This window comes from Lactuca virosa, chromosome 2 (genome assembly GCF_052849685.1).
Source record: "Lactuca virosa cultivar CGN04683 chromosome 2, Lactuca_virosa_CGN04683_v6, whole genome shotgun sequence".
Classification (NCBI taxonomy): domain Eukaryota; kingdom Viridiplantae; phylum Streptophyta; class Magnoliopsida; order Asterales; family Asteraceae; genus Lactuca; species Lactuca virosa.
The window spans coordinates 74,918,492-74,990,580 of NC_136427.1; the positions used below are offsets into that span (position 1 = coordinate 74,918,492).

At 37.0% G+C, this 72,089-nt stretch overlaps 1 protein-coding gene and 2 non-coding genes across 3 annotated transcripts; 1 reads left to right on the forward strand and 2 right to left on the reverse strand.

Annotated features, from left to right (window-relative positions):
• Window positions 1-39,312: 39,312 nt before the first annotated feature.
• Window positions 39,313-39,415, forward strand: LOC145161888 (U6 spliceosomal RNA). The gene has a single exon (XR_013738748.1). It is a non-coding gene; the product is annotated as a U6 spliceosomal RNA (small nuclear RNA).
• Window positions 39,416-40,617: 1,202 nt separating this feature from the next.
• Window positions 40,618-41,712, reverse strand: LOC145157514 (F-box protein AUF2-like). The gene has a single exon (XM_079076545.1). It carries the CDS (start codon window positions 41,710-41,712, stop codon window positions 40,618-40,620), a length of 1,095 nt encoding a protein of 364 aa, XP_078932671.1.
• Window positions 41,713-51,389: 9,677 nt separating this feature from the next.
• On the reverse strand, window positions 51,390-51,496 carry LOC145162017 (small nucleolar RNA R71). The gene has a single exon (XR_013738872.1). It is a non-coding gene; the product is annotated as a small nucleolar RNA R71 (small nucleolar RNA).
• Window positions 51,497-72,089: the final 20,593 nt, after the last annotated feature.

A 72,089-nucleotide genomic window follows, 5' to 3' on the forward strand; every position in this document is an offset into this window, starting at 1 on the left:
AATCGTTATAGTTTGAGCCATCCATAACGACTTTGGAGCATATATTGAGCAAGGAGAAGTTCTGGTTGGAGGAGGATGAAGTAGAAGTGTTTCCAGGAGTAGACATCTGAAAAGAAAGAAAGTTTTAGTTAGATTTCAAGATACCTTAATAGAATAACCCAAAGATATAATATCAAGGTTAGGATCCAACTATGAAGATTCACAACTCAGAAATGGGATGCCGAGATCCAAGTGCAAATTTCATAAAGGTAGGCGAATGACGATTCACCAATTCCACCATTAGACGAAACAAACGAAGTGAAATTCCTAATTCTTTTGAGATACATTGAAACTATTCAATGGCATGTTTTAATCTCAGATTATGCTTTTCTATTTGTGACTGGGATGCCGAGGATCACAAACAAGATGTGAATAACCATGCAAATGTGCTTGGTAACCTCATTGTCTTTATCATTAACTATTGATGTGCTGGTAAACCACACACGCTCCATCAAAATGAAAATTATGAGATACCCATTACTACTCTTTATTGGTGCCTTTTAGTGTGCTGGTTAACCACACACGCTCCACTAACGACCAATAAAGCATAATGTGCAATTTCATGGATTAGCATACTTTTCACATTTTTCCTAAAGTAACTAGAGTTGGGATTTTGAAAATAATGTTCTAGTACTTTCTTTAATATCATTATACTTTTAATGAGAAGTAGTTGTCCTATCAAATCCATTCTGCTAACGACCCTCCACTAATCAAGGAAGCGGTGGGTGAGAGTGGACACCCATTCAACTACCATTTTATAGGCAGTTTCCTTATACCCCCTTATAGATTAGCTTCGTGAATGAGGCATACTAGCGATTTGACTGACCATATTCTTATACATATAATATTAAACCTTTAATTATAATATATATATATATAAGGTGTGTTTTAAAACTTTTTAAAACTTCAAGGGTTTATATAAATTTCGAAATTTAAGCTGTTAAATTCAAATTTAAATAAACCAATTCACTAGATTTAATATTTATCTATTAATTAACTATTAATCAAATTATTAAATCTTGTAAGGATTATCTAATTAAATTAATCAATTAATTTAATCCTAATCCTTATCCCTCTAATTTCGAAAAATAGGGTAAGGATAATTATCCAATTAATCTAATTAAGTAACAATTATCCAAAAAACAAGAAACCCTAGTTGTCCTCTTAGCATATTTCGAAATTCATAAGGGAGGAGGCTAGGGTTTTCAAAACCCTAACCCTAATTTCGATTAGGGTTCTTTGGAGGCTAGGGTTTTCGAAAAAACCCTTTGATCCAAAACCCTAGAAATCGAAAATTTGGCCTTTAGGGTTTAATAGCTATAAACCCTAATTTGCAATTCAACAATTGTAGCAATTCAATTTAAAACAACAATGGCTCTGATACCACTGATGGGTTTTAGGTAAAACAAATAACCTAGAAAAACAATTCCTAAGTTCACATGCAACCTACTTTGGATCTATGTTTTAACTATTGAACATACAACTTTGAATTGCGAAACAAGAACCCTAGAGGAGAGAGGCTAATTTCGAAATTAACAAACTAGGGTTTAGGGTTTACATACCTTTCAATTGTTATAGCAAACAATTGATATTCCCTTGATCTTGATCTTGATCTTCTTGGAAGCTTTAGCACCACAAGTGTAATGCCTCTAATGGAATCACACCCAAACTAGCAAGAAGGAAAGTAGAAGAAGAGAGGGGAGAGAGAGTATGCAAAATCTCGGCCTTAGGGTTTCTTCAAAAGAAAGAGTGACCAAAAACATGAACCAGGAGGCTCCTTATATAGCTGAGGGATCTAGGGTTTAAGGGAAACCCTAGTTATCCTTTGCTTAGGGCCTAAGCAAACCCAAGGGCCTTATCCAAGCCCCTATGGACGAAATTATTAGGGTTTCCCCTAAAGATTTCGTCCACCCTCTTCCAAGGGGGTTCTAGAGCCTTCCACTCAACTATTAGATAATTGCAAACTAGTCCCTGCACCTTATAATTAATTCTTTTAACCCCAAAATCAATTCTGATTAATTTCTGGCTAACAATTAATTAAACATAATGATTTCTAATTAATATATTAATCCATTAACATATTAATAAATCATTTATATATATATTAATTAATCTTATAAATTAATATCTCTCCTTTCATAATTTCCTTGTCCAGTTGCTAGGTTGAGGGCAACCCAAAAGGACTGTGCTGCTATCAATTCAAGTATATACCAATTATAGTTAAGGGCTTAGACACCTAATCCAACAGATTTCATAATTAAGGGCTTATAAATTAATATCTCTCCTTTCATAATTAAGCTGTCTTGATGCATACGCGATAACCTTCCCTCTCTGCATGAGCACACATCCGAGGCCTTGATTCGAAGCATCACAGTACACTACGAAGTCTTCGGTTCCCTCTGGGAGAGACAAGATCGGTGCGCTGCATAGGGCTTGTTTTAATGTTTGGAAAGCAGTTTCTTGTTTATTTTCCCACTTGAATATCACACCTTTCTGCGTCAAGGTGGTGAGTGGTTTCGCAATCTTGGAGAAGTTTTGTATAAATCTTCGGTAGTAGCCAGCAAGCCCAAGGAATTGTCGAATTTCGGTTGGCGTCTTGGGTGCTGACCAATTCTCGATTGCCTTGATCTTGGAGGGATCCACATGTATGCCTTTCTCACTTACTACATGGCCAAGAAAATCCACTTCTCTAATCCAGAATTCACACTTAGAGAACTTAACATAAAGCTTCTCCGCTCTTAGTGTCTCTAGCACTTGGCGTAGATGTAGGCGATGCTCTTCTTCGCTTCGCGAGTAGATCAAGATATCGTCGATGAATACGATTACAAACTTGTCTAGGTAGGGTCGACACACTCTATTCATTAGGTCCATGAATACCGCAGGTGCGTTTGTTAAACCGAAGGACATCACCACAAACTCGTAGTGCCCATAGCGAGTTCTGAATGCAGTTTTGGGAATATCTTCTTCTTGAACTCGTAGCTGATGGTAACCTGACCTTAGGTCGATCTTTGAGAAGAAATTTGCTCCTTGGAGTTGGTCGAAAAGGTCGTCGATTCGGGGTAGAGGATATCGGTTCTTGATGGTGAGTTTGTTTAGTTCCCGATAGTCGATGCACATGCGAAAGGATCCGTCCTTCTTCTTTACAAAAAGGACTGGTGCACCCCAGGGTGAGAAGCTTGGTCTGATGAACCCTTTGCTCAAAAGCTCGTTCAACTGACTGGACAACTCTTGCATTTCTGTTGGTGCGAGGCGGTATGGAGCTCTGGCTACGGGGGTAGCTCCGGGTATTAAGTCAATTCTGAAATCGACTTGTCGTGCGAGTGGTACACCAGGAAGATCTTCTGGGAACACATCCGGGAAGTTACACACTTCGGGGATGTCTTTGATGTCTTTCACGTCTTGTTTCTTGTCTACTACGTGCGCCAAGAAGGTGTGGTACTCCTTCCGGAGATACTTTTGGGCTTTGATGCATGAGATGATTTGTAAATTCGCACTAGGTTTGTCACCATAGATGAGAAGGGTTTCGTCATTTGGTAGATTGAGGCGAACGGCCCTTTCGTAACATAGAATGTCGGCACGGTGAGTAACTAACCAATCCATCCCGATGATTACGTCGAAGCTTTTTATGGTGACCGGCATCAGGTCAATTTTAAATGTATGGTTGTCTAGAGTGAGAGTACACTCTGAGTATATATCGCTAGTGCGTTCTACTTTCCCATTTGCCATTTCTACTACATAAGTATCCTTTAGTGCTTGGGGATTTTGTTCAAGTAATTGTTTATATTGGTGGCTCACGAAACTCCTCTCCGCTCCACTATCGAATAGTACGCATGCATAAGAGTTATTGAGGAGAAACGTACCGGTAACCACCGCAGGATCCTCAACTGCTTCCCCATGTCCTATTGCCAGAATTCTTCCTACTCCACCAGCATTAGGGGTTTGTGCTTTGGGGCAGTTTCTTTTGAAGTGACCGGCGTCTCCACAGTTGTAGCAGGTTCGGGTTGCCCCCGTACTGGCGACTTGGTTGATTGGTCGAGCCGGCGCTTTACAGAAACGAGCAGTGTGCCCCTTCCTGTCGCAGTTGTTACAGTGCATCTCCCTACAAGCACCATTGTGGTGAAAGTTGCACTTGTTGCACTTGGGTAGGGTTCCAGCATATGGCTTCGGTGGTGCTGGAGTGGTAGCAGTAGTGGCAGCATAGACAGCAACAGTTTGTTGCTTCTTAGCGGGGTCTTGTGCTGGTTGGCTCTTCTTTTGGTTCCAAAACTTCCTTTTGTTGTTTCCCCCTTTTGATTGATCAGTGGTGGTCGCTATAGTGCCTTGGCTGTCTCTATGGTCGATAAGTTGTTGTGCCAATTCTTTGGCACTTGCAAAAGTAGTGGGTTTCGAGGCTAGTACGCTATCGTGAATCCGGGATGTTAGTCCCCAGAGGTATCGTTCCACCTTCTTATCTTCTGGAGTGACCATTGCTGGGAAGAGGAGGGCCAATTCATTGAATCGGGTGGTGTAGGTTTCAAGGTCGGAGCCCGTCATCCTGAGGTTCCAAAGTTCTTGTTCCAGCTTTTGAATTTCGCCTCTCGGGCAGTACTCCTTCATCATCAAGGTTTTTAGTTCTGCCCAGGTTATGGAGCTAGCCACTTCGAGAGTAAGTGAACTAATCCGGCAGTTCCACCAAGTAAGGGCCCAACCGATGAATGTGAAGGCTGCGAACTTAACTTTGTTCGCTTCGGGGCAAGAGCACACTTGAAAGACTACTTCGGTCCTTTCAAACCATTGCATTAAAGCGATGACTCCCCCGCTCCCATTGAAACTGTCGGGTTTGCCATTGGTGAAGTCTTTGTAAGAACACTCTCTTGTGCGCACCCATCTGTCGCCCTGGTTAGAGGGTGTAACACCTGGCCCAGATCCACCATTCCCATTAGAGACAATTTGGGACACGGATGCCGCTACTGCTGCTGCTATTGCAGCTTGGAGTATTGTTGGATCAAATTGTGGAAGCGGCGGCAGAGGTGTTGGTGATGGTGGTGGAGGTGTCAGTGGTGGTGATGGTGGTGGAGGTGTCGGTGATGGTGATGGTGGTGTTGGTAGTGGTGGTGGAAGTGTCGATGATGGTGATGGTGGTGTTGGTAGTGGTAGTGGGGGTGGTGCTGTGCTGCTAGATAGTCTAGTCTCCTTCCTTGGCAGCATGGTTCTGTCATAAGTTGTAAACCAATGTTCTTTTAGTGAAAGTATATTTATAGGAAAATATTTTATACATAAAGTATATTATTACGTTGTTTTCCGGTATGTTTACGATACATACGATTTTATACTTTTAATTGACCCAATACATTGGGTTATGAGGTAAAATGAAAGTATAAATATTTTATTTGAGTTTCCTTGTTTCCAAGTATATGACCGTTTGTAAAAGTTTCACACATACTAATTTAGTCGGGACATAATTAATATATTTATGTTTTAAAAAGATCTTTATCGGTTACTTCATTAGTTGCAAAGTGCTTACCAGTCATATGTGATTAAGATATAATAGTCCTTCGAATAGATGACCCTAACTCCAAGACCACAACCAAACAAGGACAGGAAGTGAAACAAAGATACATAAATTCTAAGTCTATAGCATCTTAGTTACATATGACCTTAGCGCATCCACTTAGCAGCTATTGATCTATAAATAAAGACCTATTTAATTCTCAGATAATTTATTATAGTAACACAAAATACTCATATAGTATTTGTAAATGTTTAGTTTTGAGTTCTTAAAGTATCTTTAGTAGTGTGTTATTAGGTTTGTTAGATTTGTTGCCCATCATGACCATCCCCCGGTATATGCAAGTCAATTCCCGGACAGATATAGTTGATCAGGCTATATCCTTCCCAGACTTAATCCACATATACTAAGGCATACTCAAAATGTTCAACTCTTCTTCTTTTGCTTTATGTTTTCGCTAGTTATGATACCATGCGAGCATGTAATGTATGTATGTATACTTTAATCAAGAAAATCATTTATTTTCTAAAAGTATATTTATTTGAAAAATGCACAAATCAGAGACTATTAGTCCCAATTGTGTTTAGAGTTTGTATATCTTATGTGGTTTGATATACTTAATTCACTATAAACTGTGCTCTGATACCAATCTGTCACACCCCCAAACCAAGGATGGCGGAAACGTCCGGGGGTGGAGGACTTCATGTATAGTATCATAACAACAATTGTAATAGTAATTCAAGCAAACACAACCAACATATATATAATTGAAAAAGTTACATCATTGTATGAATTACATGTTTACGAATCAATTACAATATGTTGACAAAATATGAAATAGTAGACGCCTTAGCGTCCCATCCTCAAAAGCACTTGGTTACCTGTTTAATGAATTCCTGAGAATACAAGTTGTTTGAAAAAGTGTCAACACAAAGGTTGGTGAGTTCATAAGCTTTTGTTTGGTATTATTAAAAGCCTTTCGTTTGTAAAAGTAGTATTTGTTTTAGAAAAAATCCAATATTTTCCTTAAAATGTATATGTAGTCTTAAATCCAAAGACCGAAATGTATAAGTAACTTTTCTTACTTATAATAAATAATGTAAGTTTAAATCGACATAAACTCGTTTAATTTTAATGAAATCCCCGTAAATTCTATGTTTGTTAATACCACATGTGAGTTATTATAACCATGCTATGACCTAGTTGGCCTGAAACGACGTTCTTCAGGCGTCGGAAATGTTATGACATTTTTCACCCCAGACCTATCGGTCTAACTGTTGCATGCAGTTTAGGTGTGGGTTTGTCAAACCCAATATAGATCTATACACAAGTATCACGCTCTCCCTCGAGGAGACTCTGGTTATAATACAGGACTTATTTGTAAATTGAATCGAATGTCTCACAGAAGTCATTAACGAATTTACGTGTAGTGTAATGAAAACTTGGTACCGTATGGCCGTACCTTGCTTAATGAAAATATCCTTTGTATAAATGTACCCTTTTTAAATGTATGTGTTATGTAATGTTTCATAAAGTCATTAACGAAATTACGTGTTATGAAAACTTGGTACCGTATGGCCGTACCTTGCTTAATGAAAATATCCTTTGTATAAATGTACCCTTTTTAAATGTATGTATTATGTAATGTATCATAAACTATACCTATTATAGTTTATCAACCAAGGGTAGTACGTAGTAATGTATGCAAACTATATTCAAAATAGTTTATTAAATGTTTGAATGTATCGGTTGTACTTTGATTATAATCACTTGTTATTCTTTATATTTTATATGTCCAAATCCATTTGTAAACTGATGTGTGTCTAAATATTAAGATAAAATGTCATATATTGCAATAACATATAATCACATAAAGATATACACCTTGCTCAACATGTTACAAGGTGAAATGAAATTGACAGCAACTTTTTGTTGTATACAGTTTCTGTTACTGTTTTTAGAAAATTTATAGAAAAATCATCAAAGCTCTAAATCCAAATCCGCAAATTCTGAGAGTTTGGAATATGAGTCTAGTTTGTTCGTAAATTTTATCATGATTTTTAGTGATCTCTAACAGAGGTGAAAATGTTCATAATCACAGACTGGTCCGGGTTTGCCTTTGAAATGATAGGCAGTTTTGTAAAAATCACCATAAATTGTAGAAAAATCATATGGAGATGTGCAAGTAGCCATTTTAAAGCTAAGAGTTTGAACTACTTGCACCTGGAACAGTTTTGAAAACTAAAATATTTAAGTTGACCAAAACAGTCCGTGATCGAAGTTCATCTTTTCTGATGTAATCTGATAGAAAAAGTTTAATTGTGTTCTTGATGATTTTACTTGTATTCCCCCCTTAAAACTTAAGAAAAACATGTAAATATAGGGGTATGAACTCACCTTATGTGATTTCAGTAGATGAAAGTGAGATAGAGGAAGTGTTCAACCCAAGAACACAAAGAAGATGTCTTGATGATTCGAGAATCTAACACCGAATAAGATGGAATTTGTGTAAGATATCAATGATTTGAGTAGAATGGAGTTTAATAATTATGTGAATGATGAAGATACTTACTAATTGAAGGAAGAAATCCCTGGAGAAAGCCTTGAAGTTCTTGAAGTTGAGAGAAAAGATGAGAGAATTTTGGAGAGTGTCCTTTGGTTGCTAAGTGTAGAATGAAAGAACTTTATGGAGAATGAGGAGAGAGGATCAATCCTCCAGCTCTTAGAACGTGGGAAGAGCTGGAGATTGGGTGTAAAGGTCCACTAAGGTGACAAGGAGTAGTGGGAAAGAGTGGCTGATCATAGAGTGAGGTGGTGGTGGCTTGCTTTTGTCATAAAATAAGGAAAATCAAATATTCCCTCAATAATTAGTCCAACCACCAATTCTTTTAATACATTTTTATAAAAACCCTGGAGATTTATATATTTTGGGGCCTTAGTTTATAAAATAAAGTTTTGGGTGAAAATCCCACGTTAAAATAATGAAAAACGGAGTTAAAACGAAGTCGTAGTCGAAAAACCGGTAAAAAGGGGCCGTCTGCGAGGCCTCTCGGATGGGGGCCGAGACTTCGGACCCTCGCATGCGAGGCTGCTGTCTGAGGGCTTCGGATTCGGTCTCCTGAGAGGCTTCAGCTTCGGTCCTGATGAGAGGCTTCGGATTCGAGGCCTCGGATGAGAGGCTTCGGTCCTGAAGCTTCTGTTCCAGGTCCTTAAGGCTATTTTACCCGTTTTTACCCCGTTTCAAGCGATTTTTGACCCGGTTAAGGGTCGATATGACCCAAATGATTACAAAAAGTTAAAGTAACTTTTTGAGAGAGATTTGGGAGAGATTTCAAATAGAAATAGATAGAGTGAAAACGATTTAGAGAGGTTTCGTTTGTGATTAATTTGAGTGTCCGGCTTCACAACGCAAGGTTCGTAAACCCCGTTAAACCGTGTTTTAGTGTCGTACACAATCCCGATGATTGTGCAATAGTGTTTTATCGCTTTGGTTCGTTGTTTAGCACTGTTAAGGCTAAGGAAAATCAAACACATGAACTTTCCAAATGATGATTTCTCATTAAAATAGCGAATTGTATAGTGATTACATAACGTAAACCCTAACATACAAGGGTTATTGGAGTTGACCGGTTTGACTTGTTGACTTTGTTTGACTTTGACTTGACCGAAATTTGACGGTTGTCACAGCTTTCATCAGAATGAGCTTTCGTTAGAAAACATACAGCAGGCTTCCCTCGTATCGGGTTCTGATTTAATGGATACATTTCGCCTTTGCGCTTAGACTTCAGCAGAACCGTCTTACTTTTCTTTTCAATGATCTCGGATCCTTCATCATCAAATGAGACCTTCAAGCCAGTCCCTACCACCAATTGCGAGACACTGATGAGATTGTGTTGCAATCCTTCCACGTATGCCACCTTTCGAATCGAAAAATCCCTGTTCGTGATCATTCCATAGCCTTTTATTGTGCCATATGAGTTGTTACCATATTTGACACATCCACTATCTTTTAGAGCCCGAAACTCCCTCGTCTCTTCCCTTCTCCCTGTCATATGACGCGATCAGCCACTATCGATGTACCATTTGTCGTCGAACTGCTCGTCACTGATAACCTGCAAAAATCAAGCAGATTTAGGAACCTAAAGTTGCTTGGGTCCACGTGACCCATTTACAGAACATGGAATAGCAATAGAAAGATCAACGATATATGTTCTTTTTATTAAAGTGGTTTCGTCTTTCTTCTTGATGGTGAAAACCTTAATTTTGTTATCTTTTGGTTTGTTTGAATCAGGTTGTGGAATGTTATTTTGATTCTTATTTTCTTGTTTCCTAGCATTAGTAGACGTCTTCTTCATTTGCTTTTCGTCTTCTGAGACGAGCTTTTCTTTTCCCTTGACATCCTTGTTAGGATTCTGCTTTGGTCGAGAATGAGGAGGATGGGGTTTAGGACCGAAGTTGGGCTTTTGGTTCTTGTCACCACTTGATTTGGGACCGAAACTGCTTTTTCGGTTCGACTGACTGAAAGATTGGCAGTGAGTGCATGGACCATAGTTAGCCTTTGATCTTGATTTCGTCTTGAGATTGGACGCCTTTTCTATGCGAACATAATTGGAGTTTTGGGATTGCCAAAACTGCTTCCTTTCATTGAGATTCTTTTGATATCTCCTGTTTCGCTGGCATTTCTGGTCTGACAGTTGCTTTTGAGATTTGTGAATATTTGCTTTCGGCTTTGGTCTTTCAGCGTGAGTTTCGCATTTCATTGAAGAGGTTTCGCTTGCTACCTTTGCAGGTTCGCCTGGAATCTCTTTGGTACCACTTGTGCTTGGAACATCAAAGCTTGTAGGCTTATTGAGTGGTTATGCCGCGTATCTGCTTTTAACCCTCCATGAGGTTCTCTCTGATAAACCGACAGTCTCATCTGCATTGTCGATTGGAGCGGACCAGAAATGATCATCACAGCCACTAGCGTTGTCTTCGTTCACCAAGGCTGTAAGTTCGGCTGTTTGTTCCTGAGTAACTCTCGATGTGGTGTATACCTGATTTGGTACTGTTTGTATCTTTTTATATATCATGGCCTTCTGTTTCAGAACTTTGGATTTATCTTGGGACACACGATCGAATTCAACTGAATTTTCGGATATAAGACCTTTGGTAGATTTGGTTTCGCTTTTGACAAATTCTGCACAGTCAACCACATCCTCTACATATATTTCACTCATATCATTGTCCTCGTCAAATTCAGAAGTGTTTTCCACATTTATCTTGTTTTCTGAACTCAACTTGGCATTCAATGAGTCAAATTTCTGCATGGTTTCGGTCTTGATTTTTAATTTATCATTTTCGTCCAAATTTTTTTAAGCATATCCTTATGGTCTTTGGACTTAATAAAGGACTCGATTTTATCCAGACCAATCTTGTAGGTGTCAGAAATTTCATCTGAAGAAACAATAGATTCACAGTTATAACCATCAATATCGACTTCGTCCTCCTTTAATTCCAGGAAGGGCAAAATCATTTTATGAATCTTTTTACCAATCTCACAATCTAAATGCAATTGAGTGATATTAGTATATAAACGTTTAGCAATCAAGCAAAAAATGTTTCTTTGTTTCAAAAGCTTCAAATTATCACGTTGCAAATAAATTACTTCATCTTTCGTCCTAACTAACTCCACTTCCTTCAGCTCTATCCAAATTCTTCTTTCCTCACTCTTTGAAGACACCCTGCTGATTTGATCAGTTAGGTTAGAATTTTCTAGGCGATTTTGTTTTAGACTACCACTTAAACTAGAAAACTTGAATTTTAAATCGTTTAATTCCTTTTCATAGTTATTAATTGGTATTTTCAGAGATTCGAGGATAGATTGTACCTTCTTGATCAACTTATCACATTCGTTGATCTGTTCTCCCATTGGTTTGGCTGCGAAGCACTTGTCTTCTCTTTCCTTCGCTTCCTCACTTTCGCCTTCGGTTGTGTAGCCTCTCATCTGTGACACTCCAGCAGTCACCATCAAACATCTTCCACCAAACTCAGAGTTTCCTTCCTTCGCCACAAAAGCCCTGCCATGCGTGGGCTTGCGAACTTCTTCATCTTCGGAGTCTGTAGACCAGACTTCTATGCCTCCGAACTCATCATCAACAATGTTTCCCTGCACAATTAAAGCATTCATAGTACTGTTAGATGTTTTCTTCTTCTTTATTTCCTCCAGCTTACGTGAATGGTATGCTTCATCATCTTCTCCATCCTTCTTCTCAGCCAACTTTCTCAACATGCAATCTTTGACAAAATGATTTTTTGCCGTGGCAGAAATTGCAGTCATATCCGGAGTCACCAACAAGCTTGTTCTCCTTCTTCGCTTCTTCATGCTGAGGAGCGTTTTTAATCTCCTATTTCGCCTTTTCGGAGCTATATCTCCCTTGCCAGTTTCGGTTCTTAGAAGTAGGGAACTTTTTACGAACAAACTTTTTGGGATTAGAGACCATTAAAGCATATTCATCATTTGTCAGATCACATTCAGAGAGATCCAACTCTTCTTCTTCTTCATCCACGTTCTTCCCTTTAAAGAGAAGAGCCAACGATCCCATACTAGAAACCACATTCGTTTCCTTAGTCACAACGCTTTCGTGTGATTTGAGTATTCCCACAAGCTTCGCCAACGAATAGGTTTTGAACTGTTCATGAGCTTTTAAAGTCGAAACCACCGCCATCCATTCGGGTCTTAGGCCATTCATAAAAGTGACCTTCTGCTCAATTACTTCTCTGCCAATTCCATGCTTGATCATTTTGCTGAGGAGATGATTGAAGCGATCAAAGGCCTGAATGAGTTTTTCTTCTGGCTTCTGCTTGAAATCACCGAACTCTGAGAGCAAAAGAGTTTGTATCGAATGCTCTAAATCTTCATCTGCAAAATATAGCTCTTTAAGCCTATCCCATATTTGTTTCGCTGTTGTGCATGTACTAAACAGACGAAAGGTATCCGATTGCAATGCAAATCTGATCATCCTCATAGCTTTAATGCTGCAAAGCAGCTTGTCCTTCTCGTCTTTGGCAACATCTTTCACGTCAATCATCAGCTGATTGTACTCCTTTTGAGTCTTGATGAATCTTTCGGTTCCAGTATGAGAAAAAGGACCCAAGGTGATCGCTTCCCAGATTAGATAGCCATTGTCCTCTGAACCGAGAACATAGTCTTCAAAGTGATGCGTCCAGACTTTGTAATCTTGGGTATACAAGATCGGGATTCTCGTAGTAGATCCGATGCTGTTGGATATGTTGATGGGGTTGGTTTGTGAATCATCGAGAGACATGACGACCTGTTTAGAATGTTTGTCAAGAATCAGACTTGTAAAGATTGAATAGGGTAATATCGAGATCTATGAGCAACGTCAATGAATGAATGACGGCTCAACAGATTCAATAAAAGCGGAAACCCTAAGAAAATTCTTCAAACAGAAGAGATGCGTATGATTTACACAGCCTCCTGCTCTGATACCAATTGATGATTTGAAAACTCTTTTAAGATCGATTAGATTCTTAACAAATAAACCAGAAAGTAAACCAAAGCGTAAACACACAATGAATCAAACAGATGTCGAATGATTAAAACAGCAACACCTCAGAAGAGCTCGACGAAGAACTTCTACTGTAGAGGTGTGCTAGGGTTACAGTACTATCAAAGAAATAATCAAGAAGCATCTGTAATATGATGCATGCATGCACCATAAATACTAAACCCTAATATCAACAACACGGATGGACAGGCCCAAACTGTGAAAACATTGGACTAAACTAAAAGGTGTTGGGTTATGAGCATTCTAACACTCCTAAGTGTACATGCAACCCTAAATACCTTGTATCTATGTTTTCTCTATTATACATACAATTATGAACATCCAAGGTATTATCCTAATCTAGCATACAAAATAATAAATATAACAAGATAGAATACACACCTCTTTGATGTAGAATGTCTTCATGAAGCTTGAGTGCCTAGTGCCCCAAGTGTGACACCTCAAATGGTTCACACAACACCAAATACACTTGGAATAACTTGAGAGAAACTTGAACACTCCTTAAAATCGTCTAGCCCTCACACTCACACATTAGTGCACGATTTCTTGAGCCATGAGATTCTTTTATATGGTGGCTATTAGGATTACACCATGTAACTCATAACTTTACCCATTCCTTATGCTCCATGGATTTTAACCTCCATGGAGTATCCATGGGTCACCCCATGGACTTAGTCCAACATAAGGAATCTTGGATCACAAGCCCACATATATAAGAATGAATGATTTACACAATCAACCCATATATTTAATTAGTCTCCTTTTGATCACTTAATTAATTCCAAATTAATTCTTGATCAATACTAATTAAATAACCTTATTAATATATTAGAACTTATAATATATTAACCAACCTTAAGTGTTATTTCTCTCATTATAGTCTATCCAAATGGATGATGCCATGCAACCCAAATGGACCATGCCGGGTTGGGTCAAGTCTTACCAATTATAGTTATGGACTTAGACATTAATCCAACAGTCTCCCACTTGGATAAGTCTAAAACTATTATTGCGTATGACTTCAGGAACCGATCAGCAATCGTAGCTCTCAAAAGCTTCTGTCGAACTCTGACCTTGTCGATGAACTCTAACCTTTGTCAATGACTTGTCCATTAGATAAGGGATCATATATTCCTCCATTCTAGATATCATATGGACTGAGACATGGATTATCAATCATTCTCTCTGTCCATTTGTTGTTTCCCGATTTCCGATTCATGATGACTGACTGATTAAACAAATCAAATCAGTCCTGGGTTGGCCAAGCACTCACATGTATCATCTTTAAATCATCGAGGGGCCCACAGATATCGCTTTTATCCCGAAGGTAAAAGGAGTGGATAAACTTCGACTCATATGGCTTGTTCTACTACTTGTTGAATCATACACAAAGGCACATTTTATAACATCGAGTTACCAATGCGTTTTCGTGCAATCAATGTATAACCAACTCATAGTAACAACTCATATCTCTAGGTTTGAAGAATATAAGATATTATCGTCTCATGATCACTCGTGATAAAATCCATGAAGTGATTCAAATGAGCGCGGGTTGAATCCAATACTCAGAACTTATGAGCACTCATGAGTGTTGTAGCACCACTTTGTCCACCAACTTGGACCTCTACAAACCAACCCATGACAATCTTGATTCATATCTACTTCCAACATATGACCGACTGTGGATGGTTTGAATAACTTAATCATTCAGGAAGAGCGACTTAGTTATTCTGGAAGTCAAAACATGCAAAGTGAAACACAAGAATAAATGAATCAAATATGGTATCAAACCCTATGAAAATAAATAAACACTTTTATTTATCACCATACTGATTACTCATTATTCATTGTTTCGGTTTTATCAACTTTATACTTGAATTTAAAACAATAGTTGTCCCATGCTCCTGTTGGAATAGTGTCCAAGGTCATTAACTATTGCTAATATTTCTAATAAAAGCAGGGTCCTTTTGGGTTGCCCTCAAGACCCAAATTGAGTAGAATAAATAAAGGAGAAATTGGTTTATTAATTATTATGGTTAATAATTAATTAGAAACTAATTGGAAATATATTTTGGAAATATATTTTGAGAATTAGTTAACAGTTTAATTAATTAAAGGGTTGAATGTTCATTAATCGATAGTTGGTTAATCAGGAATGTTCCAAAACCTTATAGGATTAGGGTTGGATGAAAATCACTCCATCCCACATGGGAAAGGAGTGAAATTTCGTGGTTATGCTCCCATCCCACATGGGAAGGAGTACTAAACCTAAGGAGGCATCCAAGGCTATAAATAGGGCCTTAGGGATTTCATTCCTCCTTGCACCTTGGCTTGAAGTTTCACCAACCCTTCTTCCTCCCCCTCTTAGGGACGATTTCTAACCCCTTTGGGTTTGTGAAATTGACCCTTCTCCTAGTTATTTTTATTCCACTCTTTGGTGTCATTGGGTGTGATACCATTAGAGGGATTCTAGTTTGGATCCTTTCATCCAAGCAACTTCATGGAGATTCAAGATCTCAAGCATGGAGATCAAGGGCTACATAAGAGGTATGTTTTCTTACTTATGTTTTAGTTTTCTAGGGTTGATGTAATTAGCATGAAGCCATAGATCCATAGGTTGCATGTACACTTAGGTATATCGTTGTTTCGATTTTTCCGCTACCTAGTTTTAGAGTGTATTTGATGCGTAGAAAACCCAACAGTGGTATCAGAGCCATTGGTTCATGGTTACATTCACCCTAGATCCATGTTTTCTGTAAAACTTGTTTGAAATTGAATGATAGAAGATTAATTGAAAATTTCGTAATGGTTAAAACCCTAGTCGCAGCTCACGACGTGAGCTCGGCAGAATTAGGGTTTTCGGATTTTTTCCATTTTTCAAATATGAAGCTTTATCAAATATGGATAATTACCAAATTTTAAAATGTTTTAAATATGGAAATTGATAAATATTATTTAAATGTTTTATTTGAATTTGAATATTTATTAATGGATAAATATTGTTTAAATATGTTTATTTGAATTTGAATATTTATGTGTTTATTTGAATTTGAATATTTATCTATTATTTAAATAGTGAATTTAAATATTTGATATTATTTATAAAAGAGATTTATAAATTTGAATATTACCCCCTCCTGATTTATTAATTGTTACATTGCGTCCTCGCAATTAATTAGAATTAATAATAGACAACTAAATTTAAAGAGTTTTAAATTTACCCCTTATATTTATATATATTAGAATTGTGTCTATTATATGTATAAGAAAGTTACAACATGCGCCCTCGCGTGTTTAATATTGACATTGTCAGTCTTACATCGACTAGGCTCACCCGTTCTAATGTAGGGGTTTAAGGTCTCTTTGATTCCTAATGAGGTCGGTTTTTAATATGCTTCGCGCTTACCACCCTCACCGCCCAATTGCATTTTGTGATTGGAGTTACCGAAAGGGTTTGATAGTGATAATGGTCAATCTAAAAGTATTTTAAATACAAGTATAAAACAAAATCCCGTTTTATTAATAGAATGTGAGTTTATATTATCCATGAAAATTGCACATTTTCTTTATATTCTGTTGATGGAGCTCGTGTGGTTAACCGGCACATCAATATAGGGTATAGTTGAGAATGATATGGAACTCGCAAGAGTCGGGGACCATGCGATTTTGCAAGGTTAATTCTCAATCTATTTAATGTGAATTTTATGTTATCCATAAAAGTTGCACATTCTCTTTATAACTTGTTGATGGAGCTCGCGTGGTTAACCGGCACGTCAATTTGAGAGTATAGGTAGAGAATGATGTGGAACTCGCGAATCTCAAGCGTAACTTGAGCCGGGGACCATGCGATTTTGTATGGTCGATTCACCATCTGTTCAATGATCCGCGGCGACCCCGTCAGTGAATTTGAGATGAACATAATCTGAGATTAACATGCCATTGATAGTCAATGAATCTCAAAGATCTAGGAATTTCGTGGTGATCGAAATTGGCAAAGGGATTTGCCTACCTAAATAACTTTATGGTGTGTTTACGGCATCCCTTTACACATCATAGAGCCAAATATGGATCCTAGCCTTCTAAAATAATTTTATTTAGGGTGATTATTTTCTAAGGATAAGTAAAACAAACTATAATGGAATTTTATTGAATGATGTCGAAAACCTTATCCACTAAAATCTACTGCTATAAAACCTTTGAAAGGATTAGCTATGACGATGATCAATCTTGTCAAAATTCGTAGTTTGGGAATAGTTCTCATAAACGAAAGGAAAGATCACGCCTTTGTTAAAGCTCTTCCTAGGTTACTTCAAACATTGCATTCTAAATTGTTAGAAAGAGCAATTATCAAATGTACGTTGTAAATTGATGTATTGAAGTAAAATGGAATTTCCTTGAATCATGAGTTGACTATGGTTAGTCGACTAGCTAACATGTACATATGATCAGTTCATTCTGATTTTGATATGAACAACTTGGAATGACCATTAAGGAGTTGTGTAACATGTTGAGGTTTCCTTTTGGAACTAACATGACCAATCATAGAAACTAATACTTCAAAAACACTCCCATATTTTACTATCATGAATAGAAGTGTCAAGAAGAAAGCCAATTGCCCATGGTTTAAAAGGCGATTAGTATACCTAATCTAGGCCCTAATACCTAGGACAAAGGAAGGCTTATTCTAAGACATGTTCTGATAGCTGCTTGTTTCCATAACAAGAAAAGGACTAAGAAAGAAAACTTGCCCAAATGTATATTTGAGGTGAAAGGACTGGAACATGAAGAAGTTAAATTTGATTGTGGATCACGAGCCCGTGCTACTTTCCAAAGGATCAAAAGATAACTAATTTCTCCCATGTCTGGTGTTCAATCAAATATATAGATTTGTAATGCCATCGAAACATTACTTCTAAACCTTGAGTGTTTTGCTAAGGATTAGTGCTGACATTTGCAAGAATGTGCAGTCACTAAAATAAAGTAAGAAGACTAAAACATGGAGAAGATAATTTGATCATGAATGCCAAGCCCTTGCTACATTCATAGGATCAAAAGACAACTTCTTTCAAAATGTTTAGTCTATGGTATTATAATTGAAATTGTTTATACTACGATTCATGAGATAGTTCTGACTTATTTAAATGTGGAGCATTCTAACATGTTAAAAGAAAGTCATGAAATCTATGAAGCTAGTATAGTAGCAATCATTCAAAATTGATTCGAACATTTAAATAAGGTGTATTATTGTGAATATCTGTTGATGTTAGTTCAACTAATGGATCGTTCAGAATGACCACAATATGTACTGATTCAAATACATCCAAAGTTTTGGGTGAAATGTATTTGTGGAATCATAGTCTTGGATACATAAACGAGAAATGCATTACCAAGTATCCAGTTGGATCGGATTTTGGATATCATTTGACCTCGAGTCTCATGATAAATGCAAATCTTGTTTATCAAGATAGATGATGAATGTTTCACTGGTTGATGTGAGTATCTGTTGGAATTAGTTTACACTAATGGACCGTTCAGATTAATCGCAATACATGGTGATACCAACTTCGTATGAATGTGAGTCTGAAAGCTTTCAGGTGTTCAGAGCTCTCATAAAATGAAGTTGAGAATCAATTGGGCAATAGGATGAGACACTCATAGTGAGAATCTCAGTCCAAACTTTGTCGATCATCTAAGTAATTGTGAAAGAGTTTCATGATCTGTCTCCTCCCAAAACACTGCCACTAGGAAGTGTTAGTTGGATAGAGAAACAAATCGTTCATTGATTTTGTACTAGATGAGTCGCACTGTATTTGCTAACAATTCGTGGATTGTACCATGAATAGTGTTACAAGAAGTCCTTTGGTCTTGTGCCAACTAAGTAGGTTCCTGAAACACTCTATGATATGTGAAGTGGGATTCTATCCTCACTTCCATATATGTAAGTCTACGATTATGAGGCTTACGCTCGTCGTTGAAGCGCTCGACAATCTGGGACATTGAATAGAGATGTGTTATCTCGTTGGAGAACCTATCAATCATTTTGGATAATTGTTTAACAATCTTTATGAGAACAAAATGTATGTTGCTCGAAGGGCAGTCTTCCGAGAGAGGGAGCTGATTTCCAAAAGGCCTAGTGGGAGCCACATTGATCTTAATAAGATTCGAGATCCAACCAACGAAGAGCCTAAAGTTGGACATAACATTCAATTTGGAATTGAAAGAGCTATTAAGGAAACTGACATATTTCCATTTTTCCTTATAGATCTGATAGAAGACGTCATGGACCTAGTTATATAAGAGTTTATATTGCTAAGGTATTTGAGTCACTGGTAGATAACAATCAGAGTGTACCAGCTATCGGAAGCTATGGTAGGCCCTAAAGGCAACAATATAGAAAGAGGAATTGGAAAGCGAGATTCAATCCATGTATGTTGTTATTTGGTAGACCTAGCACTTGACCTTAACCCTTAGGTGCAAGCGGATCTTCAAGTAGAGACAATCATGGATAGGAACAAACACATAATTAAACCAAGATAGGTTTTGAAAGATGTGTAAGCTTAACAAGTTCATTTATGGACCGAAATAAGCATCTCGCAAGATGGATCATTATTTCAATGAGAAAGTTCAAAGTGTATGAATTTCGAGAAATAAAGATGAGCCATACATATGTCAAAGCTAGTGGGAGTAATTGGAATCTTTGTTTCAATGAGAAAAGTTCAAGGAGTTTGAATTTCGAGAAACATAGATAAGCCATATATATGTCAGTTCTAGTGGGAGCACTGTAGTCACCCTTGTATTATACATAGACAATGTACGATTTATAGGAAACTATATTCTAACTTAGCAGGTGTAAAAGCTTGGCTTGGTATGAGAACTGTTTCGCTATGATATACATGGGAGATACAAGACACGTGCATAATAAGGATCTATGGAGATAGATCAAAGTGATTCATTGGATTAAGCCAAAGTACATTGAATGTTGAGGAAACTCGACATGCAGAACTCAAAAAGGAGTTTAGGCTGGCATGACATTGAGCAATGCTAATGTCCTAGTTCTACTATTGAGCTAAAGCAAATGAGTCGTGTCCCACATGCTTCTGCTATGGGATCGATCATAAATGCCATGACATGTACTTGATCCAATGACTCGTATGCCTTGAGCATGACAATTTTGATTAGATCAATTTGGCAAGAATCAATGAATCAAGATCAAGAACATTCTTAAGTGACCTTGGAGGATAGAAGAGATGATCTTGATAGTATGGAAGAGATCATTGTAAGAGTGACATTGATGCTAAGTTCCGCACTAATAAAGGCAATTCCGTTCGCAGTCGGAATTCGTGCTTTTACTGAATGGTGATATATTAGCTTGAAAGAGTACCAGGTAATACACCATAGTGGATTTAACATACTTAGAGTATATTGCAGTTGGTTAGTGGACAATGTGACTGAAAGCGATTCATTAGTGACATCTTTGTTGAAATTCAATCATTGATGGTCCTTATGAAGTTTCTTGTGACTTTGGGTGAACTTACCTTGAGTATGGATCCTAAGTCACACGAGCTCACATGAAACATACTCAGTAAGTACCAAGACATTTGATAGTGAGTCAAATGTAAAGACATCATAGTCAATGATTCATATCGAAAGATAATCTTGTCGACCCATTCCATAAGCCGATGTCATTGACCATGTCTGACAGTCAGAAAAAGTCGAGAGGCATTAGATTTGCAAATGAATTGGCTTAAACACTCTTAGTTTGGTTTGTTTTAAAACCCGAGAACTTTAAGCAGTATAAGTTTTAATTTGATTTGGCGATTATTAAGTGGTGATCTTAATATATGATGGATTTCGGTCATTTCAATTAGCCTATCACTACGTTCTCACTTTTGCATGTTTGGAACCCACTTCCCGAGTATTAATTTACTCAAACGTCCACAGTCGGTCATACTCTTGGAAGTAAGTAGTGATTCAAGACTGTCATGAGTATTAGTGGATTGTCCATATTGATTGGACATAGCAAAGAGATTGCGCTAACACTCATGAGTGCTTAATAGAGATTTAAGTATTGGACCAACCCACGCTTAGAGATTACTTCATGGATTCAGTCACGAGTAATTCTAAGACGATAATATCTTCTATTCTTCAAACCTACATGCATGCGGGGTTTTGCTCTATGATTCTGTTATGCATTGGTCTACTCCAATGCTAACCGTAACTGGTAGTTATAAAGGGTATGTCCATGTGTGACATGATGAAATAGACAAAAACTATGTAGTCAAAGTTTATTCGTTCCTTCTGCCTTAATAGGAGAAGCGATATCTTTGGGCCCCTCGATGATTTGGTGCTGACATCTAAAGTGCTTGGCCGAGCCCTGACTGGAATTGATGTGTTCAATTTAGTAGTCAAATGCAGTCGTCACAAATCTATATCGGGAAACATAATCTTGAATTCTTGAGATTGACCATTATCCATGTCTCGAATTCATACAGATATCATAGAACGAAGGGATAGTTGATCACTTATCTAAGGGCTGAATATTGACTAGATCAAGAGTTCGGTAGTTGCATTGGATGGCTAACTCTCTGTTGATTATTGGAGAAATATTAGTCCTCGTATAGTTGATGACTTGTCCAAGTGGGAGACTGTTGGAATAGTGTCCAAGGTCATTAACTATTGCTAATATTTCTAATAATAGCAGGGTCCTTTTGGGTTGCCCTCAAGACCCAAATTGAGTAGAATAAATAAAGGAGAAATTGGTTTATTAATTATTATGGTTAATAATTAATTAGAAACTAATTGGAAATATATTTTGAGAATTAGTTAACAGTTTAATTAATTAAAGGGTTGAATGTTCATTAATCGATAGTTGGTTAATCAGGAATGTTCCAAAACCTTATGGGATTAGGGTTGGATGAAAATCACTCCATCCCACATGGGAAAGGAGTGAAATTTCGTGGTTATGCTCCCATCCCACATGGGAAGGAGTACTAAACCTAAGGAGGCATCCAAGGCTATAAATAGGGCCTTAGGGATTTCATTCCTCCTTGCACCTTGGCTTGAAGTTTCGCCAACCCTTCTTCCTCCCCCTCTTAGGGACGATTTCTAACCCCTTTGGGTTTGTAAAATTGACCCTTCTCCTAGTTATTTTTATTCCACTCTTTGGTGTCATTGGGTGTGATACCATTAGAGGGATTCTGGTTTGGATCCTTTCATCCAAGCAACTTCATGGAGGTTCAAGATCTCAAGCATGGAGATCAAGGGCTACATAAGAGGTATGTTTTCTTACTTATGTTTTAGTTTTCTAGGGTTGATGTAATTAGCATGAAGCCATAGATCCATAGGTTGCATGTACACTTAGGTATATCGTTGTTTCGATTTTTCTGCTACCTAGTTTTAGAGTGTATTTGATGCGTAGAAAACCCAACAGCTCCAAGCATGTACACTATGTTTTCTAAACACTAGTCATGCCATACACCAAGTATGCATACTATGTTTGTCTATGATCTTTACTTTGTAAAATAGATCAATTGAACATCACTCCAATGATCCTCTTTTCACAGTCCCAAATCCTTACTACAAATGCAAGAATTCCAAATTCATGCCATTTACTGAAATCTGTTAGATTCTAAACTTATATGCATTGATCCTCTTAATGATTATGCACGAAGTCAGAAAGACTTGACAACAATCATTACAGAGCATTCCAAAGGAGATCAGCTCCTTGGAAACATCCTTCTTTCATTAAGTTTCCTAATCTTACACAGATTGACTAATTTCTAACTTTGAAACATTTCCATATTCCATTTTGACTATCACTTCTGAACAAGAGTTGCCTCCTTACAGATTATGTCAATATGGTCCTTCCAGAATTAACATTATACTTCCAACTGTCCTTGAGCAACCAATCTTTGGTAAACCTTAGATTGTCCTCGACAATTGCTTAATCATTTTAGTCATATCCAATTCTAGACCTTTTCCCTTCATAATGCCCCAGGCATTTGGAAAATTTTAGAAAGGATGAATATAGCACATGTAATCGATCCTATATCCGAAGCATATGGGACACGATTCATGATGTCTCACATAAAGACTAAACCAGTCTTTTGCTATAATATTTCCATTTCAATTTGCCAAGTTCTCAAAATTCAGATTATGAAAAGGGATGCCGTAATCATAATCGAATTTTAGAACGCAAATAATGGACCCATATATAGAATTTCCTTATGTTGAGCCATTCCAACATGAAATTCATATATATATCCTTGATTAAATACAATTAAAATCTCAATCTAAGCTTTTAGAATTGAAATGAAGTATAATTTCCTCTTCCTTAATTATAGCAAAACAACTTTTTCAACCCCTGCAACCTCACGAATTGAAACTTTTGTTTTCTATAATTAACATTGCTAACTTGCAACCTTTGTCATAATTATCATGCTCCCACTAACATGATGATTATTAGCATAACACTTATGCTCCCACTAGCTTTGACATGTACTCAGAAATCAGCTGACTTTCTTACCAAAGTTCAGATTTCTGATACTAGATTGTTTTGATAAAACTTTATCAAAATCATACACCTCTCTTAGATAGCTCACATGTGTGTCTAAACAATTTTAGAACTATGAAAAGGGATGCCGTAATCATAGTCTCAATTGTTTAGACCTTTGCCACTTCTCACAAGTCCATGTTAGTGTGCCGGTAAACCACACACGCTCCACTAACGACTTTGAGAATGCAAATATCACAATTGCTAACTAGCTAAAATCTACTTAGTGAAAGTGTTTCCTCACCATCATTTTCATGAATCGGAGAGAAACCTTATGACACTTAGATTTAATAGTGTATGTGTTCTTATCCATGTGAATTTGTCAAAACCATAATCACAAGACAAGGTTAGTGACAAATCCAAACTCATATTGATTAAACTTGTGCAATCTTAAATTCTTGCCATTTGGCAGCTCAGGTGCCTGCCATTGCTTCCAAGTAGTTGTGCAACCAATTGAGAACTCTCAGAACTCCTATGCAAAGCCAACTTGAATAGGCACAAAAATTTCAACACGATAGGTTATAAACCTCAAGTCGTGTGCTAGTGAAGGACTTTAGGTTTTATTCTTGATTAAGTCTTGAAACTTTCAAGAGCTTTAAGACTCCCACTGTCCTCTTGACATATAAGACTCCCTTGTCAAATATTCAAGAGATAGTGCGGATTCTTTATCAAGACTAACACTTTACACAATTGGCCTAAGTTGGTCTCTGTTTTATCCAAAACATCACAACTTACCAATTTCAAATGTACAAGAGTAGATAACCTTTTACTCTTACATTTGACTAGTGTTAACAAACCCTCTTTAAGATATGTCACTCAAGTTACAATCTTGGAGTATGACTCTAAGAATTGTTTTGGAACGAAGTATGACTCATCTTTTTGATTTAACCATTTCAACAATTCATGACTCCTCTTCTTAGTCATAAGAATGCACTAAGATGACTTTAGAGGACCAATTGTGATATGGTATCTTAATCATTAAGATGATCATAAACATGATACTAAAGTACTCTCCCATCTTCTCAGATTTGACAAACTTTTATCTTTCTGCCATACTTTGATTCTTCTTATTCGTTCTGTCTCACATTGAAACTTCTCCAATGCTACAGACTTATACTTAAACTTATAAGTATAACCATATTTACTGAACTTAAGTAAATCATGACGAATAGTCTTCTTGATCTTTTGTGGTGGACTTGACCAGTGCACAAGAATGTGTACTCGATCCCTTAGTCCTTTCCTTATTCACATAAGGAATTAGTCTTAATTTTCCAAGCTGAAAGTTCTCATTCATCATACTATACAACTTGCATGATTCCAAGTTTCGGTCCAATTGAACCTTGGGTGATGAGAATCTTTCCTTATTTGGTAATAGTAGACATTACCACAACCGAAAGAATCAAATCCATTTTTCTGATATTGCTATCAATGGAATCTTATAAGCAACAACTTTTCACAAATGCCATTGTAAGGATACTTAAAATAAATAAAATCAAAACCTTTTTCTTTTATTTTAAAACTTTGCGGAAAAACTTATCCTTACAATCCATATGAAAACCTTGTTGTTATCTATTCCTAAGCAATATAAATATCATAACTCTTAAGTAATAGCCCAAAATTCTGATCACCGAACCATGCGATTGAAATCCATCTTCGCGATCAGAATCAACATGTACTTAATAGAGTTAGACAATGGACTTTACCTGAAGTAGAGCCAAACTTATTGACTTTAACATCCTTAGGTAAATTTGGCAGCTTCGTAACCAATGCCCCTTCCTTTGGCAATAGTTACCTATGGACCCTTGATAATGGGACTATCTCAGACTTCGCCTCTCTCTTTACCATTGGGTCAACCGAGTTGACTATGGCTGATCCCTTTCCATTGGGAAGAGAGAGCTTTACTGGATATCCAATGTCATCATTGTCAATGTCCATAGCGTTTTAGGAAGTTGATCTTAGCAAATAGATAAGATCATTAAGGGTCTTGTCTTAGTCTGTTTCATAGGATTCCCAAAAGAACTCACTATGTGACTTAGAAAGTAATTGAGCCACCAACTTTCTCAAGACTTTGACACCCAACTCTCCCGGCTTGTCAATATGTGACTACATCTCCAAGATGTGATCACACCTAGACCTTGCCTTGCCAATAGGGCTTGAGTGACCTTAAACTTTTTAGGAACTTGTGGGTTAGGGAGAATAATTGGAGGAGGTGAAAGAAGTATGATATCCATGGGACATCATCTTCATTTAGGAAAGCTTGTTTCAAGAGATTTGGGAAGATCATAAATGTCTAGACCAGACATCTTTTTGGGAGATATTCAAGATAGTTGATTTAAAGTCCTTAATATGACACCCAATATGAAATATTAAGGCTAGGACCCAACAAACTATTTTATAACTTAGAAGAGGGATGCCGTAATCCAAGCTATAAAATATTTGAAGGTAGGTGAATGACGATTCACCAATTTCCACCATGAAAAACGAAATAATTTATTAGGTTTTAATTGGATTTGAAAGTCCTAGATCTTTGAGATTCATTGAACTGTTCAAAGGCATGTTTCAATCTCGAGTGTGCCCTTCAGGTTTTGTGACTGGGATGCCGAGGATCACAAAACAAGGTGTGAATAACCATGCAAATATACTTGGTACCCTTAATATTTACCCCTTAATCAGTGTGCCGGTTAACCACACACGCTCCACCGATACTATGATAAATATTAAGTTACCCTTTGCCTACCTTGTTAAGTCCAGGTTAGTGTGCCGGTTAACCACACACGCTCCACTAACGACTTAAGCAAAGTGCAAAGTGTAATTTCATGGGTTAGCACCAAATTCACATTTTCCTAAGTAACTAAGATTAGGTATTAATAAGAGTTTAGTTACTTAGTATTTATCATTAATACTTTTAATGAAAGGAGAATTATAGTCCTTGTCCTACCCGTTCGGCTAACGACCCTCCACCAGTCAAGGAAGCGGTGGGTGAGAGTGGACACCCATTAAACTGCCATTTTATAGGCAGTAACCTTATACCCCACTTATAGACCGGCTTCGTGAATGAGGCCTACTAACGGTAAGACTGACTTTACTCTTATACATATATATAAATATTATTAACTTATAATATTATAAAGTATAAGGGTTGAATTTTAACTTTTAAAATTCTAAGGGCTAACTTGGAATTAAAGTATTCATAAGTGAAAACTTTTCAAATTCCAAAACTTGAGGGCAAGTTTTGAAACTATTCAAAACTAATTAATTCCATAACTTATGAGTTTAAAGTAGTTTTAATTAAAAAAATAAAAACTCTTCAAGTTCCATATCTTGAGGACAAGTTATGGAAGACTTTAAACTAATTAATAAAAAAAATAACTTTTTTTATTGTAACTTATGGAACTAATTAAGGTTACACTTTTTTTTTTAATTTAATGAAGAGACTCTTGAACCTCCATAACTTGAGGACAAGTTATGGAGTCATAAAACCATTTAATTAGAACTAGACTCTTCATTTTGTAACCTTTGCCAACTTTTATGAGTTTTATGATTCTTAAATGTGACTTTTCATATAACTTGAGGACAAGTTACAAAAACACACTTTGGAATCAACTCTTAGATTAAAATGGATTGAAAACAACTATTTCACACAACTTTTCTATTAATCTAAGAACCTCATAAGAACAAGATAATTCAAATCATCAATCTTCAAGAAATTAGCATGAACATACAAACTAATACAAATCTTGAAATTATGACAATTATCTTAGAAATTGGATTAGCATGAACATTACCACATCAAAAACAAGTTTATAAGTCCAAAAACATCTTAGGGCAATGTTCCTAGTCCAATTCCAGCCAAAACAATCGAATATATGCATCCAACTCGATTTTTCAGCTACTTTTGCAAGTATAACAAGAAAACAAGCCTAGGCTCTGATACCACTGTTGGGTTATGACCATTCTAACACTCCTAAGTGTACATGCAACCCTAAATACCTTGGATCTATGTTTTCTCTATTATACATACAATTATGAACATCCAAGGTATTATCCTAATCTAGCATACAAAATAATAAATATAACAAGATAGAATACATACCTCTTTGATGTAGAATGTCTTCATGAAGCTTGAGTGCCTAGTGCCCCAAGTGTGACACCTCAAGTGGTTCACACAACACCAAATACACTTGGAATAACTTGAGAGAAACTTGAACACTCCTTAAAATCGTCTAGCCCTCACACTCACACATTAGTGCACGATTTCTTGAGCCATGGGATTCTTTTATATGGTGGCTATTAGGGTTACACCATGTAACTCATAACTTTACCCATTCCTGATGCTCCATGGATTTTAACCTCCATGGAGTATCCATGGGTCACCCCATGGACTTAGTCCAACATAAGGAATCTTGGATCACAAGCCCACATATATAAGAATGAATGATTTATACAATCAACCCATATATTTAATTAGTCTCCTTTTGATCACTTAATTAATTCCAAATTAATTCTTGATCAATACTAATTAAATAACCTTATTAATATATTAGAACTTATAATATATTAACCAACCTTAAGTGTTATTTCTCTCATCATAGTCTATCCAAATGCATGATGCCATGCAACCCAAATAGACCATGCCGGGTCGGGTCAAGTCTTACCAATTATAGTTATGGACTTAGACATTAATCCAACAAAAGGCCCAATGACGCAACACCTAGACTTAACATTCAAAACCCCAAGAACCTCACACAAATTCTCTTCATGCTTCTCTCTGGTATTCGAATAGACCACAATGTCATCGATGAAAACAATCACCGATCGATCCAACATAGGCATGCACACTCGGTTTATGAGATCCATGAATGCCGCTGGTGTGTTGGTGAGCCCAAAAGGCATCACCACGAACTCATAATGCCCATAGCGAGTTCGGAAGTCCGTCTTATGAATATCCTCCTCTTGCACCCTCATCTGATGATAGTCGGACCTTAAATTGATCTTGGAAAACCAAGATGCCCCCTGAAGCTGGTCGAAGAGATCATCAATCCTCGACAATGGGTAGCGGGTTTTCACCTTCAACTTGTTCAACTCCTGGTAATTGATGCACATCCGGTGTGAACCGTCCTTCTTTCTGACAAAAAGGATCGGTTCTCCCCAAGTAGAACTGCTCAGACGAATAAACCCTTTTCCTAATAAATCCTGCAGCTGAGAGGATAAATCATGCATCTCAGGAGGTGCAGGATGGTACGGTGCCTTAGCGATCGATGCCGCACCCGGAATCAGATTGATCCAAAACTCCACTTGCCTCGTAGGAGGCACACCCGGTAACTCCTCGGGAAAAACATCAGGAAAATCACATAACACCGGAACTTCAGAAATGGTGGTCGATCCCCTTCCTCAACCCGAGTATCCATTACATATGTTAGATAACCCATACACCTATACTGAAAACTCTGTCTTGCCCTGGCAGCAGAACAGAAGGTTGATCCTAACCTAATACCCTCACCGTAGATAGTCAGCACTCCCCTACTAGGGTCTCAAACCGTCACCATCTAACGCTCACAGTCAATCAGAGCCCCACACCGGCTCAACCAATCCATACCCACGATCACACAGACATCTCCCACCCTAATATGGATAAGATCTATCGGATAACCAACACCGAAGATCTCCAACACAACCCCGATAAATATCAATAATAGAGACCGGACACTCACCAGGTATAGAGACTCTCAAGGGCCTGCTCAGAATCTCCTACGTAATACTAAAACCACGACAAAAAGATAATGAAACAAAAGATCGACTTGCACCCGAGTCAAACAACACAAACGTAGGCATAGAGTTCGTAAGAAATGTACCTAAACAATCGATAATATAAGCAACATAAATAAATCAGCAAAATAATAAAGAACACATACCAGCCACGATGTCTGGAGCTGCATGGGCCTCCTCTGTTGTCAACTGAAATGCTCTCCCTCGAGCCCTCGGTGCTTCGGCCTTCCCCTGTCGGCCATCAGTAATACGCAGGGTCGTGGGGGCCTCTGAAACGGCCTAGAAGCAAGCTGAGGACACTCAACCCTTATATGACTCATCTAGTTGCAATTAAAGAAAACCCGAAATCCATTGGCGCAATTCCTAGCCAAATGCCCCTCCTTGCCACATAGGTAGCAAGCCATAAATGAACATCTCGGTAAACCTCTCCCAAGTCACCGCGGAACATTCTGCAATCGTATAATCAGCTGTCACAAACTTCCACCAATCCTTCGCTCTCAAGCGAAGCAGGTTCAGCGTGAAACGAACCCTCATATTCTGTGGACAAGAGCAAGTGTAAAAACATCCCTCAACATTAGATACCATCTCATAGCAGCAATCGGATCCTGGGTCCCATCAAACTTGGGTAGCTTTGTGTTGTTGAACTCTCGGTACCACAATGGATCACCACCTACGGTCTTGCAGTAGCAACAGCTGCAGTGTATGCGACAACAACAACCTCGATTTGCTACACCATTCATTCCTTCTTCAGCAATCAGATGAAGACGACGACTGCTGATCTCCTGTCAGCTAGATTGTTGCCAGCGATGAAGGTTAAACGAACAAAGGGGCGCCAGAGATCGATTCCTTTCCCCCCTCCCCTTCTCGATTTCTTAAGCAACCTCCGATACCATCGCTTTTCTACTTCAAAATCGTTTCCATTCCTGATCAATGAAGAAGACGCACCCCCATTTGTACATTTGAAGAATCTGGTAAAAACAGTCCCTACAGTTGTGGTCTTAAATAAAAATCAGCCATTTTATAGATATCACTACAAACCAAGCCCCATTTGATTAAGTCATTACAAAAATGGTCCCTATACTATTTTAAAAGATCAAAATTGTCCCTTTTGATTTAATTTATCACAAAACAGTCCCTTGTGTTAAATAAATTACAAATCAACCCTTTTTAAATATAAAGTATTTAAAACAGGTCCCATTAGTTTAAAATATTACAAAAATAGTCATGGACTTTGTTTTAGCTCAAAAGGTGTTGATTTCGATTTCTCACATGAACGAACCAACTCCAGACAAGTCGAACTCACGCTTCAAGAGTGAGTTTCTACGGCCACTCGTTTACGGTTTTCATATTTGGGGGAGAATATATGCATGTCTATTAAAGTTTTGATGATTTTCAAGTTTTATATAAAAATAGCATCATACTTTATTATTGGTCAAAAGTTTATGAAATAGTAATCGAAAAATGTGATAAGTCATCAATAAATATATTAAGTTAAAGTAGATTTTTAAAAGATGATATATTTATACCTTACGTGAAATATGAATATAATTATTAAGAAAAATCACAAGATTATAAGTATATTGCTATAATAACACAAGTTGATATTATAAGTCACAAAAATGATGATTTTATATGTATAAGTTAAAGTATTTCATGGAAGCATATAAATATATAAAAATGACCAAAAATATTATCCACGTATAAATGAATGTACCTTGTCATATTTGATGGAAAGACCGAGATTATGAAAATATATAATTAATAATTAATGTATCAAAAACTAACTTTTAATATATATATATAAGTTATGTAAAATTTATTAATATATTTTTATATTAATAATAAAAATATAACTCATTTTACTAAGTTATGGATTTTTATTGCAATAAATATCATGATCGACTTCAGGACTTAAGAGTAGTTATTTTCGAAATATTATATTGTATTGATCACGTTAATTATAAATATCATGGAAATTATTGGTTTCACGTTGGTTGAAACCTGGAAAATAATATAAAAGCAGTCGTTATGCTGCCCAAATTTCGTCATAACAGACAATAGAAATTTGGAAATCCTTCAAATCTTACGAATCTCAAATACTAAAAGACTTAAATCAAAATCATTCCTAAACATCAAAGAATGATAAGTATTCAAGAGTCTTATATGGAAATTTGAGGACTAGGATGCCTAGACGCATTGTTAGGATGCAACACTCTAAGGTCTGCATGTAGGTTCCACATTTGTTTCTAAAGCCATATGAGTTAGGTTCATTTCCTAAGCCATTTGGGCTATGTTGTTGGGTATACTAAGACTATGTGTCTTGGTGGGAAACCCTCTATTTTTTATAAATGTTAATATGTGAGGAACGAAGAACGACAATCATAAGATTCATATTATTGGACTTATATGGTTCGACTGCCCGTCTAAAGTTGCTAGCTACAACCTCGTATGACGAGACAAATTAGGCGCTGACGTTCATTCTCTCTTTTTTCTACTATGTATTAAAATGTTGGGGATGACTTTCAATACACTCAATTATGGAGCTAGTGTTGTAGTGTAGTGTCATAGTTCAGTTATGGGCTGGCGTTCAATCTTTATTTATTCCACTACGTAATAAAACGTTGAGGATGAGTATCAGTACACTCGATATTGGGAGCTAGTGCTGTAGTGTAGTGTCGTAGTTCAGTCGTGAGCTCATTATAGATCCTGAATTTGTTTTATTATCGTATAGAGTCGACATTTGGTTTATACGGTATTTTTGTTCACTTATTCTAGTTGAAAGAGACTGTATGTAGTGGGACAGTTTGGGACTCAAAATGATAAGTGTCAATACCAGAATTAAGTCATATAACACTTAATTAATAGCATGACACGACTGGTAAAGGTTTAATAACTTACAGTTAATAAGTTATTTTTTTAAACCATTTGTTTTTATACGAGAACATAATATTTATGTGGGAGTAGTTTGTCCCACTAATTAAGTGTCAGTTCCCAAAATAAGTAATCTAACACTTAATTAATACCATGACACGATTTTATAAAATTTATAAATTCAAAACTTATGCGTTCTACATATAAACTATACCATTTCATGTACAAAACTTCAAGAGTAAAGTTTGTTATTTTATGTTCTCACAAAGAGTAACATACCTTATTTTTATATAATTTGATATTCAAAATCTTTAAATAAAAATGAAGTTTTGATATATGTATGACTTACTTATATGTATTTTGCCAAATTTTGTACTTTTGGATTTGAACGCATGATGTTTCTAAATGAGACCAAATACACTTTTATAACTAATTTATTTTATACTTTTGATAGAAAAGTAAGTATTTATAAAAGTTAGTCAACCAACTAAATTTTATAAAACACTTTTGGTTATAAAAATACTTTGTGTCAAAACCTATAGAACTAATCAACAATTTTGTCGACGTATCTTAATGCATGTATTCTCAGGTTTATTAACAGGTTGTAAGGATTTGCATTGAAGACTTTCCATTATTTTACTATACCATTGTAAACGAAGATATGTTAGGTGTGTGTAGTGATTTAGCAATAGTCATTGTCAATGTAATTTATATTTTGGTAATAATAGAAGATTATATTTGTACTGTTCAATGCATTTTCAATAACTGTGATCACTGATTTACGTCGCGCACCTCGGCGTTTCCACCGGTGGCTGGGGTTGTGACAACTTCTTTGGCGGTTTAAGGCAATTTGGGGGAAATATCATAGGGAAGTGGTCAAATGGATCTTACTACACTTAAAGGGAATGATTGATGTTTGCATGGTTTATGGTACCAATGCATGACATAATGACTTGGTTGGACTAATAGATTCGGACCACGAAAGTAATCTGAAGATAAGAAGATCATTGGCGGTTGGTCTCATTCATAGTCTTCTTTTGATGGTAGAGAAACCTTTCATGTTCTATGATAGGTTATACATTCAAAAGTCTAGTACCAAGGAGAATCCAAAAAATATGGTGAGAAAGTTGTTGCCTACGGAGAAGTTCAAGCTTTGCTTGGACTTGGTTGATGTTCATAGGAGGTATGCCCCTTCGGGGCTTGATGGCAGGAAGAGAGAGGAAGTTCTTGTTTAAGATGGAGTTCAGAGGATGCTCAAGTCAAGGTGGAGATTATTAAATGTGACTTGAGCATTTGGAACATTCTGATGGAGTATATGCATTTAATGGAGAACTTGGAACTCAATGGAGGCATTAGGAGTTCATAGAGCACATAATAAAGGAATGGATAATTTGAGAAGGGAACGGATCATCTGAGAATGTAATGGATCATCTGAAAAGGAACAGATCGAGTGCCAAAGGAACAAATCATCTAAAATTGGGCATGGAGCACGTGGAAGAGGTTTGGAGTACTTAGGAGTGGATTGGAGTAACTTGATGCATAGTTACGCCATTTTATTAAGTGTTGGGTCAACTGGAAAAAAGCATATTGCTACATTAGGCAAGCATGTTGCGCCATTGGCATACATGTTGTTCCACTTTGGACCATGTTGAGCCATTCTGGTAGATGTTGCGCCAAAATGGAAGAAGTTGTGCCCCTGGAAGATCTTGCGCCACCTTGGAAGGAAGTTGCGCCAAGCTTGATGAATGTTGCACCATCCTGCAAAAGATGGGCCATCATCATGCAAGATGTTCCATCTTGGTGCAAAGTGCGTCATTTTGGTTCCTTGATGAGCCATGTTATACCTGATAAGCCACGTATGCTATGAAGCCCTCTATGATGCTCATGATTGTTCAAAGATGCTTAAAAGTTAGTGATGCTCAAGGAATACACCATGTTGTGCCACCATGATGGATGTTGGGCCACTAGTTTTCATGATGTGCCACCTATGCATCATAATGCTCCATTATGGATCATAGTGCTCCATCATCTGCGTTGATGATGCTCATGTGTTGTATGTTATGGATGAATGTTCATGAATTTACTGCATGACAGACTGTGATTGGTTGACACCATTCATGGGCCTATGGGCTAATGGGCTTAGCCTATTAGGATTTTAGGTATGATCCCTTCAGTATAAATAGGAATGCATGCTAAGTTGTTTGATGTGTCTTGGATTCTAGAGTGATAGGTGAATCTCGGTGAATTTTACTTGTAACCTTTATTTGAGAGCTCTGAAATAAAGAATACTCCCCTCCTACCCATGGACGTAGGTCAACTTAACAGAACCATATAAATGCATTGTCTCATGTGCTTTTGGTTTTGCTTGTTTTCCGCTTTACTTTCTAACAAGTGGTATCAGAGCTTTGCAAGTGGCATCAGATTTGTTAAGAGTCTAGACAAGTATCGTCTAATTTCTTAGTAGGTTGAATCCTAATTAGATCAAAGTTTGGAAATTGAATTTTATGGATGACGTTCTATACATTATTGGAGAAGTATTAAACCCCATATAGTTGATGACTTGTCTAAGTGGGTGACTGATGGAAAGAGTTTCCAAGGTCATTAAATATTAGTAAATATCTAATAATAACATGGTTCTTTTGTGTTTCTCTTATGACCCAACTGAGAAAAAAGAAATAGGAGAAAATAAGTTTGTTAATTTACTTAAGTTTAATAAATTAATTGGAAACTATTTTAGGAATTAATTAAATAGTTTTAATTAATTAAAGAGTTGACTATTAGTGTGTTAAGTACTAACTAATTAGAATGTTCTAGAACCGTTAAGGATAAGGGGAAATTTGAAAATCAGTACATCTCACATGGGATGGGAGATGAAATTTTACATTCACTCCATCTCACATGGGATGGGAGATTAAACTAAGGCAATGATCCAAGGCTATAAATAGGTGCTATAGAATCTCATTTTCCTTATACCTTGGCTTTATTTTTTTCCTATCCTCCTTCACCCCCTTCTTAGTGGATGATTTCTAACCCTTGGTTTTTGAAATTGACCCTCCTCCTAGTTTATCTTTGGTTACTCTCTTAGAGTCATGAGTGTAAAAAAAAGAGCGATTCCTGCTACTGGTCTTGTTAATCCAAAGCAAAGGTGGTTGTGACAAGATCTGATTCATGGAGTCTTCTAGAAGATCAAGAAGATCAAGAGAATAAAAGGTTAGTAATTATTCTATTGTTTTCACAAGTAGGTTGCTATAATAGAATAAACCTATATCCTTTAGGATGTGTGTAAACATAAGGTTTTATATTGCTTCCGCTGCATAACTAGTATGTATATAATGTTATAAACCCCATCAAAGGTTTCATTGGTGAGGATAATCATAGGCAAGCACAGATTAAAATTTACAAACACAAGTTGATTAAAGATGTTTCTAATCCTCTCCAGGAAATTGTTGACTTTGTGTAGCCTTCTTATTTATCAAATTTAAAAATAGCACTTATTTTCAATAACATGCTATTTTGGCACCTACAATTGAAAAAATGGGTCAGATAAATGATTATATGCTTGACCAAATGGTTAGTGACTCACAAACATATTTAAGTTTAGAAAGATTATGCAATAAAAAACAATACAATTCAGTGACCGAAATGTTGTACTAACCTGATGTCCTAAACTCCATGAGATTGTAAGAAATACCAATCATGAACTAGAGTTGAACTTAGGCTCTCTGATAATATTTTTGTGCAATCTTGATCATCTCCAGGGCTATGTAATGAAATACTCATACATGTAATCGCCTAGCAGAACGAGTGATTTAATCAGAAATCATTTCTAAAAATAATGTTGGAGCTCGAATGTTCATACCTAGAGTTCATTTAACTCCATCTAAAACATGGATTTCATTCAAATTTACACCCAAGAAATTCCACTTGGTGTTGTGTTTTGTAATGAGAATCAGTAAAATTCAATGTTGATCACTTTTGATAGTTAGGTTATTCTTGCAAAGATCTGTATTTACCCACAAACAAATGTATGTCGTTATTTCTAGAGTAACAAGAAAATGGGGAATAAGGTAGTAATCATGGATGAAGAAGGTAACTTATTAACCACAACGACTAATCTTGTTTACAAACATTGTATTTTTTTTGTTGATCTTTTTGTTTGGCTTGTTTAATGTTTATTGCTCTATACATGTTGTATTGTATAATATTTATATCAGTATATTTAGTAATTTGTTGATTTTAATCCATTTGGTATCTGTACGGTACAACTATTTCTAAAATCAATATCATTGAGCATGTATCGATACGTGTCTAGCTCTTTATAGTAGTACCACTACATACATTTCTAAATATGATCAATTCGGATCCTCATAGATAAATTAATAACACTTTTCTTAGATAGAGAATTTGTAATTCGTTGAGGTTTTGTTTCATAGAGCATAATAGTTTTAGTGTTTGCTTGTCAAGCAAAGAGTAAGCGGTTATTTATCCCGATAAAAACTAAAAACCATATATTATATTTAATTTTGGATGTCAAGGATGAATCAATAAGGTTTTCGTTTCATAGTGCACAATTAATTTTAGTTTTTTATTTTCCATGAGAACATTAAAATAGGTTTTCTAACCACCCATTAATGGGGCCTCCCAAATCCCAAATTTGTGGGGTTACGAGGGAAGGGAGGGGGTTCTTCTTTGGCGATTTCCTAGGTAGAACATTTTCAGTACTACATCACACCCTTCTCCTTGCCAACGTGATTTAAGCACTCTAAACTTAGGTCACCTATAGGGAGATGCTTACCAAGCCTTACCCAGGTGGTGGTTAAACATTAGGAGATAATTTTCTTAATAAAATGGGAGAAAGGAAAATATAAGTTACATGAATTTTAGGAAACATGGATGAAGATGAAGGGGATGTAAGAAGACAAGGGCAATAATGTCATTTTATGGTTTTACGCCCATCCTCAATGGGGATTTAATGGTGTGTTAATTGAGCAAATTGCTAGTGAGGTGACGTTCAATACAATAAACCCACCATTATAGTTGACGTTCAATGAGTTTAACAGGTGGTGTAAGATTTTTTTTTACTTTAGCCAACATTTAACTTTTGTTTTTGTCGTTAAGAAACTTTATATTATTATTCTTTTATTTATACTATATTTATAATTTATTTTATTTTATATTCAATAATAACTTGTAATTTGTAGCTTTTAATTTTTTTTACATATTAATATTATTTATAAAAAGATATAATAAAATATTGATGTGACAATCCATTAGTTTAATAAAATGTAGAGTTTAATAAGTAAAATAATATGGTTAGTGGAATGCTCATGTGACAATACATTTAACTCTTAAGAGTTCAAGCATTGGCAAATGTGGATCCACGATCAAGGTAAAGGGAAGTAAAAGGGTACTCCAAAAAATTTTTCAAAAAAAATTACATTACTGAAAAAAAAATTGGAAAAAAATTATACTACTAATTTTTTTTAAAGCCCATCCCGGGAACCACCTAGATTCGTCTGATCCGCCTAACCGCCAAACCAAAACACAAGAGACATAAAAAATTACAAAAGATAAGTAAGGGATGAAAAACGGTGTACAGTTTTAAAGAAGGGACTATATAAGTCCATAGTTTTGATCGGTAACCATAGAAGATAGGAAAACAGTACACTACAACATCTTCATGGAAATTCGAAAAAATCGAAACATTCAAAAATAGTTCACAGCTGGTTACATTTTGCAGGCATAAATGACAAACTGTTCTTGCCAAGATCGTAACGCATCATCATGTTTTGTTGTTGCATGTTTCCAAATATAGACACCTGCTGTTCATTCTTGACGATAGGCATGAATGCCAAACAAGCCACACCATTTTTTGTGTACATGTAATTCTCTCGTGGCAGATCCCAATTCGCACCAGTGAAATGAAACACCAACTTGGGTATGATCTTTTCATCGTTCAAACTTCAAAGTGTACTTGAAGCATCCCTTGAACTTCTCGAGCTTTGTTTGGTTCATAAAAGCATCTTCAATAAGGTTAATAATACTTTCGTCTAAGTACGTGAATGTGAATGTCGTACATGAGTTCAGTTGATGATCATCCCACCGTTTTTTATCGCGAAGGCAGATTGATCGATGGCCAATTTAGTTTCAAGATGTAGTAATATGAATCCCCTTTGTTGAGCACAGGGGTAGTTTAGTAATTGTTCTGTCCCCTCAAGGGTATATATAATATACTCCCACCGTAAGGTGCATGGGATAAGGTGGACATTTAACCACACGAAACACCACACATCCGGTTAAAATTTTGAACCAAAGAATCAACGTACAGTGATATTACACTATATTCTTTTTTTTAATGTAACTTGTACGTAACAATATATAAATGCTTCACGTTTATTAAAAAAATAATGTAAGAAATATTAGGAAAATGAGTATTGAATATTTTCTCGATTTTAAAGAATAAAAATAAAAAGAAAAATGAGATGACGTTTGGTTGACAGTTGACAAATTAAAATTTAAAAATAAATAGCATTATCCAGCCTTAGAATCGTAGATATTTATTTTTTGATTAAGTTATTTACACAGTTGATTTTTAATCAACACAATCTCAACCTATTTGTTTATTAACCGGGATAATGATTTAGGAGGGTAATTAGGTTTTTAGTTTGTCTGTTTTAGGCCAATAAGGTTTTTTTGTGCGTATTAGACCAATATGGTTGTTATTATCGTTTAGAAATAGTCATTTTTACCGGTTTCTTCCTGTTTAACCGGTAAAAATGACTATTTCTAAAAGGTAATAATAATCATATTGGTCTAATACGCACAAAAAAAAAAAAACTTAGTGACCTAATACGGACAAACTGGAAACCTAATTACCCTCCTAAGTCATTAACCCTAATTTTAAAGACATTGAGAATATATGACCATCAACAGTAAACTAGTTCGTTTAGAACTCGCGTCGTCCCATATCGACCAGAAGAAGAACCTGCTACTCCTCTATATGGCGAAGCTCTTCACATATAGTCGTCCTTTCGGGGACATCCGATAAAATTGGAACGATACAGAGAAGATTAGCATGGCCCCTGCGCAAGGATGACACACACAAATCGAGAAATGGTCCAAATTTTTGTTAAACTCTTCGTCGTCTTCTCTGAAACCCTAATTCCCTTTTCAAATGCTAATAGAGTTCAATTGCAATTCTTACGTTTCAGTAGATGAACTACTGAAGTCATGATCAGACAACATGTGGATTCCATGGTCAGATTGATCTTCTTGTTGACGTCTTCAACCATTTGTGGCAAGTAAGGGTGATCTTTCTTTCTATAAAGTCTCCTTTAAGTTTTTTACTTTTCCTGTCATTAAGTTTCATGCTTTATAAACTTCCGTTTATGTGTTGTATATAGTCTGTATGTGCTTGTTTATGTGCTGATTTTTTATTCATTTTGCAACTTCAATTTCTTAGTTTATGTTGTGGTTTTGCTGTTTATAAAATAATTGACAATAGACATCCTTTCCAAGTCCCTGTTGGTTTTACATTTCCATTTGTTATCAAATGTAGACATTGATGGGAGGTATCAAAGTGAGATTGTTTTTGTACATATGGATGTGTTCATGTAAACATTTAAATGACAAAAAAGAAGTTATTGATAAAATGTTGCATATTTATGTAATGAAGATCATCAATCATATGAGTTTTTGGACTTGGAAATTCTGGAAGGGTTGTGTGATAAGTTTAAATGGAAGCAACTATTTTCAGTCAAACAAGTCAGTCACATTGATTAGTAAGCATGTTTTCTAAATAATTAGGGTTAATGACTTAGGAGGGTAATTAGGTTTCCAGTTTGTCCGTATTAAGTCACTAAGGTTTTTTTGTGCGTATTAGACCAAAATGATTGTTATTACCGTTTAGAAATAATATTTTTTACCGGTTTCTTCCTGTTTAACCAGTAAAAATGACTATTTCTAAACGGTAATAACAAACATATTGGTCTAATACGCACAAAAAAAACCTTAGTGACCTAATACGCACAAAAAAAAACCTTAGTGACCTAATACGGACAAATTGGAAACCTAATTACCCTCCTAAGTCATTATCCCTTATTAACCATGTTAGGTTGATTTGCATTAAGATTCTCAAGCTTGTTTAATAAATGGTTAAACCGATCCAAACTCAACCATTTCCTTTACACCCATTGCCCCTCTACTATTTCCTTTACAAGTTATACAAAATTTACAAAATAAGCTATCATTTAAAAAATATGAAATTTCATTGTTCCATTTAATCAAATAATCAAAAATCTTAACCGAGTCTAATAAATACACCCTGAAAATTAAAATGAATTCATTTCCAGTGTATAAGACTTTTTCTTTTCAATCAACTTCCTCACAGCTTCTCCCATGCACTTCTCGTCAAATGCACCCATTGCCAAGCTGACGTCATCATCCTTCTCCGCCGCCGTAACCGCCGGTCTAATAACCGCCAGAGTCGCCCCTTTCATCACGTAACCAGATTCCGGCAACTCCAACACCGGCACGTACCACATCTTTATCGTCACCGCCGGAACTTTCGTTCTTTCCGCCTCCACATCCACCTCCGTCGTGGGACTCACATCCTCCCTGAGCTCCACCACCTGCCTCTCCGTCATCCCAATCGTCCCTTGTTTACTTCCATCGCTGATCTTCACATCTCGTATCATCGGATTTAACGAAATGATCTTCTTCAACATATGGTGTCTCGCAGAAGAAGCAATCAAGCACGATATCGTCCACACAACTCGTTTCTTAAGCTGTTTGCTAGTCAAGTTTCTAGACTCCAATGGCGCCGGCGAACTTTCATCGTTTTTACCGCTTTCCTCTCCGTCGTTCTTCAGTTTCATTTCTGATTTCTTAAATCCTGTAGCTCCCAAAATCACGCAGCTCTCGAGTTCCTTCCCAAACTCCGCCTTCCATTTCAACAACGCGCCTGAACCATTTTCCGACGAGATATCTCCGTCGTGACCGGGGAGTTTCACGGATAAAGACCGGATTTCCTTAAAGTTCTTGAGCAACTCATCAGGCAATCTAAACATGGTGTCGTCTTCTTCATCATCGGAATTACAGTGGGAACACGCCTTAGATTTCCTCGAAAACATACGATGTAAAAGAGATTGAATCGGATTCATAATGAATCTTCCAAAGAAAGCTTTTGATTTGTTCGTATGCCAACCGGAATCCCCATTCTCCGGTAGCTTATTCCGGCGAATGATTTCTAGAGAAACGTTGTCCGTTTGGGTAGCAAGATCTCCGAAACGTTTACAGAGAACCATACAAGCAGATAACGATCTGGCATCTTGTACTCTGTTGAAGATTTCAAGAACCAAAGCATCTGGTAACAGATCGAAAACATCTACAGCTTGTTGTTGTTCTGAATCTTCTTCGAGTCCCATTTTCCAATGAAGCTTTGAAGGAAATTGTGTTTGAATGTTCAAATGTTGTGAATGGAGATGAAGAAGATATATACATGGCTATGGCGGGGAGGTTGGGTTAGGGGAAGGTTCGGCTTAAGATGTCGCCGGCACACGTTTACCAGGCCGGTCAAAGTTTTTGACTTTGAATAATAAAATGGTCTCGGTTTTTTTATCTGGAATTGTTATATTCGACCCCCTACACTTTCAATATTTGTCAATAACCAGCATCGTAGTTTATATAAACTGTTCCCACTAGTGTTGGACATTGCGTCATATCGTCGTGGCCTTAACAAAAATATATAATTTGAACATTTGACTTTGAAGTATAAAGTATTATCCATCAGATTAACTATTAACATGTTAGCATTTTGAAACGTATTCCAAAAAAGACAGAATTTCATATATGTTTTTATTAAACTTCTAAATATCATATTTTGTCCGGTATTAAATCTAAATATCATATTTGTCCTTTGATTTTTCTAAATATCATATAAATCTAAATCTAATTTTTTAATATTTTTTATTGATTTATAATTCATTTTTATATTTTTAAATCATTATAATTGAAAAACATATTAAATGGACAATAATGCCCTTACTTCTAAATGGCAATATGAAAAGAAAGTTTACATATGCAGTAAGTAATAGAAAAACAAGAGTAAGAATATGAAAACCAGCATTTGATTAAAAAGGTAAGTTTGTTTATAAGACCATTGAGATCAAACTAATACTACATTGTTTATGTTATAAACTTTAATCAATCTAAAACATTCATGTTAGGGGTGAGCATAATAATAATAAAAAAAAGAACAAAAACCAAATTAACCGATACAAATAAAGTTTAATAACCGAACCATTATTAAAATTGATTGGTCAGTTCGTTTTTTAGTTAACCGATAAGTAGTGGTTTGATTATGATTTTATAAAAAGCTGACACATTAATAACCGAACTGATAACTTATATTCAGGGGGTGTTTGGCCAAGGAGATTATTAGCTTATTATCGGCTCTACACCGCTATAAACCAAAAAATATTTGGATAAAAACAGCTTATAGCTCTGACAAACCGCTAATAAATCATTTTTTATAAGTTAATTTCCTCTAACTTATTAGCTTTTAAACTAATAAGCTAATAAGTTATAAGCTAATAAGCAATAAACATTTTTGCCAAACACCCCTTGATCATATAAGTTATATATTATAGATAAGTATTAAATAATTATAATCTAAGCCCAATTTAAAATTCGAGAAAATTAACAATCGAATGAGGTATTTTTTTTTATGAAACTATGATATCTTATTTGAAGGATTTACTCCTTACTGCCAGAGCACCCTAAGTATTATAATTTATTGTCCTCAGAAAAAGTATTTCATCATATATTTTGTGATTACTAACTTCTTCTTTGTTTGTAGATGAAACATCGGTTTCAAATAAATTCGTTAATGATAAATTTGTTAACTTCAGTTAACTGTAGGTTAGAATTACTCAAGTTTATATCGATTTAGTTTATGATACACGGTAAACAAACTTATATGAAATTCTTCAACATGTGGTTAAGACCACTATGTTAATATTGGTCTCCATTATAAGAAACACCACCACCATGATCCTCCTCTATCTATTCTTCAAATTCTTAGAATCGCTCACACTGGATCTCAGTAGCAATTTAACTTGATCAATATTATTCCGTAAATGTTTTGTAATTTATTTTATAATCCCCTTCCCTTTTTCATTTCAGTTTTATTTTAAATTTTATATGATCCAAATAAACCTAAAGCTAAATTCATATGAATGTTCTAAATTCACATGAAAGTTGGTCGTTATTCAAAGTTGCTAAGGGAGAAGAGAAAAAGTTATGGTGGGATTTTTCAATTTAAGAATTAATATTAATCAATGCAGAGTTTCAATCAAAACCATAATTAATTAAAAATTAATAAATACTAAACTTTATATATAAATTTAAGAACAAATTGCATAAAAGATATTAAGTTTACATAAATTTTTAATTTTGACTATTTTTCTTAGTTACGTTACTAAGTTTACATTTTTGTTGCAAATTTAACCAATCGAATTATTTGTTTCAGGTGTTTCATGTTTCTCACTTGTTCCGTAGGCAAAAAACTGATATGACCTCCACATATGATCTATACTCACTTTCTTTTATTTATTCTTTTTTTCTTCTCTAAAAGCATTACGATTTTGTGCAATGATTTTTCAAGATCGGTTAAGCGGTTCATCATCCCAGAGGGGTATAAGCAAAGCAAGTAAGGTTTCTTTTAGGAGATATTACTGTGAACAACATTATTTGTCTTGCTTACACCACTTTGGGACGATGAACCACTTTACAATGAGCCTAGATTTTTGAAGACCATGACCTACGACAATCTAAAAGAAATCACAGTCAACCTAGATTTTCAGATACGTTGACCTATGAAAATCTCAAAAAAAAAAATACAAAAAACATTTTTTGTAGATGGTTGACTGCAAAAGCAGTGGCTATTTGAGTCACTTTTTAATTTTGTGTCTATTTTGATGTAAAATGTTTTTTAAAAATGACTATTACCCGGTCAAATTTTCTATTTTTCTTATTTTCTTTATTCAATTATTGTTATGTTAGCATATTTTTTTAGAACAGTTTACACATAGATTACTTAACTCTTAAATCTATATTTTTTGGTCCATAGTGGGATTTAATTAAACCCTCAGTCTTTGGATGGATACTTTTCTATCAACTTCTAATACGCTTAGACTAAAAGCTCTTTGATAAATTAACATAAGTAACTTATATAGAATTAATAAAAGTCTATATTACGAATGTGTTACCTAATCTTTATAACAATACAAATACTTTTAAATAGACCCGCAATCACCTCATATCAACAAACGTGCTAATTTTTTTCTTTTTAATTTTTGAAATAAAAATGGTCTAGCATTTGTGAGTAGTTTTCCCCGTATCCTTATTATAAAAAAATAACAATAAGGTTAGATGATTCAATATAAAAATATGCTGGAGCCTAGACATAATAATTTTAATGTATAGTTTAAAACCCACATGCGTAGGTTCTGCACCTCGTGCGTAATAGGGAACTTTTTTAACAGTTCTCTTTTGAGATTATATCACATGCTTTATAAAAAAAAATGTTATAAATTAATACTAAAAGTATTATACAACTTGGTGCAGAAATGTACCCTTCTTTCTTTTTTGCCAAACTTTATTAAATGGGTTTATTAAAGGTGGGGCTTAATACTTCGGGTTTGTAGTTCTTCCTTGTTTGGTTGTGTCATGTGTGTGTCATTTATTTAAAAAGAAAAATTAGAAAAAAAAAAAATCTGGTTTTTGGTTACAAGAATTTTGGTGATTTAGTACTGTATAGCACAATGCTATGATTGAAACTTATAGATAGCCTTAAAACATTGTTCACACTGGTGGATGCACTACAAAATTTGATGGGCTAGCACATATGATTTTAAAGGCAGTAGATTGGAAAATTTTATATTACACTAAAAAAAAGTTATTTTCTTTTATACTATAATGAAAACTTTGAATAGCACCAGTTACCCCATAAACCCCTTATGTCTGCCCTTATTGTTCATGAGCCCGGTTCCCGAATATTTCTCTTGTGGTTTTGATGCCTTATAAGTTATAATACTCTCCTTGGGTCATAAAAGGGAGTCAAGGTTCAAGTCACAATTTAATTGGTTATTGTGATGGAGCTTTCAAAACATAAGATGTCGCAAATTGTTGTATGGATATAGTGTCTCTTTTCTTAAATTGTACTTAAATTGTACACCATCCAGCTTGTCATGTTCGTTAATAATAATATTTTTGATGTTCAAAGAAAATCTATATAATAATAGTAACATATAACACTTAAAAATAAACCTAAACTAAAGTCATAGTTAAAAATGACATACATTACTTTTATAGAAAACAAATACGTTGTATATATTAATATTAAAAGTAGAATATGTCACCCTTTTCTATAATTAGCTATTAATTTTAGAGAAATCTCTAAATTTTTTGTCCAATTTACATTTTAGTTCAAAATTATTGTTTTTCTAATGAAAAAGTTTTGAAAATCGGTTATTATTTTCAATTCAATCATTTTTTACCTTTTTATCATGTAACCTGTTGAGATGGCTGCCAGAGCACCACCACGCTTCTTCTCTCTTTTCGCCAAAGCATGACAGTGACTGTGGACAGCAGAGTTACCTGCTAGTGAAGGCGGATGCTACCGTAAAGATGGACAACAAAGTTACATGTTACTATGAAGGTAACCCGAAGAATAGAGCTACGAAACATTTAGCCGATTTTTATGACTTTTTTAATAAACAAAATTAATTTGAAACTATTTAATAACCTATCCAAAAAAAAAAAATGACAAAAAAATTGACAAAACCCTTAATTTTAAAAGATCAAAACGTTAGATTAGGAATAGTACTCGTTTTGTCTTCGTGGAATGTACGTGGCAGTCTTATCCAAAATCATCCACCAAACGGACAAGATAACACGTTCCTTTTCTTTTTTAAAATTCTATAATAATTTTATGTTTGTATAATTGTGAAGTTTTATTCATTTTCTTATTAAATATTTATTTGAATATATAAGTTTAGACAAAGTTAAATAAATCATTCTGGAGATCGAGATTTTCTTTCTTTTTCATCGAAAATGAAGAAGACCGAGGATGGCCTATGGTGCCTAAGACTCAAAAAAAAATTTGTCAGCCTGTATGAAAGAGATTTACGGAATTCCACAAACAAAATAATTATTGTTAAATGACCCGGAGTGTTTATTAAGGACTTATTCGGCACTCAACGTTCTTTGACTTTTAAGAAAACGCTCGTGAAAAAAAAAAAAAAAAAACTTCCTTCGGCGAAAAGAGTGTTTAACTTTTAGTGTAAACCAAACGTTCCAAAATCAAAAGCTACATGGAAAAGCCTTCAACAAAACGCTCCAAAATCAAACGTTACCCGCTATCTAGTTTTGCGGAACACGGCCCATATGTCACAACCACAGTCACTACTATTTTTCCTTAGACGAACGGTCCATTTGGTTTTTAAAACTTGAATGGTCGGTCCTAAGTCATTTGAAATGACATTTTTATACGTTTTAAAACTGGCTTAGTCGTCGTTTTTTTTTTTTTTTGTCAACATAGTTAAGGGATAATTGTCCCGTGATAGTAGGCTTTCAATTCTTCAAACTTTTTTTTTTTTGTCATTTCAACACTACGTCATTTCCTTTATTCTCTCTTCACTTATCATTTCATTAACAAAATGGTCACAAGATACTTATTGACAAGTGGGAAAAAGACGAATTGTACAGCTTCAAGCAAATATAACTTTTATTATCTGATTTTTTACTTTTGTCGTATTTGTGCCCTTGTCTTTACTTTCACTTTACTTGTCTATAAATAACTATTGTATTATACACACCTTCATTTATCCTTACGAGTAATACATCTATCATTTGTTTTCTCAAACATTCTCTTTGTGTTTTACATTTAATTCTAAGTCATTTATTCTTGTTTTACAATTATTGCATTCAATACATCTTCGTTATTATTATTCAAGACTCTGGAACATCTTCTAGACTTGATTGGAACCTTATTACTTGCTTCCATTATTGTTGTTTTTAGAATAGTTTTTCTATTCTTTTCAATTGGTATCAGAGCTTAAGTAGTTGTCATTTGAATCCATCTTATCAAATTATCATTGTTTGATAATACATTGGTTTTTTCTTTCATTTCTACATCTACAGGATCAAAGTTTTTCATTGATCATGTACATTGGCTAGTGTAGATAGCCAGTTTGGTTTGTTAGGAATTATTAATATAAAACTAGATTTGTATTTTCAAATCTATATCTTCTTTGTCAAACATCAAGTTTTTGAAGCAATTTCCCAATGAATGATTTTCAAGAATTTTTATAGACTATTAATTACACATCAAATTTTTGGCGTCGTTGCCAAGGGGAATAGATTTCAACTAATATTATTGTATCTACTTATCGATGAATCGATCCTTTCTAAAATTAAAGTCACTTTTTGTTTTAGTTTTAATTTTTCTTTGATAACGGTTTCCCTTGTCACAAAGTTGTTTTGATATGTAGGAACGAAAGAGACTAAGTGTGAGATTATAACAGAAGGAATTTAGTCAAAAAATTGCACGATTGTTTAGGCAAAAAATCATGTCGCGATTACTATGATTGCTACACGATTTATACTTTTTTAACGTTTAGAGCGACGCGAATTACACATCGCGCCACGATTTTGTTACATATTATAAATTTTTCTTGATTTTACTTTTTGTGTGAGTTTGAAAATTACAAACTATTATGGATTTCTTGAACTAAATAATCTACCAATTTGGTTAAATTATCCAACTCGATCCACGAAGCGTAGTACAACAAAGCTTTTTTGTAACACTCCAAAAATGACAATAAATTTGAAAATTTTAAAATCAACGATGAACCATTATTGTTTACAAAAATACTCATTGTTTCAAAAGTAACATCATATGAGAGTGTCCCAAGTAAACCAATCACATGAAAATAGGAAGATGTGCAGGATCAGACATTTGCTTTCCTACGATCGTCTGAATTACCTGAAACAATAAACTAAAAATTTAAGCCGAAGCTTAGTGAGTTCCCCAAAGTACCAACACACCACATAACAAACAAGCATAAAAAAATGAACAATCATCATGACTGGACCGCCTTGCAGGGCCTACAACCTATCCGGACCGCTCTATCGGACGCCGGCCTGACTGGACGGTCTCGTAGGGCCTACAGTAGGGATGAGAGTGGGTCTAAACCCGGATCGGTAGACCCGGATCCGGAAAACCCGGGAACCGAACAGAGTTTTTGTAGGACCAGAAACTGGACCGGTATATAGGAACCGGTTCCGGGTAAGGTACCGGGTAAAGTGGGTCTAGAACCGAAAAACCCAAAAACATTAAAGTAGGTCGGGTGGAACTGGGTAAAGTGGGTCTAGAACCGGAAAACCTGGGAAATTCGGAATTTTTTGGTAACTACTTAGTAATTGAACTTCGAAAATTTTCAACTTTGATATCCCAACTTTGGGGGACTGTAAGTCATTGAATATTAAACCAAAAATAACAAAATTATAGTCTAAAATCATGTACAAACTCTAAACTACACGTTGTAAAAAACCTTATGATAATCCGTGTAACTGATATTGCCATATTTATACACATTTTTAGGAAATATTTTAATACATTTTGATTAGTATTTTGGTTATTTGCAAATATAAGTGGTACTTATAAGATTACATTATGTTTTGCAGCCAAAAGGAGCAATCTTGAAGAATAAGGACCAAAAGTGACAAGTGGTAAAACTTTGGAGGATTGAAGAATTAAAGAAAAGAAAATCCCAGCGAAAAGCTAAATCCACGTCGTGGACTTCACTTACACGACGTGGAGATGGTGATTCTTGAAAATGAGTACACGGGAAGTTAAAGTCCTTTCCCGATAAGGATTCATCCAAATTCACGACGTCGAATCCTAATCCACGACGTGGAGTGCAAAAATCATGAATATTATATATATATATATATATATATATATATATATATATATATATATATATATATATATATATATATATATATATATATATATATATATACATACATACATACTTGGTGCTTGCGATTTTAAGAGGTTGGCAAGAGACTAAGAAGGTTAGAATACGATTCTGGAGGAGAAAAAAGGTAGAGAAATCAAGCATTAACATCCAAGGAAGAAGAAGGAGTTGAAGATCACAACTTAATCTTTTAATTTGGTACAATTGATTATGTTTTTATTTATCAAGTTTGAGTGTTTGATTTCATCCATGAGTAGCTGAATCTAGCTACTATTGTTTAGCTAGATGAAACTTCAACTCATGGTTTAGTTATTTACTTATGGATTTTGCTAGTTGGTTAATTGCTTGTGTTTGATTGTTAATACCTAACATGCTAATATTTGATACTTAAATTGCTTGAAATTCATGTTCTGTGTAGCTTAGTGAATATTAAATTTCATGAACTTGAAACCTAGTAATTTAGTGGCCATTAGATTACTAGAGCTAGGATCGAACCAATCTTAGATTGGTAATTAAAGTTATTAAATTTGGCTATGCTGGAGAACATATATTGTGATTATAATTACGTTTGTTTGATCAATCTTACATGGTACCATTCATACTTCATAATTGATTTTGTGTTGAATTATGTGTGACCATGCATAGTTCTATATGAATTAGTTAAATATTAGTAAATTTGGACTTAAATTGCTAATAATAAGATATTGGTAACCAACGTGAATTATCCATAATTAGTAGCTAACCATTAAGGAGAAGTGGATTCAAACTGAACAGGAGTGTTTTTAGTCACTGCTTGAATTTGATAATTAGGAGAGTAAGTTTGCCTGAACTTGTAAAATCAAATAAAAATCAAATTACTTTTGTTTGTTTTAGGTTAATTTTTAGTAGATAAATTAGTTAGCTTAATCCGTTCCCTAAGATCGATACCCGACTGTTTGTGCTATACTATTTGCGAAAAGGTACACTGTCTTTAGTCGAATAACTAGTTAGATAGTAGGTAAAATTAGGTGTAGTAATAATTAGACATCAAGTTTTTTGGCGCCTTTGCCGGGGAACGACTATTTAGTTTAAAATTTATTTGCTTTAGATTAATAGATCATTTTGTCAGGTAAAACCTGCAAAAATTTAAATTCTAGCATTAGATTTTTGTTTAGAATTGAAGTCACGACGTGGGCCTTAAGCTCACGACGTGAATTCGGTTATTACACGTTTGTTTTACGTTTTACGTTTTTATTTGTTTTTCGTTTCTGTTTACATTTTTGCGACAACAGGACGTGGTAGCCCTTGCCACGTTTTGGTAAACAATCATTAGGCATTTTAAGTAGTTTTTGTTCGTTTTTACGTTTTTATTTTTGTTTTTATTGCAGTAGTACATGACCCAAGGATACAACACACCTTTGATACCACCACTTGAAGATCCAGAGTCAGCCCTTCACAAAAAGACGGATAAAAACGTGGGAGAAACCAACCCACCAAAGAAGTCACCTTTCAAGGACCTTAAATCAGTTTTCGGAAAGAAGAAGGGGAAGAACGTGGGTGAATCAAGCAATTCCTCGAAGAACGAAAGCAAATTAGAATGCTTTGAGAAAAATCTGAATCTGCATGAATCCGATTCTGAAACAAAAACCGACAAAGAAGAAAGCGAAAACGAAGACCAGCCAAAAATCGAGATGGCAAACATTGCAGATATGTCTATGGAGGCATATAAAAAGAGAAACTGAGAGGACATCGGTCCCGGTTTAGTGCAACCCGCATTTCCAGATGCAGCAACATTCTAGCTGAAGGGACACATTCTGTCCGCACTTAAGGAAGTCCCATTTTCCGGGAGAGATCATGAGGATGCTTACAAACACCTTGACGAAGTCAATGACATTGATGATTAATTTAACATCCTAAATGTTCCATGTACTACAGTTTTACTTAGAATTCTACCAGTCACCTTCAAGGGAGCTGCAAAAGATTGGTTGAAAGCACTTCCACCCAGTGCAATTACTACTTGGGCGCAGATGTGTGAGCAATTTCTAGAACACTTTTGCCCACCTTACAAAGTTGCTAAACTCAAGAAAGCAATAGCAAATTTCGAGTAACAACCGGGGGAGTCACTCTACGAGGCATGGGAGCGATACAAGGGATTGATAAGAAATTGTCCCCAAAATGATTTGAATGAGAAACAAGAAGTATCGATCTTTTATGATGGGGTTAATGTCATAACAAGGCAACTCCTTGATTCTCAAGGATCGTTAACTAAGAAAAATCTAGCCGAAATCAAGGAATTAATTGAAGAGTTTTCCAAGCATTTGCGTGAATATCACAATCCCAGACATGATGGAGCAAAAGGAATTGGGGGTGGCACTTCTGAAGATATGGCTGCTGTTCTAGCTATGCTAAACACTATGGACCGGAGGATGACAAATTTGGACCAATCCATACATGCTCTTAGAGTTGGTTGTGAAAGATGCAATGGTCCCCATCTAACCAAAGGCTGACACTTGGATGAGAACGGTAATAAAAAGGCTCAAGTTTGTTACTCAAGCAGGGACAAATATGATGCAGATTGGAGGAAGCCAAAAAAAGAGTGGTTTCCATATGATGAATATAAGAAGCAAACATAACAAAAGTATAGGCAACTTGACCGAGGCCTTTATCAAAAAGAGCAACCACCTTAAAAGAAGGTCGATTTGGAGTCCATGCTCACAAGATTCATGGAGGCTTCGGAGAAAAGACATAATGATACTGATGTGGTGATAAGAGACCATCAAATTCTCATAAGAGACCAGCAAGCTTTGCTAAGAATTCATCAAGCATCAATCTCTAACATCAAAGTTCAACTTGGACAATTAACCACTTTGGTTAATGGGAGACTTTCTCCAAAAATTCCCAACAAAAGCCTCAACCGCATGTAATGGTGATTGAAACTGAAGAAGATACCATCTCTGAGTTCTTAGAAGCTCTAGAAGTCGAGCCACATCAACCCGAACCAAGGCCAAAGAAGTTAAAAGTCGAGGAAAATAAGATTGCTGAAACACCACGACCACGACGTGGAGATTCAACTTCCAGGACGTGGATACAGTCTGATCAGAAAATTTTTGATGATACACAAGCTTATCGTCCTCCTTTACCATTTTCATCTCGGGTAAGACTTCATCCATTGGAGCAGGAACATTTGAAATTCATGAAGAAAGTAAAGGGTATTCCAATAAATACTCCTTTCATTGAATCATTGTCCTAAGTTCCTGAATATGCAAAGTTTTTACAAGACTTACTCGATACCCGACAACAATTGGAGAAGAATACCAAGGTGGTCCTTAGTGAGCAGAATTCAAAAGTGATAATGGGTGAGCTACCAAAGAAAATGGGAGATCCTGGACACCTCACTCTTCCGTGTGAATTTGGAAATAACATGAAGACTTATGCTTTAACCGATTCGGAGGCAAGCATAAATTTAACGCCTTACTCGTTCTATCAAAAGCTTAATCTTCCGGATTTGAAGGCTACAAGAATGACGATTCACATGGCTAATCGTTCAGTGACTCATCCTCGAGGCATAGTGGAGGATATATTGGTAAAAACTGGGAAATTGTTTTTCCAATTGATTTTGTTGTATTAGATATGAAGGAAGATACCAATGTACCAATAATTCTTGGTCGCCCTTTACTTAATACTGCTAGAGCCTTGGTTGATATTCGTGAATCTAAACTTACTTTGAGAGTTGGAGATGAAGAATTCCCCTTTAGAGTGGAAGATGATTTTCAAAATAATGATGCTCAAAGTGAAGTCTTCAACATTGATGAAGAAAATGAACTTGAGGAATTAGTAAAGCTTATGGAAGAACAGATTCAACAAGTGAAATGTACAAAGCCGAGAGCATCCATTCCAACAGTCCTTGAAGTAATTGCTTATAAAACTCTGACATATTGGGTGAGTAAGGAGAGTGAAAAAGACTTAGTATCAAGTGATGAGGACGAGGTTACTTCCGAAGAAAAGAGACTAACTTTGGACAAGAAGATGGTACCCGTGGAGCTAAGGAATGAAGAAAAAGCAGGAAATAAACTTGTGGTAAATAAAGGGGTAAAAAGAAAGCTTGAAGAAGGGGATGCTAAGGGTAAACAGGAGAAATCTAAAAAAGCTTATCTTCGTTGCATTCAAGCTTACAAGAAAAAATGGAAGGAGCAGAAGGTGCAGTTGGTGATGATTGCTCCTACAAATCCAACGTGAGGCGGCACGGAGTTCGGTTCATGACTCCAACAAAAAGAAGCACTTCTCGGGAGGCAACCCGAGCTCGGTTTGCGATTTTCTTTTCGTTCTTGCATTTTTTTTAATTTTTGCATTTTTTATTGAATTTTAGGATGTAAAATTTTTTAATCATCAAGTCACCTTAATTATTTTACAAAATGGTAAAAATCAAGTGTGGGGTTCGTAAATATTGAGTGGTAATTTTTATTGAGGTTTTTAAGGAAAAATGGACTTTTGGCATTTTAACTTCGACAACATGTCGTGGCCCAAAAGCCACATCGTGTTCAATTGATTTGGCCCGATGATGCTTTGACCAACCCTTACCACTCATACGCACGGACAAAGAAGATAGCAGCCCTACTCCCGATTTTTTGCACTTTTCTTCCAAAATTTCTTGTTTAAGTGTTTCCTATCTACATTTGGTAAGTTTTATGTTCCATGTTCTTGTTAATTTCTTCCATTTTATGCATTACAAGTCTAGGGTTGTTCTTGGAGTTGAAATACCCAAAATTGAGTCAATTTGTTGATAATTTTCGAATGCATGTATGATATAAGGCCTTATATTTACAGAATAGACAAACCCCAAGTGAAAGTTTCAGTTCATTTGACACCTACATGGACCGATCTGGAATCACGTCACGAACCGAGTCCACGACGTGGAATCTGGGCGACCAGAATTCTGTTTTGGATTTACAGTTTAATTACTTGGTGTTTGTTTGTTTCGTTTGCTATTCGTTATTTTCAGGAATAATGGGTCCTCAAAGAGCAGTTCCACAAGAGCAAGATCCCATTGATGTGTCAAGTATTCATCTGCTTTATCGTTTCCCTCAAAACATCTCTCAAGCAATGCTAAATAATTATATGATCCGTTTGGGGTGGTTGTACAACCGGGAGTTCGCAATTGCTCCTATTATAGATTGGGCATGGCTATGTGGGGTAGGAGTGGTTGCAGAGTTAGAAAGGTATTGGTCTAAATTATTTGTGGGAGATGGATTTTCATTTCCTTACAACGGATGGAGGAACCTTTTCTCTATCCAAGAACCAGTTTATCGGGAGCTATCAGTGGAGTTCTTTGCTACCGTGAACTTTGAAGACAAAACTACTGATCCTAACTACAATCGGGCTCTTGCGTTTAGGTTGGGAGGTGTGTACGGTGAGTGTAGTCTTAGGGAGTTTGCATGGCGAATGGGTCTTTATACCGAAGAAGAGACACAGTCACCTCAGTTTGTGTTATTTTTACAAGACTGTGTTCGTGACTTCACCTTGGGAGTTATAGATGTCCAGTTTTGGAGGAGCATTGTGAATCATGAGTACAATTCTCACAATGCTTCAGAAGAAAAAATCCGGTCTCCCATTTACCGGTTTTTGCATCGTCTTGTCACTTTCTCAATCAACCATAAACATCACGGGATAAGGTGCCTATTCAGAATTTGTTTTATCTTTGGAGCATCATTACACCCGGGGCTTTTTGTGACCTTCCTTATATGCTTGCGCGATTCTTGAGAAGGAAGGCAGCTAGTTCAAGGCCTGGTAGTCCTATTACGGGTGGACATCTGGTCACCCGACTTGCCCGGTCCTATGGTATTTTGAGTCCTAATTTTATTAGGAACCTTACGCGATTCAAGGACAATGATTTGATGGTCCAAGTTTTTAGTGTTATGAGGGTGGTGGTAAACACATATGGAGGATTTGTGATACCCCCAGAGGATGTTGAACAACACGTTGGGCAACAAGAAGATCAGCCGCATCCAAGGGAAGGCAGAATGTTAGAGCCCGCGGAGAGATTAGCCAACCGCAACAACCACCTCAACAATTTGAGGATGGGGTACCAACCACTCATTCCAAAGTCGGGTATGTGGGTGTTTATTTGGACAACCTCCGTGGAGGTGTCAACTACCACAACCAAGCGATTGATGTCTTATTTACACATTTGAATGTGGAACGACCTCCTACGATGCCACCTCAATATCCGTACATTCCGACTTGGGAGGAGTTATGGACAAGACAAGGGGACAGAGAAGGAACAAGTGGAGCCCAAGGAGACGAGGATGATTATTAGTTTTATCTTTTAGTTTTTTTTTATTTATTTGGTTTTTAAGTTTGGTTTGTTTTTACTTTGATTTGAACTTGTAACAAAATATTGGATGATTATTTTCTTCTCTCCACTTTTATTTGCTTTGTTGCAGATTTTGTGTATTCCCATGAGTGGGATGATGAGAGATGAGAGATAGGAGCGTTCAAGAGAAGCTGTATCATTTAGAGTTAAGATTTGAGACCCACTATCTTTAATAAGTGTGGGGTTGCTTTCCTAAGTCAATTAAGAGATAGAGAGAGTAAAAAGAAGTCATAGAATTTTGCAAAAGTCAAAAAGCGTTCATATGTTTAGTTACAATTGGTTTTGCATCGAAGAATTTACATACAATAACATTCTGTGACGCTCAGTTTACACGACGTGGACTATAACTCCACATCGTGACCTTGGAACCCATCGTGATTTCAGACATAAGTTTCAATCGATGCCATGACGTGGTCATGACCGCCACGATGTGATCTGGGTAATTGCGATATATTCTCTCTCAACCATGCAATGTGGCGTATGCTTTCCCACATTGATGAAATATGCTATGAAGATTTTATCCACTACATTTGTTGAAGATTCAAGTCTTGGATTCACATTTTTGTCGGCGCATTCACATATCTCATTTGTTGAAAATCCAAGTTCTATAATTGAAGATGTCCATATTCAAGATGTTCGAAATTTTCCACACACGTGAAGAAATCGATCTCGCCGCTACTATCCCAGGGGAGTCTGTTCCCTTTTCTCATTTTTCTTGTTTTTAATTTATTTTATGCATACAATGAGGGCATTGTATGTAATAAGTGTGGGGTAGGGGGTCGAAAAAGTAAATTGCTAGAAAGTTTTAAAATTTAAAATTTAAAATTTTGAAAAATTAGAAATAGATTTGAAATAATAATCTAAAAACTGAATCTAGTATTTGTTTAAACTTAAGTTGCTAGTGTTATATGGGATGATCCAATGCGAGCTCAAATGTTTAATAGAGTCGATATATGTTATAGTATATTTGTTGCTTCCCATTCCTAGTGAAAAGCCATGCGATATGAAAGGTAATCTGGTAGTTTATATGGCATAATATGTTTTGCAACCTAAACCTGAAATCTATCCAGGAGAGCTTATGTAGTCATTGCTCTTAGACTAATACCTCTAACCAATAAAGGTTGAAGTTAAGCTCCCTTGCTTAAGCATGCAGGATTTGAGCGGAAAAAGTGAAATATTATAAAAAAGAGAGAGAGAAATTGCCAAAAAGTTGTAAGAATTTTGGAGCTATCAAGTATGTATATCAAAAGATCAAAAATTCTGAAGAAAATCAAAAAGTTGAAGATATCAAAAATCAAACAAAAAGGTGTGAATTCAAAGAAATCAAAGAGAAATTATCAAAGAAGTGAAGAATTCCAAAGAGCTCCATTGTGGTATCTAAAGTTGTAATTTCTAGATTATGTATGCTTCGGTAGCTTAACAAAAATAACATGAGGTTAAGAAAGATATTTGAGGATTGATTCGGAGGGATGCAGAAATGAGTGTCGTATAAGCTAAGGGGTGAAAGTTCATAAGGTTTGTGAGTATTTAGGTTTGGGAAGTTATTAGGAGATTTAGACACAAATATTCGCATTGCGGTCAAGGTATAATGGCTGAGTTCAAAGTGGATTGATTCATGTGATATTGGTGATGAGAGTTTAACTTTAAAATTAATTTAGTTTTGATTGAGGACAAGCAAAAGATAAGTGTGGGGTATTTGATATTGCCAAATTTATACACATTTAGGCAATTTTTTAATACATTTTGATTAATATTTTGGTTATTTGCAAAGATAAGTGGTACTTATAAGATTGAATTATGTTTTGTAGCCAAAAGGAGCAATCTTGAAGAATAAGGACCAAAAGTGACAAGTGGCAGAATTTTGGAGGATTGAAGAATTAAAGAAAAGAAAATCCCAGCGAAAAGCTAAATCCACGTCGCGTACTTCACTTACACAACGTGGAGATGGTGATTCTAGAAGATGACTACACGAGAAGTCAAAGTCCTTGTCCGATAAGGATTCATCCAAATTCACGACGTGGAGTCCTAATCCACGACGTGGAGTGCAAAAATCAGAAATATTACATATATCCTTGGTGCTTTCGATTTTAAGAGGTTGGCAAGAGACTAAGAAGGTTAGAATACGATTCTAGAGGAGAAAAAAGGCAGAGAAATCAAGCATTAACATCCAAGGAAGAAGAAGGAGTTGAAGATCACAACTTAATCTTTTAATTTGGTACAATTGACGATGTTTTTATCTATCAAGTTTGAGTGTTTGATTTCAGCCATGAGTAGCTGAATCTAGCTACTCTTGTTTAGCTAGATGAAACTTGAACTCATGGTTTAGTTATTTAGTTATGGATTTTGCTAGTTGGTTAATTGCTTGTATTTTATTGTTAATACCTATCATGCTAATATTTGATACTTAAATTGCTTGAAATTCATGTTCTGTGTAGCTTAGTGAATATTAAATTGCATGAACTTGAAACCTAGTAATTTAGTGGCCATTAGATTACTAGAGCTAGGATCGAACCAATCTTAGATTAGTAATTAAAGTTATTATATTTGGCTGTGCTGGAGAACATATATTGTGATTATAATTATGTTTGTTTAATCAATCTTACATGCTACCATTCATACTTCATAATTGATTCTGTGTTAAATTATGTGTGACCATGCATAGTTCTACATGCATTAGTTAAATATCAGTAAATTTGGACATAAATTGCTAATAATAAGATAATTGGTAACCAACGTGAATTATCCATAATTAGTAGCTAACCATTGAGGAGAAGTGGATTCAAACTAAACAGGAGTGTTTTTAGTCATTGATTAAATTTGATAATTAGGAGAGTAAGTTTTTCTGAACTTGTAAAATCAGATAAAAACCAAATTACTTTTGCTTGTTTTAGGTTAATTTTTAGTAGATAAATTAGTTACCTTAATCTTTTCCCTGAGATCGATACTCTACTGTTTGTGTTATACTATTTGCGAAAAGGTACACTGCCTTTAGTCGAATAGCTAGTTTGATAGTAGGTAAAATTAGGTGTAGCATTATCGACCCACATCAGTAACATTCATAAAATTTCAAGAATATTTAAACTTTTCCAAACCAACCAAAATCATAATTGTTTACAATGTAGTTTTCAAAATATGTTTATCATCAGAGTCATTCCCAAAATTACAAAAACATAACATGAGGAGTTGGACGATCAAGACTTTGCCTTCCCACGATCATATGATGTACCTGAAACATAACGCAAAACTGTAATCCCAACGCTTAGTGTGTTTCCCCAAAATACCACCACAACACATAAATATAGATATCACAGCAACAACATGCATACATAACCGCACCGAGCCTTCAGCCTGTATGGACCATTCTTCAGGCCTTCGGCCTAACTGGTCCGCCTCATAGGCCTTTAGTCTATCCAGACCGCCCTGGGTCTGTTGGCCTTCTGCACACAATAGGAACGCCTCAACCCAACCATCCCTCACATATCCACATATAACATAATCACACATATCTAGCATACATAGACAGTCATACAAGTCTAACAGATCACTATGGGATATCACATCCTATTAGGGGTGAAAACGAGCCAAGCTACTCACGAGCTACTCGGGATCGAATCGTTAAAAGCTCGACTCGAAACCGATTTTAAACGAGCCCGAGCCGAGCTCGAACTTAATATTAAGCTCATTTATTAAACGAGCTCGAGCTCGAGCCTATGTCACTAAGCTCGATTAGGCTCGCGAGCCTAAACGAGCCTTTATGTAATATAATTTACTATTATTTTCATATATTAAAATATAAACATATTTGGGAAATTAGGAATTTAGGGTATTAGTAAACGAGCTTCTTAACGAGCTCGAGACGATCTTAAGCTTATTTAGGAACGTCAAACGAAAAACAAGTCGAGCCTGAGCCCGAACCAAGCTTGTATAATTCTTTACGAGCTCGAGCCTCGTATAACTTAAACGAGCCCGAGCCGAGCCCGACCAAGCTCGGGCTCGACTCGGCTCGTTTGCACCCCTACATCCTATCTACCAGGATGTTAATCTAACAGATCACTATAACATAGCAAGCATACAACAACGAGGATAACAATCAAAAGGGCCGACTTTGTTGCCTTCGACCCGCAAGTATAGTGAGGACAACTCACCTCACACTGCTAAATTTCTACTGAAAGTCTCTGAATGCTGGATCATGAAAACTACGCACAGCCCAAGATTAGAGTAAATAGACTCTTTGCCCTAAGGCCCAAGACTTGACCCAAAAGGCCCTAACACTACATAGCCATCCAAGGCCCATAATTGGCCCAACTTTCCAAATTGGGCTTTACACCCACTTGAACTTTATCCAAAGCCCAATCCTTCACTTGGCCCGAAATTTCATCACTCAAGTGGTCCAAAGAGGATTCAAGTATCTAGGCCCAAAAGGTAGCCCACTTGTGAAGCCTAAAACCGCAAGCCCACAGACTGAGTACGCGGGGCATACCCAGCTGTACGCTTAGCGTACACGCAATGAGGCTTGTACGCTGTACGTACTAGCTGGTACGCCCAACGTACTCCACTGCTAAGCTTATCCTCCCATTAAGTTCTTAATACATCAAGATAAAATTCCAAAACAAATATCTAACCTTATTGAGCTGTGAAAACACGTAAAGTAGCTAACTTTACGTTCATGTGAGGCTAAACAAGGCTCTTAAGCTCAAAACGGCTTTAATACATAACTAAATGCTTGCATGAGACCCTTAACTTCATAAAGATGGCACCTTTATACATAAGGAGGCCATGGAAAACCTAGATCTGAAAGGATAAGTCTTTTGGGACGTCCTAGTTCCATCATCCACCCCACCAAGGATAAAAACATAACAATTTGACCCCAAAAGGGATCTAAGTAACTAATAATCAATATAAGAACTTGATACCTCAAAATCCTTGCAAAATAGGTAGAGTTTATGTAACACCCATAAAAATCGTGCCAAATTTAAGCTTTTAAAACATTTCAAAACCATTAATCATTACAAAACTTGTTTTCAAAATGTATAATATAAGAGTATCCCAGAAACATAAACAAAAATATGAGGAGCTGTAAGATCACGCCATTGCGTTGCCGGGATCCCCTGATGTACCTGAAACAATAAACTGATACTGTAAGCGCGAGGCTTAGTGAGTTCCCCAAAAATACCGATACACTGCACATAACACATATACAAATAATAGCATGTATTGGGTCCACAGCTTTACAGTCTGGATTACCCCTGAGCCCACAGTGTGAGTCTGGATTGCCTTCCGGGCCCACAACTCGCATCTGGGTTGCCACTGAGCCCACAATACGAGTCTCCCTCAACTCGTATCTGAAATGCTCCCGAGCCCACAGTACGAGTCTGGCATGCCCCACCTGGCCCTCAGCTCGTATCTGGAATGCTCACGGGTTTGTTGGTTACCGCACGGAGCAGTATCACCTCAACCCATCCCACATAATATGTCAACATATAACACAACTAATGCGCATACAAGTAATCACATAATAATAAATGTAGTCCTACAGATCTACCTAACTGGCATAATAACTAGCATGCAACACTAACTCATACTTAACATACTACCAACTGCTAGGATATCATATCCAATAGGCCGGCCTTGGTGCCTTAGACCCCTTAGTATAGTGAGGTAACTCACCTCACAAATGTTGCACTGAAGTGATAAGCTCAACTCTTGAATCACCGACACGAACTCCACTACCTATAGTTACCATAAAACCATTTCCATAAATTTCCAAATTACCAAAATACCCCCAGAGGTCAAACTAGTCAACCCTTGGTCAAAGTCAAACTCACCATTCCATGTTGACCCGACTCGTCGAGTGTAGTTCATCGAATCGTCGAGTCCTTCCTGAACTCGAGAAGTTGTGAAATCCTTGGTTGACTCGTCGAGTTTCCCTATAACTCGCCGAGTTCATGCGTGTCCAAATGTCGGGGAAACCCTAACTGACTCACCGAGTCCATGCAGAAGCCCTTGCACAACAATCTTCATCGGACTCCCCGAGTTGGCCATGTAACTCACCGAGTCCCTTCAGTCCTTTCTTTATTCAGATGCTTTTTAAGCCATTCTAAGGCTCCATATCGCAGATCAAGCTTCGCAAGGCATGTTTATCACGTAAAGTTGCAAACTTTACGTGCATTAAAGGCTCTAAAGACTTAGAATATCAAATCAAAGCTTGAAATGGGGTTTAACACATAAGGAAAGGTTTACTCTTGCTAAAGCTGGAAACTTTACGGACTTAGAGACCCAGAAGGGTTCAGATCTGAAGTTGCAACTTCAGATCGTAGCTCATACCCAAGAATGGCTTCTTAACATGCTAGAAAGGCCCTAATCTTTAACCAAATGAGATCTAGAAAGAAATAAGGTCAAGGTAACGTCTTGATACCTTCAAATGATGCTACACTGAGGTAGAATTAAGATCCAAACACGTTCTTTGCTTCAAGCTACTTGATCTTCAAGCTCCTCTCACTAAGATCTACCTTCCAAAGCTTAAAACACACAAGAATGGATCACACACACGGAGTAGGGTTTTCTGGACTCTCAAGAGGCTATAAAGGAGGCTAATGACCCTTTAAATAGGGTGAAAACCCCCAAAAATTAGGGTTTCATCCTCCAGCTCCTACTCGGCGAGTCCTATCTTGGACTTGGCGAGTCGGTCACTTAAACACGCGGCCAAACCCGCTCCTACTCGACGAGTCAGGGCATCCAACTCGTCGAGTAGACCTTGCAATTTATGAAAATTAAAGCCATAAAATTAATACCTGAGAGTCGGGGCGTTACAATTCTCCCCCACTTGAACTAGACTTCGTCCTCGAAGTCTGCTGCGGTGAACAACTCTGGATAATGCTCCCGCATCTCAGCCTCCGGCTCCCAAGTCCACCCGGATCCCCTCCGGTGCTCCCATTGTACCTTTACCAAAGGTACTTCCTTGTTCCGTAGAATCTTCACTTTCCTTTCCAGAACTGCTACCGGCCTCTCGACATAATTCAGGCGCTTATCGACCTGAATATCGCCTAATGACACCACCGCCTCCTCATCGAAAACACACTTCCGCAATTGTGAAATGTGGAAGGTACTGTGGATCTGACAAAGCTCCTCTAGTAACTCGAGTCTATATGCCACCTTGCCAACCCTAACAATGATCTCGAATGGCCCAATATATTGGGGACCCAGTTTCCACCTCTTCCTGAAGCGGATCACACCCTTCCAGGGTGAGACTTTCAGGAGTACCATGTCACCGATATGAAACTACAACTCAGATCGGCGTCGGTCAGCGTAGCTCTTCTTCCGACTCTGTGCGGTCTGCAGCCGCTGTCTAATTTGCCGAATCATATCAGTAGTCTGCAGGACTACCTCGGTTCGACCCATCACCCTGTGACCCACCTCACCCCAACAGACTGGGGTGCGACACCTCCGCCCATATAACAGCTCATACGGTGGAGCACCAATGATGGAGTGAAAGTTGTTGTTGTAGGAGAACTCTGCAAGTGGTAGGTAGGAGTCCCAGGTCCCACCGAAGTCAATAACGCAGACTCTCAACATATCCTCAAGAGTCTGTATTGTCCGCTCACTCTGGCCGTCCGTCTGCAGATGATAGGCTGTACTAAAATGTAGCCGTGCGCCCAGTTCCTCGTGGAACTTCTGCCAAAATCAGGAGGTAAACCGAACATCACGGTCTGAGATGATAGAGACCGGAACCCCATGGCGATTGACAATCTCGCGTATATACACATCAGCCAGCTTCTCGGCCGATGAGCTCTCTCGAATGGGTAGAAAATGAGTACTCTTGGTTAATCAATCCACAATGACCCAGATAGCGTCGAACCCCTTCGTCGTCCTCGACAGCTTGGTGATGAAGTCCATCGTGATCTGCTCCCATTTCCACATGGGAATCTCCAGAGGCTGCACCTTGCCATGTGGCCTCTGATGCTCGGCGTTGACCATCCTGCATGTCAAGCACCTCTCGACGTACCAAGCGATTTCTCACTTCATGCACCGCCACCAGTAACTCAATCGCAAGTCCCGGTACATATTGGAGGCCCCCGGGTGAATAGAGAAGCGAGACTTATGAGCCCCCTCCAAAATAGTCTGTCTGACCCCACCAAAAATTGGAACCCATACCCGACCGCAACGGGTCAATAATCCCCGACTATCCTGCACAAACCGGGTGCTCTCACCCCTGATCCTCTCGAGTTTCTAGTTCTCCTGACGCATACCCTCAGCATGGGCTTCCCTGATCAAGCCCACAGCGTCCGCCACCACATTCTCTTTACCGGGGTGGTAAAGGATCTCGCAATCGTAGTCCTTGACTACATCCAGCCACCTGCGCTGCCTCATGTTCAGGTTCTGTGACAATCCGAAATACTTGGATCAAACAATGTCTAAATTGTAACTCTATTACAAGGAAAACCTTGGAAGTCATATATAAGGTAACCTCTTGAAGGTAAACAAGTTTATCAAGGAAAACTAGGCAATAGAATAAGAATAAGAATCTTGAATCAAAAGATTGTCTAGTAGTATTAAGCTTAGTCTCCCCACCACCCTAGAACATGGAAGGCAATAAGAATAATGACTTAAGTCAACCTATATGGATATAAATATGGAAAATAAGTTTTGTGGAACCATGATTGAATGCACCTAGGGGTGTAAGTGAGCCGAGCTACTCGTGAGCTACTCGAGATCGACTCGTTAAAAGCTCGACTCGAGATCGAATTAAACGAGCTCGAGCCGAGCTCGAGCCTAAATATGAGGCTCGTTTATTAAACGAGCTCGAGCCGAGCTTCAATTAGTGGGCTCACGAGCCTAAACTAGCTTAAACGAGCCTATATATATATATATATATGTGTGTGTGTGTATGTGTGTGTGTGTATATATATATATATATATGTATATATATATATATATATATATATATATATATATATATATATATATATATATATATATAGAGAGAGAGAGAGAGAGAGAGACTCGTTTAAGCTCGTTTAGGCTCGCGAGCCCACTAAATTGTTCACGAGCCGAGCTCGAGCTTCATTTTAAGGCTCGAATCGAGCTCGAGCTCGAGCTCGAGCTTCCTCAAAATTAAACAATCCGAGCTCGAGCTTGGTCAGGCTCGAGCTCGACTCGGCTCGTTTAGACCCCTAAATGCACCCTTGGCTAGTTAACAAGAAAACGCCCATTAGACACCTTGTATGGAAGTTTTATCACACTATCCCACTAAGGCCACCACCTTTGAGTGCATACTAGCTAAAAACATGAACACACCCTTGGAAAATCACCCAAAACCGTGAACACCTTCCCTTGGGCCACCCTTGGCCGTAAACCCTCTTCATGGACCTTACTTGACCATAAACTCCCTTAGTGGACCTTACTAGACCATAAACACCTTTATTAGACCAAGTTAGACCATAAACACATTCCTAGGCAACTATTTGGGCGTAAACACTCTAAAATATCAAAGCTAGGCCGTGAACACACACCTAAGTAATATCTTGGGCATAAACTACATAAGGATTCCAAACCTTGACCATGAACACTTCCCTAGGAAGCATCTAGGGTGTAAACACCATAAATACTCCAAATTTTGACCATGAACACCTCCCTAGGAGGCATCTTGGCATAAACACTTAGATATTTTAAGTGTTCACGGTTGATGAGTGTCTTATGCCATTTCCCCATTCTAATCCCAGTAAACTATGTAGGAACCATCAAATATCCATGCATTATCCACCAGTAAACCAAGCACATATCAAATCAATTTCCTTATTCCCATATGAAGGGGGCGTAAACCCCATTTCTCATTCCACAAACATATTTCACATTCTGTGAGATCTCCGTAAACCCTCCCAAGACTTCACCCAAGTTCTAGGAAACATTTCCTTCACAATTCTTCCTAAGATTTGGCAAGTAAATTATGCGTAGTTAAATGATTCATACAATTAGTTATTTTTAATCTTCTACTCACACATAAATTTATGTTTTCATAACCTTATGCTAGCAAATGCTCAAGAAGTTCATCTAACACACCAAGTGTTCTAGGCTCCAATTTCTCACCCCATCTCTTCAACCACACATTCTCCTACCCAAGGTGAGCTTCATACCCCTCTTTTGAGTTTTCAATGTTTTTGGGGGAGGATACAAGTCAAGGGTCTTGTGAAATCATTGTATATTTGCTTGTCTATAATTGTATGTTGTGATGTATGTGTTTAAGATCATGACACTCCCTATAGAATTCCAAAATCCGAGTTTTTGGTTAAGTCCCAAGAACTTGAACTATATTTCACTAATTATTGTTGATTAGAAGTAAAAACTAGTATTTATATGAATTATCATTCATAAAACCTTATGCCAAAAATCACAAAAATTGCTCAAATAAATTGTTTAGACAAAAGGTTGGAACTAATATTTTGAAGATATTAAGTTATGAAAATATTGATATCTTGGGCTATTTTCAGCCATATAAATATATATAAATCATTTTTGGAACATGGAGTAAATTTGAGGGTTCATTGCACATGTCAATTTCTAAAGGACCAAAAATAGAATTTTTGGATAAACAAGGGCCTTTTTGAACATTTTCATAAATATAAGTCTAAAATGAGCATTCTAGAAGAAATGGGCCATTTTCAAAAATTGACCTAGTTTTGAACCACTTATGACACCTTTTGACAAATATGGGTCATATTTGATAATTTATAAAAATAAGGGCCATTTTTGCCAATACGGATAATATTGGGTCATTTCTGATAATTATGATTCAAAGTGGATTATTTTCAACAAACGAAAATGATAGATCTAGTCAACGAGTACAACTATTGTTATTTATTTAATAAATAATGGATTTCAACGATTTGCTCAAATATCTGTTAATATTCTAGTCAGACGCATCTTCACTGTATATATATATATATATATATATATATATATATATATATATATATATATTAGTGTACGTTTAAAGTCCTGTAAGAGTTATAACCAGAGTCTCCTGGAGGGAGAGCGAGAATTTCCGTATAGATCATTACGAGGTTGACACCATGCACCTTCGCTGTTCGCTATAGCTAGACCGGCCAGTTTAGGGTGACAAATGTCTTAATCGAATCCGGTGTCTGAAGAACGTCTAGACAGACACTCCGTCATATTAGTATGGTTATAACGACTCACTTAGAATATAACAATATGATTTTAGAAATTTACTCAAGTTACACATTTTGATTATAAACAACTATTGTTTTGGATACTATAAACGAAGCTTTTACCACACCAGTCTTAGGGTTTTATGACCACCATTTTATACATCAGAAAATATAGGATTTTATGGAGTAAACGATTTTATACGATTTCGAAACGATAAACTAAAACACACACCCAACTATACCTAATAAGAAAACGAAGCTTACAACTATATTCTTTTAAGAAAACATGGGATTTTCTGGAAACTACTTGTTATTACGACTCAAAGGAACTATTCTCAAATACAGCTTGCCTTTATAAATTATAGGACTTTCCAAAAATCACTCTTTATAAAGATGAATAAAAAGTAATGACATGCATGCATATATCCATGATTTCCAAACGAGACTTCAAACGATTTTATAGAAAATATCATATTTTCTGAAAGTACAACGAGAACAATTCTAAACAAGTGTAAAACTATTTTTATACAAAAATGCTTATGAACTCATCAACTTTTTAGTTGACGCTTTTCAAAACGACTTGAATTCTCAGGGATCTAGTAAGCAGGTAATCATCACGATCGAGGACTGGTGTCGCCGCACTATGTTATTTCTACCTTTGTTATTTCGTGTTTAACTTTTGAACAGAACTAGGGATGAAAGTGGGTCCAAACCCGGACCGGATGGACCCGGACCCGGAAAAACCCGGAACCGGTTAACGGTATTTTGTAGAACCGGAAACCGGACCGGTATATAGGAACCGGTTCCGGTTTGGTTCCAGGTAAAGTGGGTCTAGAACCGGAAAACCGGAAAACATCAAAGTGGGTAGGTTGGAACCGGATAAAGTGGGTTTAGAACTGGAAAACCCGGAAAAACCGGAATTTATTGGTAATTACTTACTACTTAGTGGGTTGAACTTTGAAAATTTTCATATTGATATCCCGACTTTGGGAGACTGTAACTCATTGAATATGAAACCAAAATTTAAAAAATTATAGTCTAACATCATGTACAACTCTAAACTACACTTTGGTAAAAACCGCATGTCAATCCGACTTTAAATGAATGAGATATGCATGTGTTAACATTTTCACATAATACAAAGAACAAAAACAAATAGCTGAAAAGTTGAAAATTTTCAGTTTTGATATCCCGACTTCGGAGGACTGTAAATCATTGAATGTTAAACCAAAAATGACAAAATTATAGTCTAAACTCTTGTACAAACTGTAAACTACAAGTTGGAAAAAACTACATGTCAATCTGACTTCAAACGAATTAGATATGCATGTTTTAAAACATTCACTGAATACAAAAAAACTGAAAAAAATAAAAATGGCAAATTTATAGTCTAAAATCATGTAAAAACTCTAAACTACATGTTGGAAAAAACCGCATGTCAATCGGAGTTGAAACGAATGAGATATGCATCTTTTAAATGTTTCATAAAAACCGGCTCCGACCCTAAAAGTGGTTCCGGTTCCAAACATCGGTTCCGATTTTTAGACCCGGTTTACCCGGACCCGATGGACCCAAACCCGGATTACCCGGAACCCGGATAAAGCCAATTTTTAAACCCGGAACCGGAACTGGTTCTATATATTCCGGTTCTAACGGTTCTGGTTCCAGTTCGATTCCGGTTCCGGTCCGGTTTTCTGGTTCTAAATCTCCTCCCTAAACAGAACAAGTATTATAAACAATGTAAGTTTAATATTAATATATGATGTTTGGATTTGCTATGTTTCATTTATATTCAATTGTTATGATGCTGCACAATGAAGTCACCCGCCTTCGGACGTTTCCGCCGTCTGGTCCGGGGGTGTGACAGGTTCGGCTGATCCATGATGTGTGTCAGGCTCTTGTGATCCGTGTATATGGTACAGTGGACCCCATAGAGGTAATGTCTCCAAATCTTGAGAGCGAATACAACCGCTCCCAACTCCAGATGCTGAGTAGGGTATCTCGTCTCATGCGGCTTCAACTGCCGCAATGCATAAGCTATCACCTGTCCCCTCTGTTGGATTTGGTGTCTAAGACCATAACTATAATTGGTATCTACTTGACCCAATAGTAGCATGGTCCTTCTGGGTTGCCTACACCAGTGCAATTTGATAGGATGGTTTTATGAGAATAAGGTTATTTACGATTTATTAATATATTATAAGTATAATATATTAATATGTTATTTAATTAGTATTGTCCAAGAATTAATTTGGAATTAATTTTGTGGTCAAAAGAAACTAATTAAATATGGAGGGATTGATTATGAAAATCAATGATACTTATAGTATGGGCTAAGTGATCCATGATTATGTAAGTGGGCTAAACCAATAATATAACCCATGGATAGTCCATGGAGGTCAAACCCATGGACCATAGGAATGTGGAAAGTCATGGATCATTAGGGTTTACAAAGTGTACCCCTAGCACTTGCCACAACTATAAAAAGCCCCTCCATGCACCAAAATCGGTTACACCAACCATAGAGACAAATAACTTATTCTCTTAGAACCTCCTCTTGCATATTGGTATTTGTGAACCATTAGAGGCATCACACTTGAGGTGCTCAAGCTTTCAAAGGCCAAGAACTCTACCCTAATCAAGAGGTATGTATGTTAACTATGTTTTGATTATATATAGCTTCATCTATATGCTAACTAGGATGACTGCTTTGGAAAAAGAAAATGCATGTATAATTAATGAAAACATAGATCCAAAGCATTTAGGGTTGCATGTGCACTTAGGAAGTGTTATAGCGCTCAAAACTCAACACCCTCTGCATGAGGACCGCTCCTAGTCCCGTGATGGATGCATCACAGAACACCACAAAATCCTCAACTCGCTCCAGAAGAGTCAAGACTGGAGCCTCGCATTGTCACTGTCTGAGGGTCTCAAATGCCCTCTGCTGCTCGGGGCCCCATGAGAAATCCACCCCTTCCTCGTCAGACGAGTGAGAGGTACTGCAATCTTGGAGACATCCTGTATGAATCTCTGGTAGTACCCTGCTTATCCCAAGAAGCTCCTGATGTCTGAGGGAGATTTTGGAACCTCCCACTGCATAACTGCCTTAATTTTGGCCGGATCGACCAAAATCCCCTCCTGATTAACGAGGTGTCCCAGAAACTGGACCTCTCGTAACCAAAACTCACACTTCGAGAACTTGGCATAAAGTCGTTCCCGCCTCAAAACTCCAAATAAATCTCGCAGATGCTCCTCATGCTGCTCTCGGGTCTTGGAATACACCAAGATATTGTCGATGAATACTATGACCGAGCGATCGAGCATCGATCTGCAGACCCGATTCATCAGGTCCATAAACACTGCTGGCGCGTTGCTGAGCCCAAACGGCATCACCACCAACTCGTAATGTCCATAATGAGTTTGGAACGCGGTCTTCTCCACGTCCTCCTCTCTGACCCTGACCTGATGATACCCAGACCTCAAGTCTATCTTGGAAAACCAAGACGCACCCTGCAAATGATCGAAAAGATCATCTATCCTCGGGAGTGGATAACGGTTTTTCACCGTTAACTTGTTCAACTCTCGGTAATCAATGCACATCCGGTGTGAAATATCCTTCTTCCTGATGAAGAGTATCGGTGCTCCCCATGGGGAACTGCTCAGACGAATGAACTGCTTTCCCAGCAGCTCCTGCAGCTGTGATGACAGCTCCTGCATCTCTGGTGGTGCCAACCGGTACGACGCCTTGACGATAGGGGCCACACCTGGCACTAGGTCAATCCTAAACTCGACCTGTCTCTGCGGAGGTACTCCGGGTAACTCCTCCGGGAACACATCAGCAAAATCCCTGACCATCGGACCCTCTAAAACTTAAACCTGATCTCTGGCCCGCGTATCTACTACGTAGGCTAGGTAACCCACACACCCGTGCTGAATGTACTGTCGAGCCCTGGCAGCTGAACAAAACCCTGATCCCAACCTGGTGCCCTCGCCATAAACAATCAGTTCTCCCCCACTTGGGGTTCGAACTACAACTCTCTGACCCTCGCATTCGATCATGGCACCGAAACGACTAAGCCAGTCCATACCCACGATCACACATACATCCCCCATGGGAATTTGAATCAGGTCTATCGGAAAAGATACTCAGAAAATCTCCAATACGCAACCCCGATAGACCGAAGAAGCAGAAATCCCGTGTTCGTTGGCGATGGAAACTCGCAACGGACATTCTAACTCTCCTACTGGCAATCCGAACTCTCTACTGAAAGTCTGAGAAACAAACAAACGACTCGCCCCCGAGTCAAATAATACCAAAGCAGGTAAGGAGTTCACTAAAACGTACCTAATCACAGGTACAAACATATAAGCATAAAACATATATAATCAGTAAGATAAGGGATAGAAACATACCAGCAACCACATCTGGTGCTGCCCTGGGCTCCTTTGCGGTGAGGTGGAAGGCGCGCCCCTGAGCCTTTGGGGGCTCTGCTCTACCTGACCTCCCGTCCGTAATCCTCAATGTAGCAGGAGTGGGAGCCTGTGCCGGCTTAGCAGCAAGCAACGGACAGTTGGTCTTCAAGTGGCCAACCTGATCACAGTGATAACATAACCTCATACTCGGAACCATGGCGGGCTGGTGACAATCCTTCGCATAATGCCCTTCCTTGCCACACCTGTGGCACCCACTGCCAGCTCGATAAACCCCAGAATGACCCTTTCCGCACTTTCCACAAGTGTGGCTCTGTTGACCCCTGGTCCTAGAATCAGCGGTCTTAGACCGCTTCGGCGCCGGCTGTGACTGTGCCGGGGCCTGTCGCTGCTCCCTCAACTACAGCTCAATCTCCAACTCACGCTGCCTAGTGGCATCCTATAAATCCAGTAGAGTATCACATCGTTGTGTGGCAAAAAACTGACGAATGTCAGTCTTGAGCATGCTCAGATAATGTGTCATCTGGGCCTGCTCAGAAGCAAACTCCGGGCAGAACATCGCCCTCTCAGTGAACATGCGGGTGATCTCCGTCACCGACTCTCCATCCTGTCTCAAACTTAAAAACTCCCGAGCCAACCGTTCCTGCTCAATCCCTGGAATGTATCAAGCGCAGAACATATCCTTGAACTGCTCCCAAGTAACCGAAGCTCTTTGATCATCAGTGTACGACCCTGTCATCAATCTCCACCAGTCCTTGGCCCCGAGCCTCAGCAGGTTCAGGGTACATCTGACCCTCTGGTCAGTAGGA

Bases quoted from the DNA above. Each gene is read 5' to 3' on its own strand.
- LOC145157514 (XM_079076545.1), bottom strand. From the start codon at position 41,712: ATGGGACTCGAAGAAGATTCAGAACAACAACAAGCTGTAGATGTTTTC.